Genomic DNA, 67312 nt, shown 5'->3' on the forward strand with positions numbered 1-67312 from the left:
ATGGAATAGGAAGGAAGAAACAGTCACATCAGGTTTGCAATATTTAGTTGGTTCGTTACCTGAAGTGCAGGAAGTACCCCATGTGCTACCCTTCACATGTGTGTGCAAACTAGATATACCCTTACCTGCTAAGTAACTCAAAAACATTTGCATTCCCATTTAGGCCGTCTAACTTCTATGCGTGCATGAAAGTGATGGAATTTACTTCTTCAGATTTCATGGGTGGAATGGATTTCTCCAGTCCCAGATTCCACAAGAGACTTTCACTCACCTCAGCAATGTCACTGGCTTCTACCCTGCTACTGGCATGACAGTTTTGGGATTGAGTCTTAATTTTTGGAGGATAATAAAATACCTCTGTCTAGCCCAATGTTGCTTTATTTTAATCAAACTCTAATTCATATCTAGGCCTTGGAGGCTGAGTAGAGCTTCTGTTAACCAATATCACCATTTCAGAAGTATTTCAGACTACATGTAGGGCCTGTAAATGCTTCAAGTTCCTAGAGAGATATTAAGTATATTTATTATGATGTTTTGGAAATAATTAGCTTTTATTTAGAAGTCTGTTGTATTTCCCAGCCTACAGAAAGCATGAAGGTATGTTACATGCCTTTGAGGTCTTTCTTCTAAAACACTAAATACTAATTAGCATTTAAAGAGCAACTAAATTATAAACAGTATATACCCATAACATAAGCTAATTTTAAATGTAATCAGCATATTCTATGTAAGAAATGCTTCAAAAAGGAGCACACTTAAGAAATGAGAATCAGTCTGGAAATGTTACGTGAGCCTCTTAGCTTAAAAATCATTCCACTCACAAATGAGAAATAAAATGCATACGCTGCATACCAGGAATCAAACCTGGCCATGAACTGGGGGTATCTGACATTTCCATCTTCATCAAGGGGGATTCTGTCAAGTAGCAGCTCAAACTCTTCATCAGTAATCTCCACGCCAAACCTGAAACAAACAGCAGTTAGCAGCACTCGCTTGCGGAGTTCACATTTGGGTCAACAGTACCCACAATACCCTAAGCATATGGCTGCCATTAACTCTTTGTTACTGCTTCGGTCCTCAAGATCAAGAGCACCACGTGAATATCAGAGGTTAATCAGGGTTTTGATCGCTTCAGCTTTCTCAAAGAAAGAAATTCTAGCCTAGAATCCCGGCATTGGTGGGGCACAGAAATAGAAATACTAGCATATTGAACGGTGTGCAATTGTCCTCTATAAAAAGTTATTCATTACACTAAAACACTGGTATTGCTTAAACTAGTTAACTCTGAAAGGCTTTTCATTTGGACTGTTTAGCATGAAAGAAAATGTAGAGAAAAACTGTCTTTTCGGGAAACAGCTTCTTAGTGCTTTTGGAAAGCATTTCATAATGGCTTTAAAGACATTTTGCATACAAATATTTAAAAGTGGCAGTGTTTATTCATCAGCAAGAAAGTGTTTTCACCTCTCCAGAACAATCAAAACATAATCCTTGAAATACTGGCATAAACAGGAATGACTTAAGCAATAATAAAGAACAAGGCTTTCATTCATGATTTTGCAAAGCTGATAAAACTCAGCTGATTTTTAGGGGGCTATACTCTCTTTTTGGAAAAGCAATGAAAGCGTATACAAAACATAGTATTTATTTGTTGTTTTGGTTTCATCATCATGCTTTCCCATTTTATGTAGCTCAAGAAACCCTTCTGTTAGAGTGCCATTTGTCCTTAACTTATTTTGGGGATTTCTGACTCGGAGGTTTGGAGCATGAAGAATGGTCCATTCTGTAGAATCCTTTACCCTGCTTTATTTCTGAGGAAGTCTGCTGAGGAGGGCAGATAGAGCTGCTTTTGCATTTGCCCTCAGCTGACAGTATCTTCTTTTACTGGCTTTCAACTTCACTTATCTATATGCACTTCTCATTTAGACACGTGCATTTACGGAAGCTTGAGTTCTGTCAATACACATAAAACCACACAGAAACAATGTAAGTCTGCACCATTTTTTACCTATGAAGACTATAAAAGCAAAATCAACTGGAAGTATCAATAAGAACAACTTTTCAGGAATCCGTAACTGCTTTGGGATTAAACACCGTTGCACAGGTCATTTGACAACTAGCTAGTTGCATATGTGACCAATGGACAAAATCTATTTGCTTACATGATAGTTAAACAAAATCTCCTGTTTGTTGCTATCTCCTAATCCTTCTCTCCATCATTTGCATCAAGGAATGCCATCCCAGAAAGGACTATAGGCTGTATATAAGGCATAAGCAGTTGAGAGTCTATGCTGAGTTAGGCAAATTGTCCAACTTCTAGCTCTTCAACTAAAACAGACTGCTCAGTCATTATAGTACTTCTCTATGTGTAACCATAGTTACAAAGAAAGCTAGACAGGCTCCATGTAAAGTAGCACATGAGATCCAAGGAAGAAAAAAGAACAGCACTTAGTGCAACATTGATAGTTTTGTATAGCAAGCATATGTATCTGGAGTAAAGAAAATGGCTTTTCATATTCATCATCACTATCTTCAAATAGGCAGGAGAGCAACAAAGCCACAAACTCTTCAAAAAACAAAATGAAGCCTTTTGAACATTGTTCTGGCATTCAAGACAAAGAATTGCTGTGATATAAAAAACAGGAGTAAGGAGAGAAAAACAGGCTCATGGGACTGGAAGTTATGTCTTAATGATTATTATCCATTTTGTCCTCTCTTAGAGTAAGACTACATAATTATTGAAGGGAGTTCTTACTTCTCTGGTAGGTTCGTTCGCCGCAGTACAAGAATTTTTGTAAAGCCTACAAGGAGACAGAAATTCACACACAGATCACTCCAGCACTTTAGCTGCAAATAAATAATCTTTCAATCACTAATTAGGCAGACTTCTCTGGGGGCTCTGGCTTATATTATTTTCCCTCTCCACAGCAAAAGATGGGTGCTCTGATTGTGCCAATAGAAGTGTTCATATGAAAAAAAGCATAAACTATGATTTTTTGTTGTTGACCCAGAAGATTTTTTATGTGAAAGGAGGAAGAAAAAGCTTCACTTCTTCTGGTAACCAAATGGAAAAAAACCCCAACAAAACGCCTTGACAGGCAAATGAGTATGGATTTTCTTGGTACTGAACCCAGTATGACCGTGACTTGTAATTGAGAATTTTTCTTATTCTATAGGTTTAGTATATCTCTGAATAACTGCTGATTTAATTTCACTTAGAGAGGCTGATAACTCGTTATTGGCTGGTAGCCTGATTAGATAAGCAGTTCTCTAACATGGAGTGAAGGCCACCACTGCAGCAATCACAATGGGAGCTTCTGATCATATTTCTTTTGTAAGAACGTCTCAAACAGCTCTTCATATTAAGCTGCATGAAGAGACTACTGAAAAAAGGGGGTTATCTAAGGTTAATGCTCAAGAAAACTACTGAACTGTTCACTGCCAAGATGGACTTATTCATACACGCATGGAGAATTAACTATCTCTTTCCTCTGTACAATTTTCCATTCCTAGCATTAGCCTATAATTGCGATCTGTGATATCTGATCTGGGCAGCTGATCTCTGAAATCCTGGACATACCTGCCAGTATACAAATACATTTTATGAGAAAAAGATCACTACCGTTTCATGAGCTGAATAAATAATGTAATTTCTACAAGGAGGGTGGGTCAGAATCATGCTCTTTTGAACACTTTGCTGTTCTTCTCTGGTAGTACAAAAGAGCCTTCAAACTGTTTTGACTGAAGCATTGCTGGTGACACGTGACTCATCCCTGAACATGGCTGGGGAAAAACAGCTGTCTGGAAAGAACCCAGTGATCTCTAGGTGCCACAGTCCCTCTTAGAAGACATCAAAATTCATTTCAATATTGAAGGTTCCCAAGCCTCCCAAATGCACCCAGTGGGATGGGAGCTGATCCTGAAGGTCTGGTCTAAAAGTACACCTGTGTACATTTACTTTTGTACACAGTACAAACTACTGTAGGTAGATTCACAGGGTGATGAACACTATTGGAACAGGAGGGCAATTGGTGCAAGGTTGTGGAGGTTGCCCGATCCTCGCTTTATGTCACATCTGCAAGGTAAAAAAAAGTACATAGCCTGGTCTAAAGGAGTAAAGCTGGGGGAAGGGAGGAACAAGGCTGCACCAACGTTGCTTACTGACATTTCCTCCACGATTAAAATTCCAAAGACCTATTTTACATTACTGATCTCAGGATTTCTGGAAACATGCTGTGACTACATTACATCCATCGTGCTCACTGGTGTGGAAACAGAAAAAGCATTGAATGAAGAGAGTGTATGGCCTATACCATTTGTTATCCCAAACACTGATATTATACCTTTCATTCTGAACTTCCCCTCAAGCTTTACAAATATATCCACAACATACAAAAGCAGTAAACAGGAGGATCAAGTGCTCCAGCATGCAAAAGCAGCCACCTGAAACTAAGCAATGATTTAATTAAACAGCAACAGCACACAACAGATGAATCACTGAGTTCTCCAGAGCACATTTTCAAAGGCAGGTGCAATGGGCAGGGCTTGAGAAAAAGATATCTATTAACTGGAGGGCTAAGCCTATTTAGACAGAAGCTGATGCAAAACGCAAGGGACTGGTTAACAGTGAGGTTGAGAGAAAATGCTTTGGCAAGAAGCCCAGAACCCTGGCAAAGGGAGCACCTGCAAAAAGTCACGTGTGGTTTGTCGTACCAATACCTACATTTGCACATGCAAACTGGGAAATCGTTATTTTCATTTCATACTATGTTTAATATCTGCAATATCCCCAAATAAAGGCAATTGTCACCTTTCAGATCTTAAATCAAAGAGACAAAGAGGAAGCTAAGGTACACCGGGAAATTCAGCAACTGTTTCAGTCAGTTACTGAAGTATCTTTTAATCATCTACAAAGACACCACTCCTGGAGGTCATTAGTGGAAAAGAGCAGATGCAAAAAAACATCCCCTGCAAGAAAGCAATGGGGAAGAAGCGCAGAAAGCAGTGAGGAAGAACTTAATAGGGTATCAAGATTAGCAGAGAGGCAGAGATGGCAAGGCAAATAAGGCAGCAGACCAGGTCAGAAGGATAAGCAAGCCTAAAACTCTGATGGGCATTTGAAGCAAGAATGAGACGTTTATAGTGATCTGATTATAAGGAGAAGTAAGTGGGAGGAATTTTCAAATAGGGCATGATATAGCCAGAAAGATAAGCTAAGGGGATTATTCCAGCAGTGTGACCTCAGATCTGTCCAGGGAACAAGGGAAAGGCAGAGGTATTTGCAATTGTTGAGCAACAGCAGGCAGTTGTGAGGTGCACAGTCATACAGTTCCTATGTGCAAACATGTGTGTGGAAATAATGGTTTCTGCTGGCAGGCAGAGCATGAATTTACCACATGCTGCATTCACTCACAAAAACATGGCCCTCTCTCAGCACCTTTTTGTGCATTTTATAAGAGATCACCAGGTATCTTGCCTCTGAAAGCAACATTAATGAATCAGAGAGTCACAAAGGAATCAGAAGCAATCTCCCTTTTGCATTTTTTAAGGAATCAGCAACAAGTTGGGCAAGTACTTACATATTTATAAGAAGATAATTTAACAATGGACTTCAAGGAATCTAAAATTATATTTTATTGGCATAAATCACAGGTTTCAGTTCCCTCCAGAAAACCTTCCTTTTTCCACCTCTCATGGCACAAACACTAAAAGTATCTGCATGTCCTCATATGTGGTATTGGTCCCTGTTTGGCCCTTCAATCTTCTCATCACTCTCAAGGAAGACACCAGAAGTATCTCAGCAGTCAGCACCTGGCAGGCAGCTTTCCTGAGGGAGAGACCTGACATGTAAAAACTAGATTTAGAAAGCTGAACCACTGCAATCTCTGTGGAAAACACTGCCTGGGAGAACTGCAAGATTTAGAGGCAAGGAAAGGAAAAAAAACCAAAACAGATTGTTTCCTACTCATTTATCGTTACATGCTGTTGTGCCTCTGGTTTGTAATGCTTCAAATAACCCAGGTACTGCAATTCGAATCTAAGTCATCATTAGTTCATGCTATTGCCATAGTATCTTTATTGCAGGATGTTTTTCCAATTAAACAATTTTTTTCCCCTTTCACAGTTATTCCCCAACACATCACATTAGCCAGGCCCCTCCGTTCATGGCATTTAGATTTACATACTGGAACGCTGTTTCAGAGCATGCTTAATACAGAAGCCAGATCGTCAGCCACTTAGGCAAAGAGCAGTATAACACAACTATTTTCCCATTTTGTCACAATTTCTCCAGCAAAGCGTCAGCCAGAACTATGTGCATTTCAGCAGCAAAGCAGTGCTTAACCCAGTACTCTGGGTGACATGGTGCTCCTACAGCCTCAAGTTCTTCCAGCTCTTATTTTTATCCTGTCATTCAGACCCTGCTGGTAGGCAATGAACTGCCAGGGATACTGGATCATACCACAGGCTCTTCAGAGCCTGATCTCCTCCCAGTGGGAGCGAGGCACTTAAATGCCTTCTAAACGTTGGCCCAAAAGTCTCTTGTAATTTTTACTAGTTAAATACAATCAAGGCAAGAAAAAATCATCCCATGAGAGCCGTGTGAAAAGGAAAGGTAGCATCAGAGTGCCTGGCTCCCTTTTATTTTTCTATAAAAAAAGAGGTCTAACATTTAGGTAAGCACACAACAGCGCCAGCTGGTGAGGGGAGGGGACAGAGTTTGGGGAGGGGCGTTGCACAGGCCACCATGTTTTAGGCTCTGGATCACTTGCAAGCCAAGATCCCTATAGTCTCACAATCACTGTAACTCTCCTACCCACCCCCTTTGTAACACCTCAAGGAAAAGGCTCTGACATTGCTAATGTAAAAAAAAAAAAGCAAATACTTCCCTGTGGTTATTCCCCAAATACATTATGAGAAAATGCAAGCAAGTCCATATTCTGTCAAAAATATGTTTGTTATTAAGATCTAACAATGCAGCAGGTGGTAGGTGTACAATATTTTGTTGAACTGACCCATTCACTGTGTGTCCTTATGTATCTTGGATTATTCCACTCAGATGCATAAACCAGATTGTTCAGCATGTCTAGGTAGTTATATGACTTTTTGTGATCCCCTAGTTCCTGTGCCCTTCACAAACTGATGGATTTTATAGTCATTGACCTCTGCCTGCCATAGAAGGGAGGAGGGATGCATTGTGCAGTCACACAACGCTAGGAAATAAAACCAGGTCTCATAAACTGTCATGTCATGCCTCTTCAACCACACCTTTAGTCCAATACCTTTCTACCCTTACCAAAGGCATCTCCCAGATCCCAGTTCTGTGCATCTTCCCCTCACAGAATCACAGAATCACAGAATCACAGAATCACTGAGATTGGAAAAGACCTTTAAGATCAAGTGCAACCATCAACCCAACACCATCATGCCTACTAAACCATATCCTGAAGTACCACGTCTACATATTTTTTGAACACTTCCAGTGATGGTGACTCCACCACCTCCCTGGGCAGCCTGTTCCAATGCTTGACCACTCTCTCTGTAAAGAAATTTTTCCTAATATCGAGTCTAAACCTCCCCTGGTGCAACTTGAGGCCATTTCCTCTTGTCCTATCGCTAGTTAATTACTTGTGAGAAGCGTCCAACACCCACGTTGCCACAACCCCCTTTCAGGTAGTTGTAGAGAGTGATAAGGTCTCCCCTCAGCCTCCTCTTCTCCAGACTGAACAACCCCAGTTCCCTCAGCCACTCCTCAAAAGACTTGTTTTCCAGACACCTCGCCAGCTTCACTGCCCTTCTCTGGACACATTCTAGCAACTCAACATCCTTCTTGTAGTGAGGGGCCAAAAACTGAACACAGGATTTGAGGTGCAGCCTCACCAGTGCCGAGTACAGGGGTACAATCACTTCCCTACTCCTGCTGGCCACACTAGTTCTGATACAGGCCAGGACACTGTTGGCCTTCTTGGCCACCTGGGCACACTGCCGGCTCACATTCAGCCAGCTGTCAACCAGCACCCCCAGGTCCTTTTCCGCCAGGCAGCTCTCCAGCCACTCTTCCCCAAGCTTGTAGTGTTGCATGGAGTTGTTGTGACCCAAGTGCAGGATCCGACACTTGGCCTTATTAAACCTCATACAGTTGACCTCTGCCCATCAAGCCAGCCTGTCCAGATCCCTCTGCAGAGCCCGCCTACCCTCCAGCAGATCAATACTCCCACCCAACTTGGTGTCACTCAGGCACAGCTATTTCAATGCTACGTATGTTTTTTGTAGTACTGTAAAACTCATGCTCAGAGGAAGTCTAAGCAAAGTAGTGGTTAAAATGCTGCAAGCTGTCACCACCTGTCTGTACTAAACATGTCACAGCAGCAGCCTTCCTTGCTGCTGAATAAGTAGTAGAACCAAAAAGAATATGGAGAAAATTAAAATGGAAAAAAGTAATTCTGCTTGACTACTAAATACCTTGCCATAGTAAAACAGACACCTACAACAGCATTGTAAGGATTTGCTGCTGCGAGCATTCCTCAGCTGCTGGCGTTCTGCCTTGTAGCACTTTCCCCAAGATGTCAGTCAGTTTACCAAATGACAACAGTTAGACTTACATTACCAACTGTACAATGATAATGGGAAGTACAAGGCTTTAATTCCATCTCCTTACTACTACTCCAACAGCAGGTAACAAGTCAAAAAACATCTTGAGAGGTCTCATGGGGATTCTGGCCGAATACAGGAATTCCCTTGAATGATCAAGAATTATCAGAGTTATCTTCCTCTGCGTGCTAAGCTCAGATACAGGGACACCATGCAGGATCATTGCTGTGTCCCCCACTTTTGAGTGCTGTACTATACACCCTCAGGACTGCTTTACAGTGCGCTCAGGTCTAGCTTTCATGCCACTAGGGCCTGAAAACATCTGTTATCTAAGAGTTGCCCAGCAGCCTCCCATCACCTGTGAGATCTATGAAGGAGGATGATGTAAACCCCAGGTCTTCATCTGGACTGTCAACATTACATACAATGGAGGATGTGAATTGCTTTGCCTGATCCTAAGAACACTGCCACACCTGTAAACCATGGGTGAAAAATCCAGGCTGGGTAACAGGCTATCAAACAGAATAAAGGATTATTTCTTGCTGAAAGGGACTTCTTTCAGAAGCAGCTTCCTGATTCAAGAACTGCAATGTTTGGTACCTGGAGGGTTACAAGAGGTGCCCTTTCCCAACCCTGAAGAACAGCTGGAGATGTTATGGCAGATTTCTGAAGTGAGATGCAGACACATCAAAAGGAAGCCATTCAGATAGTGCAAGTAGCAAAAGAGAGTCTTTAGTACAAAACAAAGCAAAGCAAAGCAAAGCAAAAAGTGAAAAAGAGCTTTTCATCCATACAGGATGTTTTCTCTGAAAAAGAACTCTAAAAATGTCACAACTAACTTGGAGGTATTTTTGCTACAGCAAACCAGAAATCTTATATTGCATGGACTAAAGGATTTGCTACTCCATTCATTTTCATGGAGGCTGTCCGGGCAATTCCACCAAGCGCCTCTCAGCAAGAAGCAGTGTACCAGCTGCAGCTTTGCCAGCACCGCCCAGGGCTGCCCGCTCTCCTCACAGCTGAGATCTGCACACTGCAGCTGCTCCCTCATGCCCACAAGGATGTCAAAAATATAGCATCTCCTCCTGCAGCACGAGAGACACCTCATATCTGATATCCTGGGAAAATATACGTTCAGCTCCAGTCCAGATGTGATTGGAAGCCCACCAGTTAGATCACCCTGCTCTAAAATCTGCCCTTGCACGCAGATGAGTAAGACAGATAAGAAGGCTAACTGCAAACCAAGTAGCAGATGAGTACTGCATGTGCAATGCAGGCAGCCTCAAGAGAGCTCTATCCTTGTGTAAGATACTAGGAAAGCTGATACCTTTTTCCCCTGAAAGCAAATGCAGATCTTTCCCAAACTGAGTGTTGCCAAAACTTGGCAAAAAATTCTTATATTCCATCCAAGGATCCAAGTCATGATCCAACAGGCTTAAGCAGTGTGCAAAAAATCGCATGTCACATCATACACCATTTGAAAATATATTTTGCACAAGTTAATATGTTGAAAAATGCCCTCTCTGGAACAGCTTTTCACAAAATATTTGTTCCACTGAACTTACACTTCCCATTTTGTCAACTACATTCCTTTTATAAATGAACTAATCTTAAATATTTTTCAGTGAATTTATAAATTTTTGGAATGAAGTATAAAAAACTATTCCAGAAAAAGAGAAATTAATCAGTTTCAAACACCACAACATATAAACTTTAAAATGCTGACATTTTAGTGAAAGTTTATTTTGTTTTGAGCAACTGTGTTGAGTATCATATGCCTTGATAAAGTCAATGTTATCGTGTAATTATACTTTTTAAATGAGTCAACTAATTTAAAAATTAGCTTTCTATGAACTAAAAAGAAAAAAGTTCAAAATTTTGAGACTTTCTCTAAGTTTTCTAGATGTGTTAGTAGAGAAGTGTAATGCTACAAAAACCATGACAAAGCACCCACTTTGGTACATCTTTTACCTTCAACTCTCACTAGCTCACAGGCTCAGTGAGGTGGACCTGATCTTAGGGTGGTCCTTTCCATTTGCCAATGTGTAATGTTCCATGTTAAAATGGAGGCATGTTACATCCATTTTGCTCAGATGCACCTATATATCTGGCATCAGTAAATGTGCACAACTTCCTTATCTTAATATTCTGATAACAACTCCAGCCTATACATAAGCATCCTGTTCCTTACTACCATTACACAAGTTTCATTCAGTTGAACTTACTAGGGTTAAACTAAGATAAAATCGGTGTGAAAGGGTGAAAATTGTAACTCTCAACTCTTCTAAATACTAACTGGATCTTCCACCTGCAGGAAACTGCCAGTCCAGACTATTCAAAGCCAGATTCCAAGGTCATAACTTGGGCTGGTCTCCTCTCTGCAATTCACTTCAAGGACTGATTGAGTACTTCAGAACTTGGCACAACAAACGCAGCACGTGTACAGGAGGCAGAGGTTTCTCCAACAAATTCACCAACACTAACTTGTGGCTTAATTGCAGTTAAAACAGCTTTTCTTTATTATCTTATTATGTCAAGCTCTGTGGAATTCAATTAACTTATCTATTGTACTGGAGAGAATTTAAAACTGCACGCCAGTGCTGTCAAAGGGTCATAGCATAATTACAGTTCTCCCCAGCACTCCACCCGCTCCTCACTCCAGCCAAACTCTCGGTAAGCTCAATGAGGTATTCGCCGGGCTGAGAGCAAGTTAGTGCTGAACACAGCCTATTCAGTGCTTCCTTTATCCAAAGGGCGCCCTGCCATCTAGTGTCAAGGACGTTCCAAAAATACCACTTCGGTGTTTCAGAAGAGGAACTTCGTATGGAAACCTTCCCACAATGTTGTACGTTTCAGATCTAACTGAAAAAAAGGTTGCAAAACATTGTACACTGTATGTCACGTTCTAAAGACCAACGTAGAGAGACACTAAGAAAAAACACAGAAAGTAAAAAATTATCTCCTCTATCCATATTGCATTGAAACACATAATATATGAGCAACTTTCACATCTAGTTCTATAGCATATGTTAAATATTAAGTTCCTTTTTCTAGTCAGCTTTTAATGAGATGCATGCATTGTAGCTTCAGAGAACCAAACCATTGGATACTCTTCTGTGTACAGTTTTCTCTTAAAGCTGAAGTAAGTGTTACAGACCACATGGTGATAGTAGTCATTTAGAACGAAGTAAGTGGAGGTGGGGCAGGTTAATTAAGGGTATATAAAAATGATGAAGTACAACCTTACTACTCCCAGCTATGTCACAAACTGACACGTCTATTCCAGAAAGGTCACTTCTGTCATTTTCCCCAGCCCTGGCCAGACATTCCCAGCCCCACGCCTACATAACAGCTTCTATGCACTATTGAGGACGTGCTGAAAATGCAGTTTTTGCAAGACTGCATGATTGCTAGCACTGATGTGAGAGGAGATGGGAAACATGGGACTGGAAGGGAGAAGGAGCTGAGAGCTGCCACTGAGTCGTCAGGATCCTTATGCCAACTGTGAAACTGTATCCTCAATTTCTGATCTGCTATGCATTAGTGTTAAGCAGCTCTGTTGTACTGGGTCTGGTTGGAATTGAGTCAATGTCATCGCAGCCCATATGGTGCTGTGTTTTGGATTTGTGACTAAAACACTGTTGATAACTCTCCAGTCATTTGGCTATTGCTGAACAGTGCTTGCACAGCGTCAAGGCTTTCTCTTTTTCTCACGCTGCCCCCCTCCAGTGAGTAGGCTGGGGAGGGTGGGTTCAAGAAGATGGGAGGGACAGAGCCAGGACAGCTGACCTGAACTGGCCAAAGGGTTATGCCATACCATGTAATGTCATGCTCAGCAATAAAAACTGGGGGTAGGAGTGTCTTTCAAGGCAGCTATTTTATCAACCGTGCAGAGACTGGCTGGGCATCAGTGTGCTTGTGGAAGGTGGTGAGTTAGTGCTTTTACATCATTTATCTTTGCTTCACTCTTTATTAAACCATCTTTATCTCAACCCAAGAGTTTTCTCGCTTTTGCTCTGTTCTCTCCCCTGTCCTGCCTGGCAGAGACTGAGGAAGCAGCCGTATGGGTGCTTAGCCATTGGCCAGGGCCAACCCACCACATCTAGTCAATTAGCTTTTCATAGCAGATATCCAGAGAGAGACACTTCAGAGCTGATGGTCCAACTCCACACTTTCATTCCATTAATGATGCAACAATGCATAGAAATAGCACCTCCAAGACAAGATGATGCTGTAGCTCTGAGCGTTGTTATAGTGTTGCTTTACTCGGCATTGCTGTTTCTGACTAGGGAGTTAAGAGAACAGTGATGCCCTGTCTGTTGGGGCTTGAATTGATACATGCAGAACTCCACCACATCTTTTCATTTCTGGAAATGAGTACTGTGTTCAGTGCCAGCGGCTTTAAAGATGGTAAAAACTTCCCCTCCCCCCGCCGAAGATTCTTCTATGTCGCACAGACAAGATGGGAATTAGTGAGCACTCATCTGTCTCTGAGCATTTTCTCTCTCTGAAGTTGCTGACTGCCAAGAAGTAAGTCCAGAACACAAAGTGGTTTTGGGTGGAACTCATGAAGTCATCTGCTTCCTCATGCAGATCATGTATCTTAGAATCACAGAATCATTAGGTTGGAAAGGACCTTTAAGATCATCGAGTCCAACCACTAACCTAACATTGCCAAGTCCACCACTAAACCATGTCCCTAAGCACCACATCTACACATCTTTTAAATACCTCCAGGGATGGTGACTCCACCACTTTCATATCATCAGGCTCCTGCATCTTAAAACCATTTATACAAATATTTGGATCTGCTGTCAGTAGAGCATGGGTCCCTTTAAATATATCCAAAGAAAAAGCAAGGTAGAAAGAAGCAGAGAACTATAGCTACTGGTGAGAACTAAGACAGCTTTTATTTCCTTGTGGAAAGGAGACTGTAGGAGGAGCAGCAGAGCCTGCTGTTCCCAGCCTGGAATAAGCAATGCAAAAAGGAATCTATTCCCAGAGGCAAACACAGAAGAAAGCTTTCTGTGAACATGTTTCTAAGATGTTTGACAGGACAGCATCACATCCTTCACAATCTTGGAAAGACTTGGGTTATATCTGTGGAGCAGGACGTGGGATCACCCCCAACCATCATCTGTTATTTTCCAGCTTGGAGTGACTCCCCTCTATCCATGACAACATCCAGAAATGCCCACTAGTGAAATGGGTGAAATCCTGGAGAGTCAGTGCAAGCCATCCACAGGTATACCATGGCCAGAAAAAACAGAAGCTGGGTGCAGATGGGCTTCCATCTGAAAGAGTGCCCTTGTGTAAAGGTATCTGTTGCTGTGAAGACACTGACAGCTGTAAAAACTCTGTATTGTGGCCTAAGGATCTGAAATAAATCCAACCTACAGGGAAAGTGCTGAAGAGGAAGAAAATTTGTGCTGAAGCCAAGAAATAATTTGGTGACTAATAACCACCAGGAAGCTGAGGCCTCCACACATTCTGACAGATTACAATCAAAGCATTATCAGGAGCTGTCAAACTCATTCCTGAATAGTGTTGAGATCTCACTGTTAGAGACAAACGGCAGGAAATGAGTACCCAGGGAGACAACTTGTGAAGCTTTAGAGGTGTCTCTGCTTTCCTTACTTGGTAGCAGGGGTGAACTGCTCTCTGTAGTTACTCAGAACGAAGTGTGAATAAAACCAAGTAATCATGCAATATTCCCCTTAAAGACATTGGACATTTAGTGACCTGTGCAATCATCTGAAGCTACAGATTCCACACTGCTCTGGACAAAGGACAAGAATCTCTAATGTGACTGTCTGGGACATGCAAGAATAATCATTTTAAGAATAATGAAAAGCCGGTCAGTTTTTTAGTCTTCAGAACATCAGTACATTGGGCACACTGACAATGGGGAGGTGGCACAGGACTGTCTGGCTGCAGTTTCACAATGAAAAATCAACCAGAAAATCCATTATTTCCCTGCCCCTTAAATAATATGGTTACTTCACATAGTTTCCCTTATACAGAAACACAATGTGCACGCCCCAAATGCACTGAGCTGCAAGCACTGTGAAAAATGGTGCTTAAGGAAACATTCCTAGGAAGTTAAAATTCTATCTCCCCACAGCTAGATGGTTCTGGATAAAGAAAATCATTATTACCAGTTGCTGCCTGAAACTCTTGCTGACTAATCACCTTTCTCTTAAATTTGTCTGTTTTTCTGAGAAAAATGTAAAAAAGAAATACTGAGAAAACACAATTTCATAGACATTGAAAACAAATGAGCCCTAGGTTAGTGAAAGGATTGACCTAGTTTAACCAGAGACACCCTCACTTGGAGAAAAGGTCCAATTTCATTTCAGATATGTTGCCTACCCTATATGGTAAGTGGAAAATTATCTCCCTCCCCGCCCCACTATACAGCTCCAGCCCACACTGTACAGGAATGATGTAAGACTTAACAGAGTTTACAAAAATACTGCCTTATATAAACAACATATCAGAGATCTCAAACAACCAAGCACAGTAGTGATTCACTTAGGACACTGCTGGCATGTTTCAAACTAAACATGTACTTCTTAACTGGTTCTCTGTGACCAGAACTCCCCCAGAATAAAGGCTACTGCACTGAGAAAGCCCCGAGTCTCCAATTAAGAAGCATTAGCAACAAATATACATCATGTGAGACACACTCAGTTTTTGCCAACACTGCCAAACCTCAACTGCAGGGTACTCACAGCATTCTGCAAAGAAGAGAGCAGGCATCATTCTGGTGTCCAGCAGCTAGTGTTTCTGGTGACTCAGGGGCAGAAGTAGGCAGTGAATGGAGCATGCAAGACACCCACCAACTGACAGCCAGATGCCAAGGTTTCTAAGCTACCAGCGATTCTCTTCCACATGGGGTATTTCCACCTGGCTCCTTAAACCATTTATCTGTCAGCTTCATATTGCAGGAGGAGTGCAATGTGATAGGGATCGAGGATTTCTTCATTGATCACTACTTGTGGTTTGTCCACCTCTGTAAGGCATTGAGAGCACACTGATGAATGTGGCTCAGCACAGCAACTCACAGTATCAAAAAAAAAAAGAAAAAAAAAATGAGGAAGATCCACCTCAAGTATCCAAACACCTAGGATCTATAAAAGCTATCTAATGAAAGAAGGCTGATTGTCTTTGAACGTGTGTGCAGATGTCACTTCCTGAAATAAACTTGGTGGTGTTGCCACTTTCCATATAATGGAGCCCATGAATTCTCAGCAAGTCTCCCTCAGCAGGACTGGTGCAGGCAGGAAACAGGCATGCAGTTCACCTGTCCTAATGTGGATATCCACAGAGTCCTTATCTACACGTGAACTAGCTAACTATAATGGAGAGATACAGATATTTCTAATGTATGATTTTTTGACACATCTCAGAAGGTGCCCATGTGGTAGCATCAAATTGTGGGATCATGTCCAAAGATTATTATGTTTGGAAAAAGATCCCTCTCTTCTATTGTAGGTGATTTTTCTGTGTTTCAGATTTCACAGAATTCAGCACTGACAAAGGGCTCACAAATTAAACAAAATAAATGTGATGGGACAGATGCTTACAAGAACATGGCCAAGAGTGAAATGAAATCAGACTGAAACAAGTTTGCCAACTTGGCTTCAATTGCAGTCACACCAGATGTTGCACTGACTCTCTCATCTCCCATTTCTCTGTGAAATCTATGAAAGAAAAGACACAATCAGATTTTAACCATTTCTACTTTTTTTTTAGCCAATACCCTCAAACTATAAGACTACAAGTAAAAGTGATCCATTTTTAATCTTCCATTAGAACTGTTTTCTGCCACAAATGCTAGCCAGCAAAAAACCTGGGCTATGTAGAGAGGAGTATGATTACTGTTCTAGTCAGCCAGGTCCTCCTGCCACCCTGGCTGAGGTGCGAATATTAATTGAGCAAATCATTATCCCAGCCAGGCAATGGTATAGTCTCTCTCCTCTCTCTTCTGTTTTGGGAGCCTGGGAAATTATGCCAAATGATCCCAAAACTGAAGAGCAAACCAAGTGGAAAGGAAAATTAAACAGGCACTTTTACTGGTTCTCTGTCTTCCACCAAACAGGCCCAGAGTTACAGCCTGATTATTGTTTACAGCACAAGCACAAACGGCCTTTCCTTTAAAGCTCAGCTTGAGGTTGCAGGCCAGAATGTTAGAAAAGGGTTTCCCTAACAGAAATCAAAATACTCGCTCCTGAAGACAGAGAGTGCCAATGAACAGCCTCACACCTCTGCTGTTTACAGCCGCTTCCCAAAGTGAAATTCTAAAAATCATTAATTAACTTACATATTTTGATAGAAGGTTTGATTTATTTTATCATTCATGAACTGCCTGCATAAAAAGTCACCGCAAACCTCTGCACATAGTACAACAATTTGTTGAGTTGCTGACAGGATTGATGACTATAGTTACTTTTATTTACCATTGTACAACATTAGTTGAGTCACAGGCTTATTGATCAGTTCTGCCTTTATTTTGACGTTTTGGATTTTTTTTTTTTTTTTTGGCACTAGTCCAAAAGGGAGAAGTTTCTTTTTCTTTGAAAGAGAGCCATCACTTGTGTTCTCCAAGTGATGCTGGGAATCAAACTTATTTACCTAAAACAAAGCCCCACACAGTCAGAGCAGTATATCCGAGGCAAAGAAACTGAAGGCAAGGATTTTAAAATCAGTATGAAAAAGCAAAACATGAACACCATATTTAAACATACAAACTTTAAGATGAGAATCAAAGCTTAACATTATAACATGTTTTGGGAAGTGAACCAGTGGTTTTCCTGAATCATATACCACAAACCCATTTACTTCAGTAGAGCCTTGAGATCAGCCCAGATGTGGCTGTTATGTTCCAGAACAGAGTCTCAAGCAAAGCTCTTAACAAAGGATATCTGCAGATGTGCAAGGGTTCAGGGTTACCCATGCCCCAAGTCTAGCATGGGTGTACTGCATTAGGGCTAGGAAACGACCCTTGATGGCACTTCCCTCTAGTTCTGATGGAAATATTGGATTACTTCCATTTTGCTTCCACACTGGCTCACAGATTAGGAAAAAAGGTCTAGGAAAAAAAGTCCTAGACACCTCTATGCACCCCATACTTAAATAAAAGTAATTTTGGATGGATGTAGCTTTCTACACAACTTTATCTCAAGTACTTTTAAGTAAGGAATTTAATAATTCTATAATAATAAGAAAAATAACAGCTATGAAAGTCTGACTTACTGATGGAAATTCCTTTCTCTGCATCTCTCCTGCACACTGAAACATAAACAAGCATGCCAGAAGGTATGATTTCTAGGTCACAAGATTCTTTGCACAGCCATGAGGACACTACCAGTGCTCAAAACCAACAGAACTACTAGCTATATTCTATTGCTACGAACTGAACTGCTAGTGAAAATATGAGGGCACATTTCAATTAGCTGAAACACTGTATGAAATGAGAGGATGAAATAATTCACGTATTCATATACTGCTGCTTTCCTTGTTATATCTTGTTAACATTTTGCTGGATTTTATCACTGACTTTTACGGTTCTTTCCAGAATCCCAACAGCAGAGGGCAGCATTACAGCCTGCTTCAGCCTGACACGAGCCTCTGAAAAAAGACCCCATACGGATTTTTCTGCTGTTTATCAGAAAGGTTATTCCAGGATATTTCTCTTGCACTGGGCATAGGCCCAGCAGTTAGAGGCCCTGTCTACTTAGTAGGTATCTCCGGCTTTCTGAGTCACCCCAGCTATGGAAGGCCATGGATCCTGGCTCTGCCCCAGGCTGACCTATTCAGGGGAAAATTAATCCTGATTCAGAAGGCCAATGCTAAAATAAATCCGCGCTTGCTGGAGAGTGGAGAGGTGGCAGGGAAAAGGAGCCTATGTAAATGCGTGCTTCTCATCCCCAGCTATAACCAACCTCCTCCCACCCCCATTACTACCACTCAAAGCTGTGAACAACCTCTCCTGCTGAGCAGTGCCCAGTAGGAGAAAGTGCACAGCTTTAGGGTAGTTTTCCCAAAAGACATGTCAACAGGATCTCTTCTCCTCTGGAAGTGAGGGTGTTTTAGAAGTGGAGAAAAAAGGGGAAGAAAAGAGGAATGCTCTGCTTAAGGGTTTTTTTTTTATCTTGTTTTTCAGAGGTGAGGGGCAGAACAGGATACAAAAGTGTATAATAATAATAATAATAATAAGCTGCTGGATACCAGGGACACTGCTGTCTCACAGCTTTTCATTCTTTTAGCTCTTCTTGCCTGGGTTATTACCAGTGAATGAAAAAGCCTGCAACTTCAAAAATGCATCACAAAAATGAAGCATGGCATTGATGGAAATGCATGGAAGCCACAGGACTGTTTTCAATCACATGAAGATCTATCTATTGTATTTGGACTGTTACTTCTGACCTGAGTTGCTGGTCTAGTTCTATGTACAGAAAATGGGTGCCAGCCTACAACACTGTAACATCTGAAAGGAAAGGTAAATAATATACAAGCAGCAGACTCATACAATTGTGGGTGATCCCTCTGTCACTATGATCCTGGAAGTAACTTACAAGGTCCAGATAATTTATCCCAGTCTGACTATTTCAAGACTGTTTCACGTCTGGATGATTGTTCCCATGTTCTCCATGTCCCCCACTATATATATTCAGAACATCCCCTCTCTTTTTTTCCCATCATAGCTGTGTGGAAGATAGAGAATAGCTCCGTTTCTTCCATTACTGCCTCCTACTATAAATGAGAAGAAATTAAATGGAGTGAAAGGACAATTCTTTCTACAGTGTTGGCCTGTGAGACATTTTACAGAATATATTTATTCATATCTACCTATAATACAATTGTACATACTATATATATTAATTTCAAGCAATCTAGCAACATTTAAGAATGTATATTAATACAGTATCTTCCTTCCTTTCTTACGACTTATATGAAAGTATTAAAATGTCTCTTTTCCCATTCAATCAGAAACAGGCAGTCATTTTCTAGGAATGAATGAAATACGGATTGGCTTTTTGTCAAGCTGAGGTAACATACCACATAATGTAATTATTTCCTGACTTCTGCTTCTGTCCCTGTCATTTCTTCCTTCTCATATCCTGTATATCAGCTAAGCTGGGCAAATTCAAATCCAAAGGAATTTTTGGAACTGGGACTCAAACTGGATCTTTTCCAGAGTGAGTTCTGAAGCAGTAAAATACCTTATCAAGGGTCACAACAGATTTGACACCAGTTGCTATTTTAAATCAATCTCAGATGTCTTCTTCAAAGATACCTCTTGCCCAGTTTAAACACGAAGCTTTGATTTGGACTCATAAGCCTTTGGCAGATGCTATATCCTATATTGAACAGACTACACAGAGTAGCACTTTCTAACTGTCAGACCCATGGAGAGAAGCAGAAGTTACCTTTGCTTTGCTCTTTCTTTCAGCTGTCCATCAACTGCCCATGCAGTCATCATGACTGTCCACAGGTCTGCAGCAGACTGGATCAAGTCATACAAGAATTGGCAGGGTCAGTGACTACTGCATGTAATTCTTCATCTTGACAATGGTTTTGTCTTGCAGTTTCAGCCTGTTACAGTACAGAAGTGGAAACAGCTGTTCTTACCTGCATTCTCCTCTGCGATACGGACACTAAAGGCATGAAAACAACTTACTAACAGTCGTCTATACAGGACTAACATTCTAAAATAACAGATGTTCCAGTTTATTACACAAATTTCTTTATGAAGTTAGCAAAAGTTAGAGAGAAAGACCAGATCACTGCAAACAAAAAGGCTCCGCAACACCACTCACAGACAAAATGAAGGCCACACCTGCTAAATATTACACTAATTAAGCTAAATATGAGACTAACTATGAGGCTAAATATCACAGACTAACAAACCAGAATTGATCCATCAGAAACTATGCCCAACCAACAAGCAAAGCAGACAGAGGATGTTCCAGTTATTAAAATTTTGTAGTTATCCTTAGCCTAATATAATTTAAGATAGAGGCCAGAGTGGAGAGAAAGGAATAAATCTCTGTCACACTGGTCTCAAGATAAACAATGCTGAGAACAATCAAAGAAAGGCGCCCATGAGGACATGTACACCCTTGTCTTCTTTAGTTCTGTCCCAGACATCACTGGCTGTTCCTCTGTCATCCCCACCTTCATGTCTTTTCTTCCCACCCTCCACCCCTTTATCTCTCTTTCTATTTTGTCTATTTTCTGTTTCTACTGGCTTTTTTCCCTTTTTTTTCCCCTCTGGATTTTGTTCATAAGACAGAAGACATAAACTCTCACATCTAAAGACTGCCTCGACCACTTTTCTCTCCCCTCAGAGGTATGGTTATCATCTTCAACATTGGCCTCCCAGTTGCTGAGGTTTTGGCTGTTCTGCAGACCTTTCCTTCATGCATATATGTTGGACTTTTTTTCTGAAATGAATACATTTCCTTGCTTATGCTTTGATGAGTTGGGTAACTTCTGATGAAAAAAGTGCTGTTCTTTCCAAAGTCCTGATTAGCTCTGCTCCAGGTAGTTTTAGAGGAAAATGGTTCATGAGGAAAACTGACATATAAGAAAGGATCCCAGCTGAGAAAAAAATGAAAGTTGCTACTAGCGTGCCTAAAATTTTAAAGGAATCTAAGTGCTTTATTTCACTGTCCCATTTCACCAACCTCAGCTGATCAGTTAGATCAGAATACCATGTTTTCTGGAGCAATGGCCCCACTCCTTCATCTCAAACACGGCCTGAAATTAGGCTGCAGACATTATACACATCTATTCTTAAAAACTACCTATCTATTGCTTCAATGTGGGGGTATCCGGTATCCAGGGATAGGGTATGTACATGAGCAAATATGGGAAACTATTACATGCTCAGGCATATCTGATAAGGCTAGTCTCTCTATTAAAAAAGTCCCTTAGCAGGGAAGCAGCTTATCTGGGGGGAAAAAAGATTTTTGATAGCATAATCAAAGCACCTCAAATGAAATAAGCTGTATCATAAAAAAGAATTCCTTTGCCAAACAAACAGCACCACCATAATGGATGAATAGGTGTATATGTAGCTCTGTAAGCCGAGTGTGATTTTTTCCCCACAGTCTTGATCAATATAGCTACACTTTTCATAATGTGTGGTGTGGAGCTGGTCTTTATTTGCCATTTTCTTGCAAAATATAGAAAGATTCATACTTCAATTTATGATAAAAACATGTCTAGCATTATAATCAATGCTACTTGAATTATCATAACAATGTATTTGTGAACTATTTAATTCACCATATAGGGTGGTGAGAAATTGATGATTCAGCCACTGAGCAATATAATTTGTTCATTTCTCACTTACTTGAAAATAAGCTTGAATTTCTATTAAAATTTTTGTGGTTATAGCTGTTGCAAGGATGCACAACAGTGACATCTACACTTAATGCCTGCAATTGTTTCTGTAATATAAAAATATGATTATCTTGTTTTGCGATTGCAATGCAGGTTATCTGACTGAGCATAAAGCTGTCATTCAGTTAAACATATATTGTTGTCAGAAATCATTTCAGTTTTTCCTACAATATAGGAAAATAAAGTTACTGTCAGCAAGAAAATTATTAACTAATTCACAGAAGAAAGACTAGTCTAAAGTAAAATCACAGAATGAGAAACTCTACAACACATCTGAAGACAGGAAGACGTAACAACTTGAGCAGGAGCTAACAATATCGACACTGTTATTAAAAAAATATTATTGTATTATAATCGGATGCATTGTCAGAAATAGCAGATGGAAACCAAATAAACCACTTAAATTATTTCACTTAATTCAAATCTGTCAGCCTGAAACAATGGACTTTTAAAAGATAAAATATCCAGAACAGTAAAATTACATACAGAAGGAACTTAGCAAGTAGAACCCAGAAGCAAAGATTACAGAGATAAAACAATTAACTTAAATAATTTTCTGATATTCCAAAATTACTGCAACCTAAAGGATGATAAAAAACTAATTAGAGCAAAGACCAAGTACTTTCATTATCCCATTAAGACTGATATAAAAATAATGTTTAGAAGAGTAAGCTTGAGCAAAACAGTGAAAAAAACCGCTGAAAAAAGCTATGAGATTCCCTCACATATACTGATTTGCACCAATATTGTATCACTAATTCAAAAGGATAAATAGTTTACATGAATATAAGAAGAAAGAATAGGTCCCTGCAATCCTAAGAAGAGGCAGGCAATTGAACAATATGCAAGAGTCACCAGAGTTATGGAAAGCTGAACATGACAGCCATCATGCAGGGTATTCCAGGAATAATAAGAACAATGTTGTGCTATGCAGAGAGACCTAGGTGACCTACTAGACATTCTTTCAACCCAGAAGATCTTCTGAAGAAGGGCATGTTGCAAACTTCAAGTCAGAAAAACCTGTTGTAAATCTTTTTCTTTGCAATAGCTTTGCTTTACTAAGCTTTGAAAACAAATCAGACCTATTTTCTAGGTCAACTTAGGCAGGTGCATCTGAATTCTGCATTCACACAACCCAGTGTCTCTCCAGTTTGGAAATAAACAAACATAAAAAAGCCACTAGGTAAGCAGGAGAACTAGGTGAAGAACTCATTTTCCTGATCAGGATATAAAACACAGTTGGAACACTACTGCTGGTAAGTGTTACCCGCTAGCAGCAAGAGAAACTTTTATTGTGTATTATGGAAAATATAAAGGGCTTCAGCCCATAACTTTAATTCTCTGATCACATACCTGCCAAGATGTTGATACTGTTTGCAGCTGTCATACCTTCCAAGAAATCTGGTCAACACCATGAGAAGCATATCTCTTGGAACATGTAGAAAAGCAAAGTACAATTTTAATTATCTCTTAGCACTGATTTCAAAAACAAAAGCAAACTACTATCTTTAGGAAGAATAAGACAAAAAAGGATAGGAAATAGAACATTTCAAGGTAGTAAGTAAGAAAATGAAGCTTTGGGTATCTATCAAACATAAAGATTAGGACCCTGGAAATGTAGGCTTTTCTTGAGAAGCAAACCTTCTTGACCTTCCCTTTGCCCTGAAGGTCACAGTTTTTGCATAGCTTTTGTAGAGCAAAACAATCTCCAGATCTCATTTCTTTGTGCAATATGTTCCAGCTAGAATTTTTTTCTCTTTAATTAATTAACTATATAAACATCAGAGACCCTCTTAGCATGTATTTTTTCCTGGAAGCACAAAAATTGAAAATCACTGAATCCAAGAAGGGATATATGCTCCATCATGTAATGATGCATGTTTGGCAATGACTAAAGAAATTATTTTCTGCAGAGATCTACATCAAATGAAAAAATACAGTATTCCTTTCAGCTACAAAGTAAGATTTCAAATTCTGCTTTATGCTTGTTCTGAACAAGCTTTACTGGTATTATTGGAATAAATATGATCTTGACTTTTCATATTATTGCAGTAGCTTATGTTGCCAGCTTACAATTTTGAGAAAAGCTATTAACTGTTAGCCCAATTCTGACACCCTTACTTACTTCTTTTCCAGAACCTTTTCTATTGTCTTCAGTGGGTCTTGCCCATGAATAATGATTGACAGCACAGTTCAGTGTGGACAAATTAATTTTGTTATAACAATGAAGTAGTGTGTGTAACACTATGCAGTTGTGCACTAATACGTGTGCAGAATGTTACTAGGTAACTGAACCGTACAAATTTATGCCAGCTAACCTTTTCTATTTGATTGACAGCATCACAATTCACCACACATCAAACCAGACAGGAAACAGAACTTATAAAGCAATGGAAACTACCATTCAAAGTTACCCTTTTTGCAGATGTTATTTAAGTACAAAATATGATTTCAGGATGTGCATTACCCCATCTACCTACTTACATGCATTTAGGCGTTCATGCCTTGCTCTGCCACATATTGACAGAATGACCTCGAGCAAGTCACTTCACTTTTCTTTGCCTTTTCTTCCAAAATACAGCCTAAGGATAATGAATTATACTTGATATCAAAAATATATTTACCAAAAAAGAGTTAATAAATAGTAAATCAACTATTAAGGAGCCTAACAGGGAATTAATTTGCTTGTATCCATGGCTTGGAAATTGTCCACAATGCATCTGATTAATGAGTTTACCATAATTTGTAACATGTACTGTTATGCTTGTGGCATGAATGCATTAATTATCAATGAACAGATGTTCTAGAGTACTGTAAATGTTTATGATAGCCTGTAGCATCCATTAATTATTTACTGTAATGCACATCTGTGACATAAAAGATTATTTTTGTTCTCAAGGTATGTTGAGACCTATGAGGAAAACTTATTTAAGTTCTAAAACTTAGTAATATTGTTATTCTGTCTACAGCATACCAAGTATCTACTATACAGTTATATAGAGAAGTGAAATTCTGACTGTGATTCAGTTCTTCAGACAACTGGTGTAGCAGGAATTAGTGCTTGACTGACTTGACTCAAAGCAGTCTTGTCATACCTGATACTGCAACAGAATTAAACAAGAAACTGAGGTTCTGAAAACTGTGTGAAATAAACCTCTGATGAGGAACCAAATTCTGCAGGATTAGTGCTTGATTTGTTTCCTTTTTCCCTGGCTCCCCATGCCCTGTTCTTGCCAGTGACCTTTGCCTTCTCCTCCACTACCTCAGAGCAGCCACTAGTGAAGTCAATGAAGTATTGAAAATTTTAAAAAATTATTAAACTTAGGTTAGTTGCTTTCACCAGGGCAAGCCTTAACATGGCAGAAGACATTCAGTCAACACATATACTTTCATTACTAGTCCAGTCAAAAGAAACTGTCAAAAGCATAACATGCCTGGCCACACACTTGCATGAAGAAACAGCCCATCAATGGAGACTAGAGAGACCTTGTCTAACCTGGTTAACCCTGCTTGTAAGCTACTCCTCCACATCTCACACCCTGCCCTCTTGCTGCGGCTTATTTCTGTACTCCTCTAGTTTTCTGTCCCCATCTAGCCTGGTTTTCTCTCTCCCTTTTATTCCTTCAGTGCCTCTTTCTTGTTTCTTAAACAACCTTTCTGCGGTACAAATCTGAGCCCTACCTCTTACTCTGCCTCCTTCTTGCCCTTAATGACATTTGCCGCATCTCCATCTCTCTACCCCAACACTCTCGAGACTCTACCATTACTCAATCAGCCCTTCTTGAATTCCCGTTCTGTCCTTCTGCTCATTCCACTCCCTTTCCTTCTCTCCACTTGCTACCACTGCTAGATACACTTCAAATATTTCCTACAGGCCTTATTACATCTCAGTGTCCATGCATCCTTGATTCCCTTGTCTGACTCTCCCTCTGTGGCTCAGTCTTTTACAGAGGCCTCCGTTTCTCATCCCATCCCATCCCATCCCATCCTTTCACACTGGGCCTGCCTTCACCACCTTCATCGCTTTTTATCTGCTTTTGAGCAATATCTCAGCAATTTTCCCCTCTGAACAATTGTCAGCCAGCCAGCTGGCTTATCAGTCTTATCAGCCTTCCTCTGGAATTCCAGCTGACTCTCTCCCTTTCCTCACAATTTCTCACACTCATTCTCATGAAGTTTTCAGGCTCCAAGCTGATGTCCTTGCTGGCATTGTATAGCAGCCACTCCTAGGTCTCTTTGCCCTGGTCAATTCATTTCACCTGCACCCCTCACTCAGTGTCCCACTCTCTGGAAAAGCCATTCCTTTGGTGTGTCTGCATCAATCATTGCTTTGTCTCCGATCTCTGTTATCCCATTCTTCCCCTCTGACCTGCTCCCTCACCTGCCATGTCGTTCCTTATGTCCTCTCATTTGCTCTTTCCATGTTTTTAATCTCATCAGGCTGATAAAATCCTACCTAATCTCAGCCCTCTTCCTCCTGCTTCATCCTTCTTCTCTAGCACAGATTTTATTGTAGATTCTCTCTGTTTCTTACTCTTCATTCATCTCATGAATTATGACATCTGGTTGCCAAACACATACCTCAGTCTGCCTTCACTTTCAATTTCCTGTTTGGCCTGCGATCAGCTTTACTTCATCCACAACCATTTAATTGACTCCCCTTCCAGTTGTGCCATCCTCCTAACTTCTCCTTCTACTTTGCCAAGATAACTGAGGACCTGGCTGCCTCTCACCACTTTTAATGCACTTCTCAAATGCTCTCTTTCTGAACATCTCCTGCACAAATCCTTGCCAAAGGAAATATTAATATGGTACTGCCCACTTCCTGCAAGTCTATTCTTTATGTCACGTTGGGTATTTTTTCTTTCCTACTTTCGCACCCCATGCTTACAATGTAACCTCTGATCTGTTTCATATTCATTTTCATCCACTTTCTCAGTTTTCTTCTGAAATTTTGACCCTCCTCCAACTCCTTGTCCTCACATTACAGACATGCTGTAATAAACAAACACACCCTATGTTGACTGCCACTGTTATTTCCAGCACTAACATTCCCCTCCTCAGTGTGCTGCTTACACTTACTGTCCAGTTTTCCTCCTCTCCAGCTCAATGCAGGCTTCTAAACCAGGTAACACCAATACTCACATAAAAATACCCTCACTAATATCTGCCCATGTCAGAACTCAAAACCCACACTCTTTCATTCTTCTTGATCACCTTTGTCACTGCCAACCCTGTGTCATGGTTTAACTCCAGCCAGCAACTAAGCACCACGCAGCCACTCACTCACTCCCCCCACAGTGGGATGGGTGAGAGAATTGGAAGAGTGAAGTGAGAAAACTCGTGGGTTGAGATAAAGACAGTTTAATAGGTAAAGCAAAAGCCACACACACAAGCAAAGCAAAACAAGGAATTCATTCACCACTTCCCATTGGCAGGCAGGTGTTTAGCCATCTCCAGGAAAGCAGGGCTCCATCACATGTAACAGTTACTTGGGAAGACAAAATGCCATCACTCTGAACAGCCCCACCTTCCTTCTTCTTCCGCAGTTTTATAAGCTGAGCATGACGTCATATGGTATGGAATATCCCTTTGGTCAGGTGGGGTCAGCTGTCCCGGCTGTGTCCCCTCCCAGCTTCTTGTGCACCCCCAGCCTGCTCGCTGGTGGGGTGGGGTGAGGAGCAGAAAAGGCCTTGACTCTCTGTAAGCACTGCTCAGCAATAACGAAAACATCCCTGTATTATCAACACTGTTTCCAGCACAAATCCAAAACACAGCCCCATACTAGCTACTATGAAGAAAATTAACTCTATCCCAGCCACAACCAGCACACCCTGTTACTTCTCCTCAACCCTCCTCCTCATTTAGCCTCTTTGAGCTCTCTTACTCTCCTCCTCCTGACCACAAACATAAACCAACCTTACGCAAGGAGAATCTACTGTGACCCTACAAATCTTTCCTGAAAAAAACCCACCTATTTCTTCTTGGCACCTTGCCAATACACTGTCTACACATCCCTGTCTATGCTGGGGGTCAGGATGGTCTGACTGATTCCTTGCGCTCCCCCTTGTGCCTGCTGTCAGACTCAGACTGTTGACTTTTGAGAAAAAGCTTTTTTATTTTGTGTCTTACCTAGCCTCAACAGTGGGGCTCCCAGTGTCTTGGAAATGCAAATAAAAAAAGGGTACATACTACTTTGTAAAAGTTGGTCTCCTGTAGTGTTTCAAGCTGGCTATTCACACATGAAAGCACAATGCAATCAGACATTAATCTCTTTTGAAAATCTAGATCTAGGTTATTATTTTTAGCTCAGAATTTTTAGGAACAAATTCCAGTGTCTTTATGCTATGTCAGCAACACAGAGCACCCATAAACTTAGCCTAGAAAGCCAGCTAATCCTTCCCAAGCTGCAAAGATCTAAGGAAGATGAGGCTTAAAAGATGGCTTTCAACAATTCAGAAAGGAAAGTTTGTGTTTTCAGGACTTTTTTAAACATTTCTCTATGAAAGCATCAGTAACTATTCTGAGTAAAGAACACCAAACATCAACTAATTGTATGAAAAGCCAAAGTTCCTTTCACTTTTTTTATTTCTAGCTAGTGGAAATGCTTTTCCTGAAGTTTGGTGGTACTGGTGGAGTTAGCAATAAGTTCCTTACAGGATACATTTGAACTCCCACAGTAAGTAGCACAAAAAGCCTCATTGTCATACAAAGGGAAGATCCAAAACAGACATTTGGAGCAAAAATCAAACAAAGAATAACCCTCAGAGCAGCAGACATATATCCTGGTCCATATCTGCTTTTGTTAAAACTGTTTGGAAGCCAAGCATCTCCTGGAAATAGGCATCTGGGCTCAAGGAAGGGAGAGCAGAACCAGAAAAGTGCCTATCCACTGTCTATGCACTGCTTTCTTTAAATATTGATAGTCTTGGGTAAACACTATTACTGCTACAAAATTATCTATTAAATCAAAGAACCTCTGTGGGGTGGCATGACGATGTACAACAATAACTTCAAAAACTAACTGGAATTCTTATGACAAAGACTTTATTAAAATGTATTTTTTTTAAAAGCAATTTAAATGAGCTAAAACAAAGATGGTTGGGGAGGGGCAGGCAAAAGACCCTTTCAGGCTAGACCCTTCCACCATAGTCTCACTCCAGGGCCCCCACTCCCCTCCCTCCCCAGTAGCATTTCACTGCCACTCTCCCACTTCTCACTCACCATATACCAGTCAGCAGGTCACTGGCTGACACCTGAGTGCACGCACGGAGAAGACCTTATCAGTCTGGAGAGTCTGGCACCACCATCCCACGGGTCTGTATGAAACCAGCAGTAGAAGCCCTGAGACATTAAAGGGATATTTACTTGCCTGTGAAAAGAGGAGACACCAGACCTGGTGAGTGAAGTATGAAGAAGAAAAAGGAGAGGTCAAGGGTACATATGTTAAACAATACTCCCCTCAACTCACAGTCTAATTCTAGGGATCCCCTGTGCTTCCTGCTTGCACCTGCTTTCAGTCCTTGCTTGGGGAAAGGTCTCTTCAGGGGAGCTCTCTTTCCCTTTCTTAGGAGCTGGGGAAAGGTTCAGGATGGCCAAGGTGCAAAGGGTGCTCCTGGAAGTTAAATCTGTGGTCCGCTTCCCAGAGCTGAGGTTCATGAGAAGAGACCTCTGCCTCAACAGACCTAAAAGCAGCAGAGGGCAAGAGAGACGGGGGATCATATTTACAGTCTCATTGACTCGTGCTAACAAATACGTCAGTGAGAAGAGATTTGCTGTCCTGAAGAAAATGTCTCTTCGTGGAATGGACGATCTTTTAGCACCTACATTAAGATGAATCCTATTTCCATTATTGATACCGTATTACCAAATCAAAGCAGACCCCATTACCCTATGCATTCCTCAGTATAACATTTTCCTAGGGGTACATAAGACAAACTCCTAGGTATATATGTACAACTTTCTGCATTGGCTTTCATGTAACAATTCCACACAACAACATCACCCAACAGCGAATCATTAGCTTTTGCTTTCTTAGGGGGGTCAGAAAGAACAGATGAGAAACAGGGAAACTAGTGAGGAAGCCATGTAATCTTCACTTGAGACTCAAATGTTTCCCTAAGAACCAGACACTGAATGCAGGCAGGGTTTCACTACAGCCTTTGCTCTTCTTTCACATCTGGTGCAAGTCAAGCAACTTAAGTGTGGCTGGGCATGTGCTTCCTGGAGTGCATTCCCCTCCCTCCCTCTTTCAGAGGGGACTGTCTGTGACTCTTGTGAGGGTCTGACCTTGCAGGGTTGAAATGAGGGTACAATGCCGGAAGGCATGTTGTCTCCTCTTCGGGAAAGCCAGGTCCTGGAGCATGCTGGGCTATTTAAAGACCTCAACTCCTGCAAGTTCACACAGTGTATCAAATATGAAGCAGCTCTCCCTGTCCTTGACTCAAGAGAGGTCAAGCCCATTTCTGGTTACCGATGCTCATGAACACTGCACCATTGCATGGACTTCCAGGGTGACTGTGCATCCATGGTGACCTTTGCTGTAGGGCACAACACTGACACGAGGGCGTCTGCCCAGCATCCACGTCCCCCTCGCCCTTCATGGTGTGAATCCATCCACACAAAATCAAGGCTTAAAGCACTCTTGCTTCTTCAAGTTGACTTCAGTCAACAAGTTGACTGTCCACCACACCCAGACCTCTCTGGGCAAGCTTTCAGCCCCCCGCGCCAGCCTCTGGCCTGCATGAAACGGTTAACATCGCCTGAGGTACTCCTGCCAGCTTCCTCGATCCCCTCTTGTGCCTCCCGGGAGCTATTAATACAGCAGGCACATGCTCTGACATAGCGTTCCCCGGCAGCGACCAGATAACTTTAATTTGCCCTTTAAACGTCCCGAGCCCAGTGGCCCTCGCTGTCCCTCCACAAGGGAACATGGCGGCGCTGCCCCGCGCCCCCCGGCGGGGGCGGGCTCGGGGGAGTCCCAGCCAATGTCCGTGCCCCGCGGGGGACACCTCCTCCTATCGCGAGAGGCCGTGGGGTTTAAGAGAGGCGGCGCGGGGCTGGGGGCATTTGGCCAGCGGTACGCGGGGGTGGCCGGGTGGGGAGGTGCGCGGCTCGTTGGTTCTCTCCGGGCAGGGGTGTCGGACCGGCTCCCAGCATGGGTGACCAAGCGCTCAGCTTCCTCAAGGACTTTTTGGCCGGTGGGATCGCTGCCGCCATCTCCAAGACGGCTGTCGCCCCCATCGAGAGAGTGAAGTTGCTGCTGCAGGTGAGGGGGCGGCGGGGCCGGGGGGCGGTGGGAGCCCGGCGGGGCTGCGCCACAGGTGGGTGCCGGCGCGACGGGCGCCGGCCGGCGTGACTAAATATGGGAAGGAGCTTGGCCGGCTCTGGTTACGCGGGAGCTGCCCGGGTCCTTCAGCACCGCCCTGGGACAGCGGGAGCCGAGCCAGGCGGCGGGGCAGGCCCCGTCCCTGCCCTTCAGCGGGCGGCCGTGCGGGGTCACCCCTACAGCGTCCCCCTCTCAATCCTCCCACCCCGCCTCTTGCCTCTCCGTACAGGTCCAGCATGCCAGCAAACAGATCACGGCGGAGAAGCAGTACAAGGGCATCATCGACTGCATAGTCCGCATCCCCAAGGAGCAAGGCATCATTTCCTTCTGGAGAGGCAACCTAGCCAATGTCATCCGGTACTTCCCCACCCAGGCCCTCAACTTCGCCTTCAAGGACAAGTACAAGCAGATCTTCCTGGGTGGAGTGGACAGGCACAAGCAGTTCTGGCGCTACTTTGCGGGGAACCTGGCATCCGGGGGTGCTGCGGGGGCAACCTCCCTCTGCTTCGTCTACCCGCTGGATTTTGCCAGGACCCGACTGGCGGCTGATGTGGGCAAAGGAGCCAGCGAGAGGGAGTTCACTGGGCTGGGCGACTGCATCATCAAGATCTTCAAGTCTGATGGCTTGAAGGGCCTGTACCAAGGATTCAGTGTATCTGTTCAGGGCATCATCATCTACAGAGCAGCCTATTTTGGGGTTTATGATACGGCCAAGGGTAAGAAGTGCATGGAGAAGTGACTGCAAGGGAAGATCCATCCAGTAAAGGCACTCAAGGGCACTTGGTGATACAAGGACAAGCAGGGCTTGGCTCAGCACCAGTTCAGGGTGCTAGTGCCAGAATATTCATAGGTGTTTCTGAAATGCATTCCTGCCTCCCTCAACTTGCTGCTCTGAGCAGAAGCCTTGGGTTTGCAGTGTATTTTCACATACTTTCTGTTTCTTTCTCTGTCTTAAGGCTTGTACAGATGGGTTTGTATGGTAGCTTGTTCCTCATTGCAGCTCATGACACAAGCCTGGGAGGGTTCTCCAGGAGAGATCTTTTGGTCAGGGAGCATGCAGAAGGCTTAGATCCCAAAATCCAACAGTCCTATAAATTTGTTTCACTCATAGTACCTGTTAACATTCAAATATGGATGAAGGGAGAAGCTGCAGGCTTGATTGACTCCTGGGGTCCGTGGGTGATTGTTTCTTCCACAGCCATCTTTCCCACAACCCTCTCCCTCTGTACTGACTCTGCTCATTTGTTCTTGATGACAGGTATGTTGCCTGATCCAAAGAATGTGCATATCGTAGTGAGCTGGATGATTGCCCAGACTGTCACTGCAGTAGCAGGGCTGGTTTCTTACCCTTTTGATACTGTGCGACGTAGGATGATGATGCAGTCTGGCCGAAAGGGAGGTAAGGATAAGTGCTTCTGTGGTGTTCTGGCATCAGAAAGTAGCACTTCATTGAGATATGCTGGGTGTTTTTGGTCTTAGGGAAAACTAATAACCTTCTTATTAAAAAAAAAAGCTATGGGAAACACATTGGTTATTTCTGTCATCTTCATTTAAGAGGCTGAGAGTTGATTTGCTTTGATTTCCATGTGGAGAATTAAAATGACTTCATTAATTGATTACTTAATTTTCGATTCTTGGCTATACTTTGTTTATTCCTTGTTTTAAATATCTGAAAGTTGAAACAGACTTGCTATACAACTTCAAGCCTTCTGACCTTTATGTCTCTTTCCACAGCTGATATTATGTACAAGGGCACAATTGATTGCTGGAGGAAGATAGCTAAAGATGAAGGATCCAAAGCGTTCTTCAAAGGTGCCTGGTCAAATGTGTTGAGAGGCATGGGTGGAGCTTTTGTATTAGTACTTTATGATGAAATCAAGAAATATGTCTAAAACTTAATGTCATAATGTAGTTCAATTGTTCTCAATCAACTTTTTAAAAAATATGCTATTGTGATGTAATGGACAACAAAATATTTCCTAGGGAAACAGAAGAAAATTTGAGTAACATATCTGTTTGAGATGAGGATGCATTAATTTAAAAATTGTCCACTACATCACAGTTACATTTTGTATGAAAATTCCTCCAACATTTGTATTGGAAACTATGTATATTTTATACTTCAAATTTCAGGTAATACATTTTGTCTAGAGCCAAAACTTAGGTGGCCTATACCTGGTTTAAAATCTAATATTGTGAACTCTTAATAGAATGTGATCTTCAGAAATACCTGTTGTACAAAGTGATGTTTCTAGCTACAACACCGTGATGACATTTATAACATGAATTAAAATCATGTTTTCTTCTGAAGCTGCATTTTTTAATATGATATTAAGTGAAAAGCACATCTGAAAAAATAAACTATACTAAAGCACCAGGCTGAGTTCCTAACTGCAGCCTCTTCACTGACAAATTATACAATCATATGGTTGAAACCATAATCAGATTTTTTCAAATATACTTTGTACAACATTGAAATACAGTGTTTCAAAAATTCCCTGTATATTCACAAAGCAAAAAGTTGTCTGCTCTGATGTTCAATTGAACTAAAACTGAATTAATGAAATAAATTAATATATTAATGAACTTTTTCCTGTTTTCAGTATATTGAACACATTACAAGTATGTGTCTTAAGGTGCTGTGTTAATCAGCATGCTATTAGTGATTGTCTCGTAAAGCCTCTTGGGAGTTTTTCAATGGAGATTTAGGTAGGTGGAATGGTTATTGATAATTCTACAATAGCAAAACCAAGTGGATTCAGGTTAAGGGTACTGCAGCCAGCTGTCTTATGGATGAACTACCCTATAGTCTTAGCTGATTTGATAATTCATTTATATTACTCTTTGAAGCAAGTGTCTTCATTTGATAGTGAAGTCATTGCTGCTTATTTTCCTTGAAAAAAGTATTCTAGGATGGAATACTCCTGATTTAAGAACTATACTTCCAGCTATACCTTTGTTAACAACTTGAGCTATTACCACTGAGATGAAAACATGCTCAAATACAGAGTTTTTAAACTATAGATGCTGCATGGTTGTGAACTCAGTGAAGAAAAGACTCTCTAATTGGGCAAAGGAGGGAAAGTGAGTTGTGTCCATTTCAGTGGTTCAATTAGACTGTAGATAAACAAATGTTTATGTATTCACCTAGGAAAAGCAGTAAGACTAAGCAATACTCAAATTTTATTTCATCTGCATCTTTTACTACTTCATCTGTAGAAGTAAAGTGCCCTTGTAGATTTTCCACAAAAATTCTGGAATGCCTGTTGCTTGTAGTGCCATAGGGTAAAAAACACCTGTGGAAATACAAATGTTGGAATTGCACTAGGTGTACTTGAAGGTAAAAGGCTGAGTAGTTAGTTACACAGCTGGCAGTTTCTACATTGACTATAAACTGCAGAGCAGATGATGCCTGGTAGAATTGCTGAGTGAACAATATGGCTGTAGGGAAGGGGTTATCACTGCCTGAGATGGGCCATTCTTGCAGGTACTGTCACTGCTGTAGGCTGGCCTGGTCTCACAGCACTGCTTGTGTGAAAGCTGGAGCACTTCAATACACAAAAACAGGCTGCTGCAATGAGTAGTAGTAGTATCCCTTGCTCTGTGAAAACAGATTATTCTGTGATTTTTCATAATTGTCAATGCAGGTGAAAACTCTGGATTAACCCATTTTGTGATTAGCTCTACATTTACTGCTAAGAGATTCACACAGTGATCAGTTCCAAGTTCTGTGCTTTGGCTTCCAGTTACCCCTTTCCTATATTTGAAACTAATTTGTCAGATGCAGGTAGTCCTAGCTCTGTCACTTGGCATGAGGGGCTCTGTGTGTCTGCTACAGGTGCAGATTAGCAGCTCTGTTCTCCCTGAAGGCAGGTACAAGCTACTAAAACAGGATCTGGATGCAACATCTATCTGCAGAAAAGTTTGCAGATAGTCTCCAATTGCTACTTGAATGCTGGTCAACTGAACCCTGGTTGTCAGACAATTGATACCACTGCCCCAATCCTTTTGCACCTTTGCAATAGTTATCTATGAGATAGTAACTCAGCAAAAGACTGCATCAAAACCATTATTCCTTTATATCTCACACTTGAACACTGGGAAGCCTGCCCTGAGTAGCCTGCCAATATATCCTACTAATACAGAAAGACTGTCCAGCATGCTACCTGGGGAGAGAACTGAGGCACATGGATCGTTTGGATGAGATGAAGTTACGAACTTTAGGTGGGTCTGAAGGATAAACCTGTTTCTAAAGAGCATAGCATACTGCAGAGAGCAGGAAGGGAAGAATCTCTGATAGCAGGTTGAATCTTCCCTCTCTTTCTGCAGGTAAAAACTTCTGCTCTCTGCCCTACACTTCCCTACACTTGTCATGGAAAAAACAGCCATCCGTTCTTTAAAAGCCCTAGGGAAGACGTTTAAGACATGGTGAGGGGCATAGCAGAGGAAAAAAGCCTTGCTAACTTGTTCAAAAACTGGAACAACACTCCATCTGCAGGCATGCCACAGTTGGTTATTGGATAAGCTCACCTGGAGATGGAAAGTCCCACTAGCCAACCCAGGATGCCAGGGAAAGAAGCATCAAAGCAGACTCCCCTACTCATGCCCCAGGTGGCAAACCTCAGCCACCTCTGTTCCTCCTGTAAAAGGGACTTGAAACAAGCAAAAATCTCTCAATAGCATGTTCTAGTCCTAAAAGCCACTGCATAGAGAGAACTGAGAGCTGTCATTTTTGTTATAAATCCTGACTATGATTTTTGTACACAATCAGAGCTTGGAACAAAAATAATGGAGAACAGCATTTTAGGACTCTCTAGTTCCAGGCGGTCCTGGAACCAGAAGGGACAGCTACAAGGATCAGTGTTGCCAAATGCTTTTGGCCAGGAGGAGAGTTACCAGGAGACATACAGCAGCTTTCTTGACCAAGGTATTAGAACCATGCATTCTGAAGACAAACCAGATCTGTATCATAAGCATTAGCAATCCCTGCCAATATCTGAAACAGGATGACCTCAATTTCAGTCCTGGAAGAGGCTGCACTTTCAGCTCTATAGTTCTGTATTTCCTTATGTATCAGATGATAATGACATGGTCCATCCACTATTTTGCTCAAGACTTTGACCAGGTAAACACCAAAGATGTACTCAGTGTACTGGGTTCATAAGATATACCAGTTTGGTACCAAAGAAGCCTTTTCTTCTCCCTCACCATTTGGCTCATTGGTATATCACTGTATATTTATCATCCCCTGTTATGATGGTCCTGACAGCACAGCTAGAAGGCTTGATGTAAGTCACTGCCCTCACATGTCACTGCTGTGCAGACTGTGGTCCAGGGAAAACCACAAGCTCTCATCTGCCAGATGACTCGATGAGCTGCCCAGGTTGGGAAGGGAGAAGTTATTTTTGTCTACTGACCCTGGAGAACAAGGAAAAGCACTGGAATAGAAATGTTCCTGGTGATCTGTTAGAACAAAGTGTCTCAGGAAAATACAGTCCAATGTAAAGTCTATATACATCACAGAAGACATATAAATCCAACCAGCCATTTGATTTAGGACAGACAAACTCTCATCTGAGTGGCAAGATGACAGAGATGCCTCAGGATCTTCAGTAACTGCAAGCAATCTGACAGCAGACAGGCTCTGGCACAGGGGAAAGCCTATACATTCCATATGAAGATTCTTGTGTGACACTTCCAAATGAGCTTGAGTCTCTCAGGTTTGCTGGGATTAAAGCTGAGTTCTAAAGGATGCAGTGGCCTGCTTGGGAAAGTACCGTTCACAGGTCACCTATCCAGACAGGAATGCATCATCACTCCCTGTTCTTCTAATACAGTCAATGATCTGAACTAGGGTCATCTTTAAGACTTTCAGTAATATAGAAAGACCACACAGCAGAACCCTATCCTGGAAGAAAAAGAGCCCACAAGGAGGCAGGGACGCTTCCAGAGCAAAAACATGACACAGGCATCACAGTCCATTTCTCATAGTAGTGAGATCAATATGCCAGTGCTGTCACCCAAACAGGCAATCCTGTCACTTCAGCAGGGAGACTGGCTCCTACCTGAAACCGTGTGTCAAACCAGTGTGGCAGTTCACTTCAAGGAGGAAGCAAAGCAGTTTGTACTTTTCTTTCAAAGAGACCTTCTGGAGGGGGGTCAGGGAGAAGAAAAAAAAAAGAAAAAAAGAAAGAAGAGAACATGAAGTGGCAGCTTACAAAAAAGACAGAAAACAATTCTATTAGAAAAAGGATTTTTTTGCTAGATAATCTCATCAAGGTTTTTATAACTTAATAAAGACCTGTTAATATGGATTATTTTAAAAAACACACACCAAAGTCACGAACAGGTAAAGTGTGTCAATGAATAAACTGATTCTTTGCATTTTCATCCGCTACACGTAGTACAAAACACTTCTCCCACGACCTCCTTTGCACTTAAATAGCAATTACAAAATTCTGAAAGAAGCCACTGCAATGACAAACAATTCATGTTAAATATTTTATTCCTTATGATTTACAAAAATGACATACAAAATTGACAGTCTTTCATACCAAAGTTAAATAAGATGAAGCGATTAAAAGTAATCAATTTAATTAATTCCTTCACAGAAAAAAAATTTCATATGAACATTCAAAAGTATTCAAACTGTGACCCTGATATTCACATTCAAGGACAAAAATCTTTAAATAGTGAATAATTTTAATTAGCACAATAGTATAAATAAATACAGCAGCACTATGCAATGTGTCACAGTCCCTATCAATGAATAATAATTACAATTAAAATCTCTTTGCCACAATGCTGCTTAAAGTTAAAAGTTCAAATATTGTCAACCAGCTGAATTTGATCCGCAGGTCACCAGGTGCAGAAGCTCTGCCAAACTATCACACAGGATCAAGTAAAAAGTTTGTCACAATGCAGAATACCTGAAAGACTATGCCTTCATCCAAACACGAGCTAAGAATAATAATATATCCTTTTCACAGGGCTAAGACCCTGTGTTACTGAATACAGCTTTTTTTTCTTTATGCATAATACAAAGAGATTTCCTGTATCTCTCCTAGGAAGAAGCTGGGGAAGCAAGCAGGGTTCCAGCAATATCCATGGATAGTGGCATCACAATTTATGCTCTTTATAAGACTACAATCCTACAAAATAAGCTCACTGAAAGTTTACCTTTATATATAGAAATAAAGCATACTACCTACTATTTGCGATTACCAATTCCATTAAATTTTGCTCCCCTTGTAAATGGATGTCACTACTGAAGCTTATCTGACACTACTACAAATATTTGGTATGAACATGACATTAAAAAACATGTTAAGAAGCATAACAAGATTTTCTGTTTTCTACTGTCTTTTTTTTTTTTTTAAATCCTGGCTAGTAGTTGCGCTCAAAATCAGACATTGACGCTTCCTACAGCTCATGTTTGTATCTCCCCACCGAGAAGGACAAGGATATGCAAAAGCAGGGCCATGAAATGTTTCCCATGGTTAGTATTCCCTAGCTTGAGAAGTAACTAAAACTTACTCTTGTTTAGAGTGAATCTGAAACTGTTGTTCACTTTGGTCTTTCCTTTTGTTCAAAGAGCATCAGATGCTTCTTTCCTACACAAAGGTCCCAATACAACTTCCAAAATTCTTTTAAATCTGGAAGAGACACAGCCTTGAGTACAACACAAATGTTCAACACTTGGAGTGCAAGAGTGGCAGAACATCATCTTCTGCAGCCTCAGTATTCTAGCTAACCATGCAGGAATACACAATCCGCTTTTCACCCCCTTCATGCTGCTGTAAAAAGAAGATTCTTTCAGTCATAAGAACATGACCCACAAAGTTCAGAAGGCTTACCTAAAACCAAGATGAAAAGAAGGACGATCTAGGAATTAAGCATATACTTACGAGTTTAATGCAGTATTTTAAAATATTATTTTAAAGATTTTCTTTACATCTTGTGCCTAGAGTGCAGCAATTCTGTCCTTCCGTGTTATGGATACAAATTCCACTTAAGATTTGAGAATAAAATAATAATTAGCAATTTCTATTTAACTTGTCTGTTTAAATACCTCCTTCTGTTTCATAAGTTCTTCCTGTCATGGAAAACACTGACTGAAGTGAAAGTGTTCACTTAAAACCATTTTATAAGCCGTTATATCATATGCAATGCATTTTAATCACTGAACAATGCAGAAATTACCTTTGCACACAGAATTTACAAAAGCACTAAAAACAGAAGTCTGAGGATCATCTCAGAATGCGAGGCAAAGAAGGTACTTATAACCAAGCAGCACGAACATTAGTGGGTTTAGGTCTCTGTAATGCCCCACTGGCTGCATCAGACATGGGTTTTTCATTCCTCTGGCTCAGTGTACTTGGTACAGCGGATGCTCTTGAAATGCCTCCTGTTAATACACACAAAAAAACCCCAGTGAGAATGCTTATGCTCAGTACAACAGAAAACTTCATGCTATATTAGTACTGCAACACTCTACCATAGTTTCCAGAAAAAACCCAAATCACAGTGAGTTGAAAACAAACGCAAAATGTTACGAGTTGTTTGTGAATGGTCAGGACACAGACTACATGCCTATGCCATAGTGCTGTGGTTCTTTAACCCCCGGCATGTATGGATCTATGGGTACACATGATCTACTTCCAAATATTACACCCACAACTGCGAAGAGAAACAAGGCTACTATGAGCAGATTTACATTTTCTGAATGAGAGTTTTAACCTTTACGGTTTTTGTGTTGTGGATTTTTTTTTTTTCCCCCCCTTCTCTTCTTTCAAAAAGGGTACTGGCAAAATAAATATTTCTTTACAACAGCGATTTTTTTTTACCTTCTTCAAATAGATGATTAATCAAGTTAATTTATTAGAAATTTGGGACAGTAAGTAAAGAATTCATATGGTCATCATAGCACTTACTCAAAGGACTAAGCTGGCTGAGAGCAGATTTTCCTCTTCTTACAGAAGGTGAAGAACTTAGATAACTCATCTGGCGCTGATAGTCCATCAATTGTTCAGAACGCCTCATACCAGCTGTTGGTTTCACCGCTTCCAGTCTTTTCAGGAAAGCCTTAATATCAAAGAAAAATATCAGGAAAGAGGATGAATGAACGAGAAGCTACAAAACAAACATTCACAAATTGTTTTTTATTTGAACAGAAAAAAACCCCCAAATTTTTAGCATTGCACAACACAAACTCTTCCACTGGTGACCAGTGTAGGCTATTCTGCTCACATTCAGTTCTTTTCTCAGTGTTATAAGGTGACACAAGTAGTAACTACCCCTTACATATCATCAATTCTATGTTGAATACAACCTCACTACCCTGTATTTCTCTGTACTTTATAACAACTTGAACCCATCTGTTTGGCAATAGTAAAGATGGTGGGAAGATGAGCTGTGCTCTTCTAATTCTACCTTCGGTTACTCCTCTCCCCTAAATTTCCAGAAGTTGTGGGGGGTTTGTTTGTTTGTTTGTGTTTGTTGTGGTTTTTTTTTTAATCTTTGCTTTGCAAACATACTTAGACAATTTTATATTGCCCTACAGGATCCCCAGAGAGAATTACTGATCTCAATTCTGTGAAAGTAATGTCAAGAGGGAAGCACAAACATCCACAGGACACTATTTGTTTTATCCATAATGTAATTTTAAGAAATTCTAGTTGAAGTTATTGTTATAGACATCATTTACTCATCTCGAAATTAGCCCTGGCAATCATGCAGCATGCATTAAATTACAACAGCTGCTTACATAGTATTTATAAGATACAGACAGTTTCCTATTCTGCATAACTACTTTACTTGAAACAGGATTTATTGGTTTAAGAAATTTCCATAAACTCTAAAAAGAACCTGATGGCAGGACAAATTTGGAAGTACCCAGCTACATACAACTTCCAATTAACAACTTCACATTTTTAATGTATTTTGCCTCCAGTGCTTGCCTTGCATAGATCTATACATTCCTTCCGTTAGCTAATTTCAATTCATTTGATGGCCTACAAACATTTGACAATGACACAACCATTGCTGGTCAGGGTTATGACATGCATCCTATCAATAAGAGACAATGAAAACTGCAATTACACAAGTCTCCAAAATACTAAAAATACCTATAGTAATAAGGATGTGTTGTCTAGATGCATACTTATATGATAGAAGTCAACAATCTGTCTGTAGAGCTGTTAAACTGCACTTTGTATGGAACAACTGTTCTTCCCCACTCCCAACCAGGTACTGATTTTTTATTTTTTGTTTAGAAGAATAAAAAAATGTACAGAAAGGGACTTAGGAAATAGCATAGTATTTACAGGACATCAGTTGTCATTGTCTAGCTGTAGTAGGAATCTACAAAGTGTTGGTAGTTTATGCATGTGCACTGGAAACCTGCGCAGAGTACACAAGAGAAAGGACAAGCGATTTTGGCTCATATATAGTATGTCACAAGTACTTGCATCAAGTGCCAGTTCATCGTCAAGTGGAAATACCTAAGTGAGCAAAAGTCAAAGGAAGGACTTCAGCTAGAAATAGCTCTTCACTAAAGCCAGTTGCAGAACATGAAATGGTAGACTTCTCTCTAAATGTTACATCCAACATTTTAGTCACAATTTCATCCGCATCTCTTAATACAGCTACCTACATTTAGACTTGCAGCTATCACTTATTTATTTTCCTTCAATATTAAAAATGGAAGCTTTCAAGATGTTCAGTTCAATCACAAATGGATCAGGTAAATTGTAGAAGTGACTTCTCTGAGAGTCGAGCACGTTTCAAGTCTGCACTTCAACTGTTAACAGCCTCATAGCATTTGCATACCTTAACACTGCAGTAATTTCAAGCTTGATTCTGAACATACAATATTTACATATGCCTGCTTTATTCTAGTTTAAATACAATTCTCTGCTTTTGCTTTTATGCCTGCATTTTGACAAGTATTAAGTCCCCATTACTAAAGCAAAGAAAGAGACCTCTCTCAGTACTAAACTACTTTTTGAACAGGTTAACACTGGACTTGATAAAGCCCTGAGTTACGGACGGAGCAGATACAGACTCTGTGGTGCAGAAGTATTCTAAGAAAAGGTCTTCTGGAGAATGAGAGAACAGCTCCTGCGGGTCCCCCGCTCTCTGCTGCGAATTGTACCAAGGGCATGTTAAATTACACGCTATTGGCAGTCGTGAATTTTGCAGTTTGGATAATGGCCTGTTGCATACAGAAATGAAATCATCAACACATTGAAATGTCAGTCCTGACCTACTAAATCTGTAACCCAGAACTAATCTGATTCTTACGTTTTTGTTTACCAACCCTACAATCTTGAGGTCCTTAACCAAGGAACTACCTTGTACAATGGCACAAGTACCTTGAACAAATGTTCTTTTTCAGTTATACATATAAATCTACTAATTCTTTCATTATGTTCTCCTTTTGAGAAATGGACTGAAGAACACTGCCACTTTCCTTGTTCTTTTGAAGTGCTAAATCCCTGGAGCCTTAAGCCAGCACCACTAAAGTAAACAGAAATTTCATCATTGATCTTAATGACCAAAGAATCAGATCACATAACATAATCCAGGTGTTCAGAACGAAAATATGTTCCCGATTTAAGGAATAAAAAAAATGAGTAACAGACACTAATGGCAGGAATGTAATTATTTGCTCTAAATTGCACTGTAGCTCCTCAGAGCTCTTGAGTCAAGTTCAATACATACATAAAATATAGTATCACTGATGACCTCCCCAGCTTGGCAAAAGCCTCCCCAGGCTTTTATTTCCTGCATCTTCTTTTACTTTGTTATAATACTAAGTATACAATAAAAGTAGAATAATAATATAAAAAAGAAAAAAAAATATCACAGGTGTTCCTGCATGATTACCTTCTAGGAATGGGATAATCCTTTATAAATCTAGGCATCTAGACACAGATTAGTATCTATATAAAATACATATTGTCAGTGACAGAAGGAAATGTCAGATTGCCAGCAATCTGAGAACAAAGGAACCAGACGCTGTATCAAACGATTGCTGTTATACAGTGGGCCAAGATAAATGCTGCTAATTCAATTTTAGGCATGTCAGGAGAGCACTAAAGCTAATTCTGATGCTCTCTGTCAGAAAAAAAAAAATCAGTACACACTTTTCTGCAGCTGTCTTGAAAAAGGAAGAAAGAAATACAAAAAATGCAGCACTCCTAAATTGAGTTCAGAGAGCAGGTTAAAAAAAAAACTTTTTCTTGTTTTACTTTGCATTTTAAATGCATGAAAGCTTCAGTTTCACCTCCTTTGAATCCTAACAGTTGACTAGTGTGCCTTGACAGCTGTTCAAATTTATTTATATTACACCTCCTCTAATGTCACTGATGTTGGTGACCACACTGTCCCTTTACAGTGTCCAGGTGGGGGAGGGGGAAGTAGATAATAGTGCATTCAAGGACAGCTTTCTGTTCTTATCAATACAAGTATTCGCAATTTTCTTGACTTGCCAGTTGCATTAATTAGCTCTGACAAACTCTAAATGTCAAAAAACTCTTAAATTCTTCAACCTACAGAGAAGTCTTAACTGAACAGCTATCAAGTTTACATGTGGTTGGCATCTCAAGGAAAGTAGGCTAAGAGCACAAAAAAAAAAATCCTACAAAGTTGAGCACTGTGCAAAATAATAAAAACTTTTTGTGAGCCTGCCAATTAGTCAGTCTTTATTACAATTACCACAGCAGTGTTCAGGAATCTCCAGTCTGGGTCAGGAATCAGCAGATCACAAAAAAATCTGACCACAAAAAGCCTACAGCCTTGTCCTGGTTTCAGCTGGGATAGAGTTACTTTTCTTCACAGAAGCTAGTGTGAAGCTATATTTTGGATTTGGATAGCCTAAATACTATAATCACAGAATTGCACTATATTTGCACCATACTGCAGTATATTTTAGCCAGATACACCTGCATGCCAATTCCACATCCTGATAGCTTCCCCTGATGAGAGCACCATGGAAGCTTTTTTTTTTTTTTTTGCATTGCACTTCGTAATCTCAGGAACTACCAACATTTTGTCTTTAGTCTTGGCATACAATGGCTTTGAAAGCAGTCAGTGAAAATATCTAAAACCCTGTGTGCTTGAGTTTCTAAGGAGCCACCAACCCAACACCAGTATTTCTGAGCTCCTAAGAAGACCCTGAAGACTACATTCTTTCACAGCTGCACTCCGTACAGCTTTCTCCTTCAGACTGAGACCAGTAAGGCTAAATAACTTTGATATTCTTTCTACATCCACATAAGTACGCAGCATCTGAGGCCTGATGCTCTCAGGCTTGGGGGTGGTCCTTGCAGACAGGACAAAGGGAAGGCAGAAAAAAAGCAGTGCGCAATACACTGAGGGAGGAAAGTACAAGGAGCCCAGGCACCCCGATGGACCAGTGCCTTCCCCCTCCTGTTTCTTTCCATGCCTAGAAGTTACCTCCCTGGTTGCGGCATGACATGGATGGCCGGGCAGGTGCAGTGCAGCACAGGATTGAAGGCTGCAGCTCAAAATAAGGTATATTCCTTGTATGTGGTGGCAGCCAGTTAGGAGGATGGCCAGAGGCACTATCCCTCCCTCACCCTTTTCTCCCCACCCAATTGCCACAGCCCATCAGCACCATTAAATCAAGCGGACACAAATTAATTAATTTATAGCAGTACAGTACTTGCATTTCTAAAGAAGGTTCAAGTTTTCCAGCAAGGCAAAGGCAGCCCAGACTGCGAGAGAAGGGAAACAGTTTGGCTGAAGGATGTTTCCTGGTTTGGCTGGTAGAGGCCAGGATGACTAAATCAAGTGGCGGGGAGAAGCATTAATGACATCTGCAGCACATACGACTTGGGGAACCAAGTAAATGGTTCAAAACAAGACAGCCCTTGTTTTTTGTTTTTTAATTGTTATTTATGTGGGAGGTTGACTATACTGGAACCAGATCAGAGTTGGATCTGTTGAGGCTTCAGGTATATTTTGGGGGAGTATGAAGTAGGGGAATGAACAACATGGAATGTTATGTGCAGTGAGTCATGGGGTAAGAAGAATGTACAGGGATGTGTGGGAAGACCAAATATCCACAGAAAAGAACAACCCTCATCCCCCTTGATCTAAGGTTTAAGACCTGCTGAGATCTTCCAGTGAACTTCTAGTGTGAACTGGTTGCTTTTGCTTCTAAGTTTAGATGAAGTGACTGAAAAATGGTGTGGTGGCTGCAAATCTGTATTTCAAGGTCCCCAAATACTTACCTGTATATACCAGTGTCGATTTTTGCATCATACAATAAATCATTAGAGTTTAAATGGCATCTAGCGTCTCGTCTATGAAGCTGAGTATCTTATTTATACTGGCAGAAATAATGATTAGTATGTCAATACAGATAGAGAAACATATACACAGACATGGGAAACAAGTAACATGTAAGTTACACTTATGTCCCTTTCCACTGGAGAGGAGACGGAGTTGGGAGTATCTTCAAAACACAAGAGTAGAATGTTTTCTGAATCAGCAGCATCCTCTATTGGCAAGAGATGCACTCTGGTCTTGCTAGCTCAGATAGGCAATCAAAAGCAGGTTCCACTTCTGAAAGCGCACAGTCAAAAGCAGTAAGTACAAAATTCTGATGTTAATTTTAACAGTGACCTATTTTGCTAATTGTGCTTTTTCCATAAATTGCTAATCACTACCTTATAACAACTGCTCTTCAGAGCAATGCACCTTTTTATTCCATCATAGCTCTTTCTAGCAGAGTCTGTGGAAGCAGCATATGTTCCCTGTACCTCCTTGCACCCTTTCACAAAGCTAAAGAGCACCAAACCACTTAGATTCCTCTCTAGTTTCCTAATATTTGAATTGCTTTCCCTGCATCACCTCTGATGCCAAATGCCTATATTATCAGGAAGACAACTTTATTTCTGGTGCAGGCATTACTCCAAAATGTTCTAGCAGAACAAGTGAAAGTTTTCCCTAGACAAGGCGTTATTGTCAGGACAAGAAATTCTAAAAGCTGTAATCCAACAGGAAAAAAACCACAAAACTCTGTATCAAGACTCTTTGACCCCCTGCACAGACTACTGTTGTAGATTTCTATTCTTGAATTATTTACAAAACCCTGCATCCTTCTCCAACAAACATTTCACAAAGGTGTACCAAGCAGCATATCCTGTATGCTCATATCCTCAGGCCTTGTATAAGAAAAAAAATGCCTGTCAAGAAGAAAGATTGATAAAAAAGTTCCATGGAATTCCAGCTCTTCAATCTACAAAGGTGAATAAAGCTGTTGACCAGAAGAAAACAGCAAGTTCATCAAGCATACGCTTTTAGCTACATAAAGCCAAAAAAACCCCGCATCAACGTGCAGGGTAGGGCAGCTCTTTCATTTACAGTCTCCGAGAAAAGCATGTCACACTTGTAATCTCAAAAGGCAGTGCTAGACAGATCAATACGTTACAACAGTAATGCTCTAGGTGCAAATACACTTCAAACAGATTAAAAAAGTAAACAGAATTGCTCAAACATGGTAGCAATGTTAAACAAAACATAAAAGCTGTACTGATGAATCACTCTTCCAAAAAGAAAAGCAGAATATATCATCCTGAGTTTGGGGAAAAGAATAAACCAAATATTTTTATACTCTAAAATAGCATGATGTCCTAACATAAATCCTAAAGACTGATTCTGATGTCAAACATGTCCACTCACGTTGCTGATGACAACAACTAAAGCATAAATGCATAAATAAATGAAGGATATTATTTCTCAGACTACAATCGATCACCATTAATCTCTAACATGTACTAAAACAGTGAAATTACTATGTGTGTTTAGGTCTGCTGAATTTTTTATCCAAAATTTGCAAAGGTGACATTCTTGGACAAAATACTGCGATCTATTAAGAGAGAAAAGGTTTGTGGCTTTGAGTAAACAGAAGTGTAAAATACGATATATCTATTGTAATATGCTGTACTACATAACAATTAGATCGTGACTGTTATACAGCATTTCCTCCCCACAGCCTAAGAATGCACTCTTTTTACCAAGGTTCATGTGGAACAGCAAGTCCTGCTTTCAACATTTTAAATAAACAAAAAATAACAACAAAACCCTTCACAACACATGGAGCAAGCCCTCCTACCAAACTAAAAACACTTCTTCCCTACACAATGAGAAGTATCACACATCTATAACAAGTATTTATGCCAAATTCTTTCAGTGTGTGACATATAACGTTCATTTGGTCAACTGTAGTCTAGTGGAACTGGGGAGAAAACTTCCTACTTTGGAAAGTTTTAACAGTCTAGATGTCTGAAACCTGGAAGAACTAAAACCTAATGGAGTCTCCTGAATAGGTCAATTAGACTTTCTCCATGTTGAATCTGTGTATCTATATAGAAGGAAATGGCAACCTACACTTACAGAGAAGAAAAAAAAATAATAAATTACTTCCAGTATAAATTTTCCAAATATTTTAATTACATTCTATCCCTTTTTCAAAACACACTAATGAACAACTAGGAGACGTGAAAATGTCATTATATGTATTACAATTCAATCACTAAAAATATTTTATTCAAACCAGTATTATTGTTGTTATTTGTCAACTCTGCCAATATCCTTATAAATGAATCTGAATTTCTGTTTTCCACTAAAGTAAGTTATTGTGATTGCCATTACATTCAAATACTGTGACAAGCAGAGCGCTACAAATATTGAAAGAGACAAACAGCTATAAAATGAGTCAAAAAGCCAAAACTGACATTCACATTGTGTCCTCTGTGTTTCAAATATAATGGCTTTGATGCTATCATATTGATTGCTTTATTTTTTGCAAGCCTGTCCTTGAAAGACTAGTAATCATGATGCATGAAGCAGGATGAACAGAGTTAGACTGCTATCCAAAGTTATAAGCATGTTAACAATAATGGTTGTTCCTTTTAAACAGGATGATACTAAAAGTAAAGCAACCCCATATAAAATAAAATCTATTTTCATTTGAAAAAAAGCATCATTTTCCTCCCCCAAAAATGTATGAGCAATTATGCAAACAGCATAGTAATGGAAATTCATTGCAGACTTACTGCAGTAAAGCTCTAAGTGCTGCCTTACCAGTTTTGTAAGTATTTAGCGGTAGTTCATCTGACAAGAAATAGTCCTTCTCAATTTACTGATTCAAACCAGTTCTCAAAACTTACCAGGTTTTCTCTTTCAATTCTTTGCTGCTCCTTTTGCCTGTTGAGGGCACTGTGGTACAATTTAGGAGGTGGTACAGCTGACTTCAACGTGGTACTTCTTCTTGGCTTTGCAGACTGTCTGGACAGTTCTTTTAGCAACCTTTGGTTTTCCCGATCAATCTGTCTAACTTCTTCATTTGTGAAAGAATAATTTTTCCTTGTTCCTTTAGATGGCTGATCGATGGTTAGTTTTTTTTCTTTTTTCTCCAACTGTAGGAAAGCTTTAAAATGGCAAAAAGTAAAAAACTCAGATCAAAAAACCAAACCAAACACAAATCTTGCATTCTATTATTAGGATTTATTTACAGACCTGAAAAAAACAAGGTACATTTCACCTTCCTCCCATCTGAATTCCAGATATATGCATTTCAGAATTTTTTCAGGGATGCTCACTACATTGATTTTACACAAGTTGCACCATAAAAATCAAGTCTAAGTTTGGCCTTAATTAAAACCCATCTGCTTTCTTCTCACTAGGAATCCCTTTCCTCCCCACTTGTGACCAGTAATCCGGAGGAATTGAACAGATGCAGCAAACAACTAAGCAATGCAAGAGAATCAGCAATATGCACACAGACACTCTGTAAGCATTTGTGTAGAATATATCTGTTTTTTTAGAAATCGGAATATAAGTCAGCCTTACGTGCATAGTCGTTTCTTCTGCTTTGACTCTGAACACCCCGATCTCTACCTTTAGACCCAGTATGCTTGCCCAACTTCTACATTGACATAATATGCTCAGGCTTCCATCCTCAAATATTTTTACTGTAGTTACTACGGTGCCAGCAATCAGCATAGGCAATTATGTATATATATGCTAACAGGGCTACTGTTACACAGCACTAAAGCAATACTGGATATAATCATCATCACAGTGGTATCATTTGTGGCACCAATATAAGCATCAGAGAAGTTTTCCAAGCAACAGAAAACACAGCTTCAGGAAGCCAGGACTAGAAATAACTTACAGAACCAAGAATTGAACCATAAATTAGTACTTAGATGTTTGCACATGGAAAGAGATTAAGACTTTGCTCCAAAGATATCTAAAATATCTGTCTCAGCTGAGAGGCAGAACAGAAATGATGTTTTACACAGAAAACTGACACTGCGGAAACATGACTCAGACACAAAATGCATTTCCTGAAGTTATTTTTTGATACTTTGCTCCTGAAGAAATTCTACATCATGTTGGTGCAGGAAATGCAAAGGGAAAGATGAAAATCAAATTTCATGGATTGAGAGAAATGAGCGAGCATATATAACAGAAGAAAAATTACTAGGGCCTGGCAATTTAAAACAGCAAAAACCCAACAAATTAAACCAGGATATGAGGTTTCAAAACAAAAGAACAAAGAATGTACACTTAAAAATATACAACAAGACAAACTTGCACAGTTGCAAAATAAGACAATAAATGGAAAACTTCCCTTTCAGCCAGAGCCAGCTATGTTTATTATAGTTCCACTGGAGCTTTGCTATTGACCTATTTCTAAGACTTTGCTTCCTAAAGCTCTGCAGCAGATCTTCTGGCAACTATTTTAAGAGCTTTGCTGTCATGGTATTACCCCATCAAACCTCTGCATTATCTATGGTAGAGGAATGGCAGTACCAGGTTAGATCAAACAGATTTTCAGACCTGAGACACAGACGAGGAAGCCTTACTCAAGCCATTCCCCATATTCCTCCAATATCACAGTGCCCCCAGAAGATATCCCTCACTCCTACACCTAAAAGCCACACAACAGGCAAAACAAGCATCCAAAGCCAAAGCTTTGAGAAAAGTAGAAAGCAAAAAAACCAACATAAACAACAACAACAAAAAAACCAGACATGCAGTAATATTTCCTCAGCAAACACTTTCACATGAGCAATTTTTTTGGCAAGGGATGTTTGAGGCAGCCTTTAATAACTTAAAAACCTCAAAGACTGATGAGTGTGTTCTTACTTCAAAACAAAATGAAATTAAATCTTTCTTGCAGTATCTCAACTGAGTTTATTCCAGAATGGATGGAAAAATATATTGCTACTATCTTTGAGAAATTTAGAAACAGTATCCAGAACTCAAAATCCAAACAGTTAATGAATTTCAAAACTCCTCTGGAAATTAGTACCATCAGTACACTAGCCAATATAGGCAAGAACTGCCCCTAGGCGGCTCTAACTGTGAGCTTGTCCACATTAGCAATTATTGTTTTAATTTGTCAAGAGAAGATGCAAATCATTTCAAAACCAAGACACAATGCAACATAGTGCAGCTCAAGTGTGCCAATCAACACATTAATAAAGTATAAATGTCGTGAAAAGCATCTTTACAATTTAGACAGTTATCTGCAAGGGAAAACTAGTACAGCCATCAACACCATTTGAGGAGACAAACCTGGGATGAGACTCATCTGGATACACCTACAAGGAACAAAAAGAAATGCACAGAAAATAACTAGAGCCACACATTTAGCTCTGTAACATCAAGCTGCAGCATACATCTAATTAAAAAAATAATGAAATGTATCCTTATGGGACCATGCAAACCACTGCAGAACATAGTTGGAAGAAAGTAATTTGAACAACCATCTGAAGATGGTATTTATTATATATCACGTTACATAATTGATAATTGTATTATTATGAGGCTATGAAAGATAATTTCATCTTTTGCCTTACACCCATAGCATCTCACAGGTTAAACAAGACTGCACATCATATACAAGAGTGGAAATCAGGTTGTGGCAAAGAACAGTTCAAATGAAGTCTTGACCTAGCTTTGTGGCACCAGTGCTATTGGTGATGCAGTCTCTTACAAGAGGCATTTAAGCTTCTGAATAACTGTCACTGCAAATTCCAAATAGTTCTTTTCTTTCTGTAAAAGGTGTGAACTAGTTAAATTCCATTTAAAGTAATGACATTCAGAATGAGGACATTTTTAATTAGAAATACAGGTTTCACGTCTTCACTGGTACATGATTGTTTTAATTCTCTATAAGGTAGCTGGCTATACTATGGTGTAGCATGTATATTCTTACTATGTGGCTCTGAACTATACCCAGTAAACACAGATTAAAAATGCTTTAAGATAAATAAGCATCAAGGTAATTACTTATCTTTTGACTTGCCCATTTTTCTGGAAAACCCCTGTCAGCTGTGATGAAAAAGAAAACCCCAAAAACAGAGCAATGACGTGGTACAACCACCTTCCCCTTTCCCCTCAATGCTGGTCAGCAAATGCTTTTAGAATTAGTGATTAAAAGAGTCCTGCAGCGACTGCTAGATGCAGGGCTCAACAAGCACTTTGTCACTTTGTGTCACTTTGTCACTCAGATCTTCTCCGAGGCAGTGGTATGCAACTTCTGTAGCATTAAACACTGCCAGTATTTTACCAGAAGCTCTCAGGCAAGTTAGTGTGCATTTCCATGCACTGCTCTACTGGATACTACTACTTATATATGCAAGTAAAGCATGACAAAATTCTACTAACTAGCTTTCCTATCACCTTCCAGCTTCTTCAGTCACATCCCCCCAACACACACACTTTTCTTTTTTCATTCATCTCTTTCTTCCTCCTTTCATTAGTCTGTCATCAGTCTTTTTCCTTTCAATATATTTTCCATCTACAGTGCTTCATCCACACCTTTTATCATGTCACCACAAAGACAGCCTTTCCCACTTGTGGCAAGCAAAAAAGAAACTCCAGCCCACTTTCTTCAGTATACTGTTCATTCTTAGCCTCATTATTATTTACTATTTATACCCAGTGTAGAAACTGACTTTACAACTGTCAACAGCTTTCTGACAACTCTTGAGGTTAAGGGCTTGCTAGCAGTGTAAATATCAAATTTATCACAACTCAAAAGCAACACACTAATACAGTGAAAGAATTAAGATCACCATGAAGGTTCTCCTGTGAAGTTATTCAGTTAAGCCTCAGCAGAAGACTGACAAGAACCAGTAACTAATCTCTTGATATGTTGTTGAATTACAGAACGCTCATAAATTTTGCACCAAAATTCAAACCCACTACATGTGCAGAAGCAAGTTTTCTTCAAGGGGACGGTGTGAAAAGATCAATTGAAAACTCTCTAGTTCCTCACCTAGTTTCTTCAGTTCCTCAACTGACCTTTTTATAGTTAGCCTTCTGTATGACCTAAGGAAGAGCCACATTTGAAATTTAACAATTAGTTCTTTGCAGCAACAGTGCTGCAATACACCAAGGCATTGGATCAGAAAAAAAAGTAGTTGGTTTGTTCTGCTCCAAGCTGCTAAGTGTTTAGCCCCAGCCGGCAACACAGCACCACACAGCTGCTCGCTCACCGCCCCCTCCCTTAGGTGGGATGGGGGAGAGAATTGGAAAGTATAAGGTTATGATTTAAGGTTCTAAAGAGTTTGTAGATCTTGAAACAATTAAATATGATTTACCTGTCGCTTCATACTCTATCAGTGGGTAGTAAGTAATTCAACTAAATCTTTACTTGCCACTTCACTGTCAGCCAGATCACAAATAATTTGGGTGAGTGGGATAAACAAGCATCAGCGTTTGCATAAAGACTTGCACAGTGCACCGTTCTACTTCTCATTTACTGGTAAGCAGGAAAAGAAAATTCTCTGGTATTCACAGGATTTCTGTGAAAGCTGGTTTCCATGGAGAGACATCTGACTTTCGTTCAAGCAATAAACAAGCTGTTTATTGCTTTGAATTTGTAAGCATTGAAATGACCTTGCAGAGTGAGAAAGACCAAACCTTATCTAAAATACAAATTACAATTAGCAAGTCAAATGCATTAGGAAAGGATGATACAGCTGTCCTAATGGCATTAAGGCTAAAATTGAAGTCATGCATGTTTCAGTGTATCTGTTGCAATCCCAGTAGAGGAAAATGCATTAAATTGCTTCAGTGCTTACAGTTTTGAGTTTGCCTAGTGTTTTGTTTTATACTGCTTCACTACCACATCTGTAACACATTTGAAAAATACAAAGGGATTAAATCACGTTTCTTCATCAATGTCTAATAGTTTCAATCTACAACTATTTCCCTGTAGCATCTCTAAAGAAATATTTACTAGAATATCCAGTATTTCATGTCACAGAGCTTTTTAAAAAGGATTTTAGAGAATTCACCTTTCTTTTAAGAAAAGGAGAATGTGCTTTTCAAGTATAAATTTTCCTCTTGAAAAATTTATGCTTAAATAGGGCTGCTAGTTATTTCTTGATGTCATGAGAAGGACAGCAGATACCTTACAGGTACAGAATTTTTTTCCCCCAAATTATGCATTTTCTTATGGATGTTGAGAAAGTCTGGATCTTTTTACAATCACAAAGTTCTTCAATCTGTTTTCAAACTCTAAATATAAGAGTAAGCTGATAATTGCTCTTCTACCTCAACATGAGTTACTAAACCTGTGAAAATGATGCATATGTATACACATACACACACAATTAGTTCAAACTATGAACATACAAACTAAACAAAACTTAGTGAAAGAGCTATACATATTTAGTTCAACTGTAGAATTTGTGTGTTACTGTATATAATTACGAGTCTACTTTAAATTTGGATATTGTTATTCTACAAATACCAGTTCAGCATGAATGAGCACACACATGACATATCCCTAAGAATAGAAAATTTCAGTTATTAAAAAAAGACTTATTCTATTTCCTGAGTGTCAAGTTATCGCAAAAAAAGTTAAAGCAATTGCTACATGTTCAGTTGAAGCTGCTATTTACTTTTCTATAATAGCTCTGTGTTTCTGAATAAAAGCTTTTACTTTCATAATAATGCTAATTTATATCATAGTGCTTTTCACCAAGTGAGCTCTCTTTTCACCAAGTGCCTCACCACGTGAGGCAAAAAGCTTAATCAGAGAGCATGTAGGTCAGTGAAAGCTTCAAGGATGGAATTCAGGTCTTCAGCCTGTGGCCCATTGTCCTACTTACCCCATCATACCACCCCCTCAAGTTAATAATAGCTAATACCATGGATTGACAGACTAATTCTCACAAACACTTCTGTAAAATAAGCAGGTATCAACCCCATTTTACAGAGAAGAAAACACGAAGTGCTAAATTCTTTAGCACTCTATATACCTTGTGCAATCCCACTACTACCGTATTGGTACCCAACATAAATTCAGATAAAGAGATATACAGCATCTCTTTATATACAGCATACAACTCCGTATTCTGAACTACAGAAATCAAGAGACTTGTCTAAAGACAGAGAGCAAGTCTGTAGCATAATGGGATGGAAATGGATGAGTGCTTAGTTCACACTCGTATGCTTAATCCATCTTTTTATCTTCATAACCTCAATTCCTTAAAATTATATGGGACATAGGATCAAGACATAGAATCAAGCAAAAGAACATCAGAAAATTTTCCTATTTTGTTATTCCCAGCTGTCTAACATGGAGCATTATGAAAGCACTTCCAAAACCAATATTTGACAATCTATTTCTTTGCATTGGCATACCTAATTCTCTTTGTGTTCAGATTACTTAAGGGTACAGCAGAGGACATCACGCTGACATTTATTATTATAGGTTTTGAATATTGCTCCGAGTTCATTATTATTTTAATTTTCTGAAAGATCTTTAAAATGTATAGCAAAGTGGAAACAGCATTGTCTCACAAAAGAATTACATACAAAAATCTATGTAACATCACGAAACAACTGAAGAATTGTATTTCTACCTGAAAAATTGTAATCACACCTATATTTTTTCCATGCAGGTGGTGGAAAAAAAGAGAGTTAAGGAGTGAGGAGAGGTCTGTAAAATATAAACCCTCCTAACCTTGAGTAACTGAAATTTTGAGTACCTATATTCTTGGCCAGATTGATAAAATATTTAAATTCCTAGGTAGTGTGTCTGAGTCCACAACGCTACGATAGTTCATATAGTCATACACCATAATGACAACAGCTACATGATATCAGTCTTAGCATGGTAATGAAATTATGTAAGCCTCCTAAACATTGACTTCTATGTCTGTAAAAATGAGAGGATTCAAGCATCATATATTTAGCGTTTATATACATTTTAAATAAGCAGCCACCTAAATGGCAAGTGATTTTCATGAAGAGAAGTAATAACCAGCAGCAAGAACAATTAAAGAATTCAGCAGTTCACAGCTACCAAAACAGTATCAAAGATAAACCTAAGAATTTTTATGCATAACGCAGGGACAATTAATAATAATCACTAAGTCCAGAAACTTGAACAACATGGTCCAGACAGACCAAGACTGTAACACAACCCAGGCTGGCTTTAGTACTCCAGGCTCTGCAGCCACAGGGCTTAAGTACAAGGGTGCGAGGCAGGCTCTGCCCCCCTGGGAGAGTGCTGCAGAGAGGTGCTCCCTCCACCTGAACTCAAAGCCACTCTGAACTGAGCATCAGACACTGCCATGGGACTGATTTGCAAACAAATAACAGAGATCCAATCAAAAAGAGTTCTGAGTTTATCTGTCCACCCAGCACCACCTCTGCTTTTGCTGTGGCCTGCAGTTTCTAGCGATACTGTTCCCATTTTAAACTGCGGGCTCCTTACACCTGAAATGGTGTGAGTGTGTACCCCATACCCTAACATGGTAGCTTACGGTTATCTGGGCTCCACAATTTTTTCACTGCATATGTTTACCTGTCTTCATGCTGCACCTGCTCTCAAGAGTGCTCTACAGTTCACATGCCCCTCCTTCATCAGCATGCACGCAAAGCCACGCCAATACAGCCATACATCCTGCAGGTTCTTGAAAACTGAACATTTGATGCAGCGAAAACTGCACTATGGCCTCAAGTTGCGCCAGAGGAGGTTTAGATTGGATATTAGGAAAAACTTCTTCACTGAGAGGGTGGTCAGGCATTGGAACAGGCTGCCCAGGGAGGTGGTGGAGTCGCCATCCCTGGAAGTGTTCAAAAAACGTGTGGGTGTGGCACTTCAGGACATGGTTTAGGGAACATGGTGGCGCTGGATTAATGGTTGGACTTGATGATCTTGAAGGTCCTTTCCAACCTAGTGATTCTGTGATTGTACTTCTTCCTTCCCTTTGAAACGGGGCTCAACTCTTGTCTAATAAATGCCAATATAAAGGCTACATTCCTATGCTTCATTTGTCTTTGGCAACATGCAGAATCTGCTTCTCTCTAGCAAGCATAATCTTCACTTTGCCCCCAGCTACTGTTACCAAGTAGATTTCTGCCATTTTGACTAAAACTAGTTCAGTTTTTTTTCTATAGGGCGAATGGAAGCTGCACAGCAAGTTGCCATACCTGGTAATGCTCACTTCAGTAACGGTATATATAAAATGACAACTTTCAGACGGAGTAACTAAGTGTTATCATATATGTTTATCAATCTCTTGTTGAGATTTCTGGTCACTAAAGAATCTTTCTAAAATCGGTGATAAAGCTGCACAGCAATACCCACCTAAAAAGCATCTAAAGCGCAATATACAACATAAAGACAATGAGATTTCCAACTAAAATTACATTATTTGTGAGATTTTAAATTATTCAGAATTAATATTTTAATAAATTAAAATTTGGCTTCTATCAAGAACAAGCATAACTTTAGAAGATGTAAAGGCATGATAAAATTTATCTAAATATGATTTTTAAAAAATGCTTATAAAATGAATAGTTTGCACTATCAATGGCATATAATATATAAAGGAAAAACTATTTCAGCTCCTTTAAAATTTAATTGCAACATTTTTTCTAAACGCTTCAATTGAATTCTATTTTAAACTACACAAACTACCTCACCGCTCAATAACCAGACTCTTGTTCTAATCCAAAACTTGTTCTTTGAACACCATGCATTTTTAACAGATTTCCTCCCTGTCTTTGTTCTCGTGATTCTTTTTTAATACAAGAGAATCTAGTCTTCCCACATGTTCACATTACCAATGTACCAGCAGTACAAAATGAATTACTACACACTCCCTAGAAACAACACAGTAACAGATAACACTGAAATTCTGCAAGTTTCTGGGGACCTTGGGAAATTAAACTTGCGTAACTGCCATAAATGGTTAGACCCAGCTACATTACAAGCATATTTGACAAATATTTTAAACAAAATGCTTCATCAGTATAGATTACTGGAGGAATATTATACTTTAAAACCAAATCTGAGACATCCTGATAATTACTTAAATACTCTTTCATGCACTCAGGTCTGGGCTTATCCTGTTCTCACTTGAAGCAATATTGATGCTCATACAGCTCTGATGAACATTTCATGCAGACTGGGGGGAGAATGATTTGTACTTTATTTTTTAAATGAGTATGGAAAAACCTGGAAGCATTAACTCAGAATAAGATTAGCTCCTATTTTCCCAGACTAGTTACTTTCCACCATTAATAACCCTGCCCCATTTAAACTTCAAAATACCCAAAGTAATTAAGCTACGTTGTGCTTGCCAATTTAGAGAGGCACTTGGGAGTAATATGCATGTTAATCAGGAACATTAGCTGCCAGACTATATGAATTCTACTTCTCATTACTCAATCTTTGTTACTGTTATTTAGAATTGTTTTTCAGTTTTGGGAAAAAAAATTGCCCACCCTCCAACAGAGATTCATCTCTGAGAATACTTATTCTGAGCTATAATACCCATTTGTTTTAGGGATGAGATGAATCCTTCCATAATCACCAGTTATTAAATAACTTCTTGCTATCAGGGAACAAATAAAGATGTAGGACATCATAATTTCAATTGCCTAGCAACAACTCTTCTAACATCATGTTTTGACAAGTGGTTGGAGCCTTTTCTAATATGAAAGAGTTACTGGAGCACAAGGACTGTCAGAGATGAGAATCAGCTCTATCTTTCCTGATGGCTAGCTCTGCTTTTCTTACCATCAGAAGAATTTCCATACAAGTAAAATCCTAATTTCTACTCATAAGAAAGTTAAATGATGCATACAATATATTTTGGATCCTTTCTCACTATAGGCTCAAACTAGCAAGGAGCAAAGTGAAGACAGACAACACACGATGCAGCAAACTTGGTTTGAAATGTACCAGACTTGAACTGTAAGAAGCTTCCCGCATCTGACATCAGCAGATTTCTTGAGCCAGGCCTCTTTATTCTATAGATTTTACTACTGAAAATTCTGGGTCATGAAAACAAACACAACAGCAGTGTGTAGACCTTAAAATACACACATGAGATCATCCGGTGCGTTCTCACCCCATACAATGAATGCAATGAATGCAGTGAAAAAGATACCAAGTTCTCTCTCTCAGACTTCATTATGAAGATTTTAAAAATTTATTGGCAAGAAGCAACCACTCCAGTTTTATTAAAGATTATTTGTTATTTTTCTCTTTAAAACACCTTTACTCAACTTTATTTTTTTAGAAGGCAGACAGTTCAGAAAAAGAATTTCAAGTAATTCTGTTTGACTACCAAAAAGGTATCAAAAGTTTAAATATAGGAATACTATTTATCGTGCAATGTAGTTCTGGACTGCCTTTCAGTTTTGTACATCAATAATCCAGCATTTCATCAGGAAGGCTGGTGTTTTAATTTAGATAGTAAATTGTGGCATAGCCCAGTAAACTTTGATTTCTTAAAATGTATGTACAATTTTATTATTCAATTTGTTAATATAGCAAATCTTATTTAGGGATTCATCCCAACTGTATATCTTTCTTCTAGGAATATGCATACCAACACATGCTTCTTCTTTCCACTGTAGAATCAGTACTATTTACATAGCTTAATCGCAAACCAGTTTTAAAAATACATGTGGCACATTAAAACCTCATTCTCTTTTAGAACTCAATTCTGTATTGCTCTCAACAATGTACAGATGTCATACTTCGTAAATAGAAAATTTTAAAATCACCTTTCAAAAGCTGATTCAGGTCCATGGCATCATGCAAGACTTTTCGACTATATCTGCGATCAAACTCGGAATCTAATGAAAAAAATACAGATGTAAGATTGGATTTCCCACCCTCATAAGTGTTACAAATTTTGTGTTGTACTTAAATTCTTCAAAATTACCGTATAATTCTTGGTTCACATTTTCCTGTCTTTTTATTTTTAGTTTCTTATCATTTGATGCTGCAAGTTCAAAAGACTGGATAGGACTGATGTCTGGAGTTGACAGAGGTGTTACATCAGTCACTGTGTCTTCAGACTCCTCCAAGTAGTCACCAAGCTTTGGTTTTCCTTCTGCTAATTTCATTGCTGACTTGAATTTTTGTTTTGGAGACAGAAGAGCGTTCCTACAAGCATTCCTCTTTGAGGAAGAATGAGAGGAATCTGATAAACAGCTGTCAGAATCTGTATCAGAACAATCTGTATCTGAGCTTGAGGATGTGGATGAAGAAGAAGAGGAGGAGGAGGAAGAAGAGGAGGAGCTGACATTAGTATATTTTTTGCTAGCCTTTTTTATGATGTTTGACTGCTTAGCTGACTTTGGTCTAACCTTCTGTTTTTTGCCATCATCACTACTATCTTCTTCATCTGTATAATAATTTTCTTCACCTTCTTTAATTATTTTGGGGATTCCAGCAGGAACATTCTCCTGTGTTCCCCTACTTGCTGCAGATGTCACTCCAGACGTACCTGCATTCTCCACAACTGGAGAAAGTGGCAAAGATGAAGCATCTCCAAGATGATCTGTGCTATTTTCTAGGGACTGATCCTTCTGCAAATCTTTCTGCTTTTCTTCACTTTCCTCCTCACAGCACTTTGCATCCTTTGAACTAGAAACCAAATCAGGGTCTGCAAGAGCTGCCTTTGTACTTCTTTTCTCTATACATTGACCATTTTCCTCGGCTTTCTTTTCCTCTTCCTCAAAATCACTGTCAAAGAAAGCATGATCCACTTCACCATCTGATACCTCTTCAAACCGGTCCATACTAAAGTATGAAGTGCCACCTGCAACCGTCAGAAAAGGTTTCCAAAGGTTAGCATAAAAACAGATCCAAGTACACTTTCAGGATAATAGTTTTTATTCTTTACTCTTTTAGCTCTAGTAATTTATAATTCTGCAATTAATTATGTTATGTTGCCAGGGACAACTCCGTAGTTGAGTTCTATAATTGTACACAGCTTACATGGTACACTGAAAAGCTTTACTTTAAACCAACAAAAACCATCGCAATTTCAGAACTTTTACTCCTAAGGAAATTAGTCAAACATTGTTAGTGGCTAAAGAGTCTTAACTATGACAAACAAGCAACCAAAGTGTCTTATTTTGTCACTTTAAGCTAGAGCCACTAATGAGCTATCATTAGTTTGGTTTTCATATTAAAAACCTTGTTTGTATGTGGTAGTCATCATCTTGACTGTCACAGCCATTCAAACTGTAGACTTTCAGCACTTGAAGTAGGAGCAACTTCAGTTTACATCAAAAGATCCACGGCTCTATAGGTTAAATTGTAATAGATGTAGGGCATGTCAATGTTAATGTTTTAGTTTGGATCAGGAGCCTGCTTTTCTTGACAGTCCTCTAACTCACACTGCATAGTACAGTGAGCAAACTTGATTCTTTCAGACGAAACCAACCTTTAAAGTGAGCTCTAGGCATGAAACTACTGCACTTAAACCAGTGGTCACCACTCAGTCCATGGGACCAGATTACAGCTAGCCCAAAGGAAAAAACCCACATACATATAGCATGGATATCGGGTCCTCAGCGCTAACCATTATGCTCTACAAATCTGCTCCTACCGTGTCATACTTCTTGCAGAAATATATAGTGTTAGATCCTATGCACGTTGCAGGGGGCACATGAAAGTTTCCACTCATTAGTAGGATATACATAGAGTTAAAATAAAAAAAAACCAAAACACTCCACAACCAAACAAAATTAGCCAGTACTAAAGACTACTGTTCCCATCTAGCCAGCATTACTTTTCTTCTATTATTTACTAGAGATTTTATATAAATTTTGTAAGCAGCAATCAACAAATATGCAACATTCTTTAAAGCTAAGGAAACCAAAAAGAAAGATAGTGGAAGCAACTATACAAGGCGGGAGAACCAGAATATTTTACAAGATTGATGGTCTCCCTTAAACCACATACAGTTTGTTGCCATGGCAAACAACAGTGAAAAAGGAATTCCTAAGCTTGCTTTGAAACTGCAAGACTATTCCCAAGAAAGCTTCTACCTAAAATTACTTCAAAATATGGAATTTTAAAAGATCTATGTCACTCAAGTTATCTTGCCACTTCTCAAAGAATATGCAGTTTTGGGAGAATTTGAAATATGCACCCCAAATAAAAAAGCACAACATAAACCTTAAAAGCAGAAGCTGTGGAATCTCCTGTGGTTTTAAGATTCACAAAGCCAAAGAACAGAAGAGAGACTTAAAAGGGTTAGATGTTGTATAAAGCTGAAAATGCTACTAAACAATAGAAGCAGAGGTCAACTTCGGTACCATGAAAAAAAACCCTTTAAAGCATCCAGCTCTTCCAAGACCAACAGAACAAAGGAGTAAAACACCTGGGAACTCTTAATTTGAATTTGGAATGGAATTTGGAAATTTTTGGAATGGAATTTTTAAATGGAATTTGGAAATTTTTCATATTCATGTCACTTCTTGTGAATCCTGGCTTCAGGCTGCTTGCATAGTCTGCAATGCCCAACTGTCATGCAAATTCCTGTAAGTTTTCCTACAGCAGCTTCCTAAAAGAATAATGCATTAATATAACAAAACATGCACAATAGGGAAAAAAAATTCAGAAGAGAGTAATGCATTTACATTTAATTTTCCACCTCATGTAGCCTAAGCCAGAAAGGCACCAAGCAGAAATTTTTGGCATCAACTGTAGACTACAGATCATTAATTATTTACTTAGCAAGTACAACTTGGGCAAAGTCAATTCTATGAAGAAAATGAATATAGGAAGAACAGTGTTAAAATAAAACCAAAAACCTTTCTTCTCCATGATGCAAGGCACTAGCATCTCACCAGTTTGTAGCTTCAGATAGATTATGACTGATTGGTAAAAGTAGGCATGTGCCGTATTTCACTTTTTCTCAATCACACAGATTTCACTGTTAGCACTGTTGTACATATAAGAGCATAAGGCAAAGAACAGGTTTGCAGGTGGATGCAGACGAACTAGTACAGCTTGAAGTATAAAATTTCATTGAGTGTAATATACATGCCCATATATTTTTAGTTTATGTAATGCTACTCCTGCAAAGAAGACTAAACTAACAGTATCTCATCAGTTATAACACATGGTCACAACACGACTTCTCAGATGTCTCTTTTCTGAACACAATCTCTTAAGTGAGGATGGGATTTAACTCAAGCCAGCGGCAAAAGGGCACAGCAGACATGGGAAAAGGTGACAAAAGACAGCAAGGAGCCTGTACACTCCTTTGCACCATTAGCATCAGCCAAGGAACACACATCTTCCCATGCTGCATGACTTATGGAAGTGGGCTGTTTTCCATGAAGACTGAGCCATAACTGATTCATGGACAGCAACAACCATTACCAGAAGAAAAGCAGTTTAGCAGTCTGACTCTGCCCAAGCAGCAGCACTTGTAACACGTCATTTCATCACCAAACTTTCCTTCCACTTTTCTAGCACAACTCCCTAATGACTTTAGCCTTCATCTTCATGGAAAATAGACATGCTGTGTTGGTCAATTTCTCTCACTGACACTCTTAATCATTCACAAACTAACATTAATTAATTTCGTAGTTTCCATTAAAAACAAACAAGAGAAAATAGATGAAGAGATGTTATTTTTGGTTCTTATTCCCCTCATGCATCTAGAATGTCCTTAAGGGTGCTGGAATTTGCCAAGAAGCAGCAATTTTGCTAATAAAACATGCTTAAATTAATAAATTGACTGTGCATGTACACACCCCCCCCTTTATGTACAGGGCAGAGTGTAATTTTATTTCTGTGAGAAGTACAGAGTTCTGCTACATGATCAATTGTTAAAATACAGAATCAACAAGTGATCTTCTGAAATCCCAAGAAAACTGTCATAAGTGTCAAATACTTATCATTACCGGCTAATTCTAATGACCACTGTATTTATTTACAAAAAATATATGCTTTCTGTGGCTTTTTGCCATGAAACCCTCTAACACAAATATGATCAACTCAAATGAGCAGGTTGGCCATTAATTATCTGACACATTTTTTACTGTAATATTTGCTCCCCCGATGTAATTCTCTACCTCTCCCCCCCGTTTCTTCTAACTGTAACACTTACCCATTACCCCAGCCAAGCACACCCATTCGTCTTTGTCTCTTCCTCACTGCAGTTCCTCATAGTTTATACGACTTTTTAATCTCTTCACCAATCTTGAGCCATTTAAGATCAAAAAGCAGGGGCCATGCAGCCAAGGACAACATGCAATCTTGGCTGTCAGGGCAGTAGGGGCCCACACTTTCTCGTGAAGAGTTTGATGCACTGAGCATCTGATTACCTACCAAGGGCGCATCTGTGGTCTCATCAGCCAGCCACTGCAACAGTAAAGCCCACTCAGCTCCTGTACAGGCCAACCACTGCCTGCCACTGCACTGCCCAAAGGACAAGCAGCATTTTGACATCCTCCTCCATGTTAAACAAAGATCAAGACCTTATTCATGCTAAATGTATCAAGTGTTTTTCCCCTGACAACTGCAAACCTGCCAACTACAGCACCACCTGAAATATTTTTGTAGGTAATGCCTAAGAGCAGGCCTTCAGGCATAGCTGCAATATAATGTACCTTATACAAAGGTAAGATAGTACATGCAAAGTGAAATGTACCTTATGCAAAGGTAGGATAGTACATAAAAAGTGATATAGTGAGGGTACAGATTTAGATGTGGGTTTGTGTTTGAACATATACTGCCTTTTGATAACATTTTTTAATGTTAGAAGCTAACACTTATGAAGTACATTAACTACGTAGTGAAAGATTCAAGGTGTTTTAACCTTGGTTAAACCCTAACGTTATCCAATCAATCTTTCACTTTTTAAATGCCAGCCATCTGAATATATGCATCAGAGACTACTGAAATAAGTCACAGAAAACAAGAAAAAAATCAATGTTAAAGTACAAGCAGTGATCAACTTTCTTTTCTTTTAAGGATTCTACTTTCATAATCAAGGAAGAGGATGGTTCATACAGAGAGGAAAGCTGTTTTTTTTTTTTCTATCTAGTAACATACAAATACCTAGCATGCAGAACACCACACTCTGTGAATGTGTATGCTGTATATTCTCCGAAGGCCCTAAGAGCTTTCAGGATGTCTTAAAATTCTGGTATTTAATAAAAGTGGAAAACAAGCCCCTTAAGCAGGCTGTGGGCTGAATCAGAAATTTCTGACGTTATTATGTGCATACTGTGCATCACCACAAAGGCCATAATATAGCACAGCTATAGTACACTCAAGATGACTCAACAATATGTTTCCTGCAACAAAAAGGAACAAACATAATCTTAGGATGCATTAAACAAACTTATATGTAAAGCATCAGACGCAATAATAATATTGTATTCCACTCCAATAAGGCAGCTTCTGGTTTAGGGTTATTAATTTTGCTTTGTAAGTATATTAATACTGACAGAAGTAACCAAGCAGGCAACTCTCCCAGCCCGTACAATTAGTGCTCCCACAGATGGCACCTCTCCTTTCAGTTGGAAATTTCTACCTCTTCAGAACAGGGACCCATACTCCTGATCTCAGCAGAAACAAATGTTTGAGAGCTAAGGGGGTTGGAAGGTTAAAGTGCTTTAATTAAAAGATTTGTACTATCAATGGCAGATGTTCTTTAGGACACTCCAAAATCCTCTGACTCTACTCATTATTGCCCCTCTGTCAGGAATCTTGCCCCCTTAAATCTGCTGACTGCCAAATCACCTCCTTGTATGGTGAACTTGGGAGAGGGTGAAAATGCTAAACATATCATCTGACTAACATTTAAAAAAAAATAACAATCATTAAACAAGTTACCATGTAAAAACACCCACCCCCCTCCCTCATCCTCCTTTCCTCATTTTTTTTTCCCCAAGCCTCAGACGAAAAGAAAAATTTGAAAATGTCTAGAAGAGAGCAATAAAACTTTAAAGACAATTAGAAAAGTCCAACTCCTGAGGGTTTGTTTAGTTTAAAAGAGAAGCACACAGAAACATGTGTTAAAACCTGTAAAACAGACTAAGCCAAAACTTTGTTTTTTCTCAGATACAATCAACAGTGGTAAAGATCAACTACTGCAGCTACTTCCAGCTATGCGAAAAACCACACATACCCAGCTCTACCTACCTCCCCTTTAATTAAAGCTTTCGTTTTTGCTACTAAGAAACAACAGAGCATGCAAAGGAGGAAATAGTTTCCTCTCAGGAAACTATTTCACTTGAGTGAAACCCCCAATGAATGAAACCACCGGCCTGTTTAGTAGATATTCTAATTTTCCAAGTTCAGAGCACAATACCGCTACAGCCGTTCTGCACACCATACGCTCTCCAAATTTGTGTACCAGTTTCCCCAATCCAAACCATGTTTCATAACCACTCTACAAAACACAAGGCCTCAATCTCAGCTCAGAAAACTCCAATGCTACAAATCTATCCAGCTCTGCTCCTCCACACAGTTACACATCCTGCACTGCACTTGTTCCTACACCCTGAGATGGAAGGGCTGGTTGAGGCACAGGCAAGTTACTCTGCAAAACACCACAAACCAGACAGAAGCCAGAATTAGAATAATACAGAAATTTAGATTGGAAGGGATCCTCTGGACATTATCCAGTCTACTCCTCAAAAGCAGGGTCAGCTTCAGAGTTTGATCTAGGTCTGCTGAGGGCCTTGTCTAACCAAGTTTTCAAAAACTCACAGAAAGAACACTTTGTGTCCTATGTGGGCATCTGCTCCAGGGCTTAACAACCCTCACTGTGACTTCTTTTTTTTTCTTTAATCAGCATTTCCCATGTCACATCATGCAACTATCAGCTTCTATCCTTTCATGGTGCACCTCCAAGAAAAATCTGTCTCTATCCAGTTACAGGACTGGACCATGTAACTGCTGATACTGTAACAACAGTAACCATGTTACTGCTGATCAACCACCTAGACATAACTACATGATAAAGGATTCATAAAGGGTGAATCTCTTTGCTCAGATTACAACCTACAGTTCTTGTTGTTGGTTCATGACAAACTTCTTGTTGTTGGCTCATAAGACAGTAATAGACTTGAGCCTAAACTGAGTAATCTGAACAGGCCATGGAACCATCATTCGTTCCTCACAGACCAGATCTGACAGGACTTAATTCAAGCTCAGATCAGAACTACCATTGTTTCTAACGCATCTGAAACCACCTGTCCAGCTAATTCTCAGCTGGCTCTCTAACACCTTTCACATCTTTTTCTCTCTCCTAGCTAGAGAAGAGGAAGGTGGGAAGACCTGCTACTTTAAATCTATGGGGTCAATATACCCAGCCATTGCTGCCCTTTTTCCTCTGGATTTCCCCCCCCCCCCCAATTGTTTGATTGTTTTCTTTGTTTGTTTTGTCTTGGTTTTTGCCCTGTTTCTCTCTGCTGGACACAAAGAAGATATTTTTCCCTCTATGCTGTAAGATAGAAGTTTAGTAACTCCCAAACCTATGACAGGCTAGCCCTCAGAACAGCAGTTCTGTCTCCAAACATTGGTCTGGAGATGCTCCAAAGTACTTTTGAATCCTTTTAGGATTCCAACACAAAGCCCTTAGTCTCCCGGCTATTTCAAGCAAGGATTCAGTTCAGCAAATGAGCAAT

At 39.8% G+C, this 67312-nt stretch overlaps 2 protein-coding genes across 2 annotated transcripts; one reads left to right on the forward strand and one right to left on the reverse strand.

Annotated features, from left to right (window-relative positions):
• The first annotated feature begins 30889 nt into the window (after positions 1 to 30889).
• Positions 30890 to 33321, forward strand: SLC25A4 (solute carrier family 25 member 4). Its single transcript, XM_081999564.1, has 4 exons — positions 30890 to 31270; positions 31560 to 32046; positions 32589 to 32729; positions 33065 to 33321. Exons 1-4 carry the CDS (start codon positions 31160 to 31162, stop codon positions 33220 to 33222), a joined length of 897 nt encoding a protein of 298 aa, XP_081855690.1. The 5' UTR covers positions 30890 to 31159; the 3' UTR covers positions 33223 to 33321.
• Positions 33322 to 39609: 6288 nt separating this feature from the next.
• CFAP97 (cilia and flagella associated protein 97) lies at positions 39610 to 60466 on the reverse strand (the record flags this gene model as incomplete). The annotated part of the gene is made up of 5 exons (XM_081999729.1): positions 59587 to 60466; positions 59426 to 59497; positions 48535 to 48794; positions 40264 to 40414; positions 39610 to 39737 (listed from the first exon to the last, which is right to left on the reverse strand). The coding sequence occupies exons 1-5, from the start codon at positions 60446 to 60448 to the stop codon at positions 39610 to 39612; spliced, it is 1473 nt and encodes a 490-aa protein (XP_081855855.1). The 5' UTR covers positions 60449 to 60466.
• Positions 60467 to 67312: the final 6846 nt, after the last annotated feature.

The sequence above is a fragment of the Phaethon aethereus genome (genome assembly GCF_964289735.1).
Source record: "Phaethon aethereus genome assembly, chromosome: 4".
NCBI lineage: Eukaryota > Metazoa > Chordata > Aves > Phaethontiformes > Phaethontidae > Phaethon > Phaethon aethereus.

What these genes read in the sequence shown, in the direction of transcription:
- SLC25A4 (XM_081999564.1), top strand. Translation starts at nt 31,160, where the DNA reads ATGGGTGACCAAGCGCTCAGCTTCCTCAAGGACTTTTTGGCCGGTGGG. An exon ending in GGTTTATGATACGGCCAAGG is followed by an intron (nt 32,047 to 32,588) that starts GTAAGAAGTGCA and finishes TCTTGATGACAG; the next exon opens with GTATGTTGCCTGATCCAAAG. An exon ending in GCAGTCTGGCCGAAAGGGAG is followed by an intron (nt 32,730 to 33,064) that starts GTAAGGATAAGT and finishes CTCTTTCCACAG; the next exon opens with CTGATATTATGTACAAGGGC.